This window comes from Pseudopipra pipra, chromosome W, assembly GCF_036250125.1.
Source record: "Pseudopipra pipra isolate bDixPip1 chromosome W, bDixPip1.hap1, whole genome shotgun sequence".
Taxonomy (NCBI): Eukaryota; Metazoa; Chordata; class Aves; order Passeriformes; family Pipridae; genus Pseudopipra; species Pseudopipra pipra.
This window is the reverse complement of record NC_087580.1, coordinates 6380827-6449442: the sequence shown is the minus strand read 5'-3', so window position 1 is coordinate 6449442 and position 68616 is coordinate 6380827. Positions and strand designations below refer to the sequence as shown.

The 68616-nt window shown below is 54.0% G+C and overlaps 2 protein-coding genes and 4 long non-coding RNA genes across 6 annotated transcripts; 5 read left to right on the top strand and 1 right to left on the bottom strand.

Annotated features, from left to right (window-relative positions):
* The first annotated feature begins 14146 nt into the window (after window positions 1–14146).
* LOC135404818 (ankyrin repeat domain-containing protein 26-like) lies at window positions 14147–33476 on the top strand. The gene is made up of 6 exons (XM_064639548.1): window positions 14147–14184; window positions 14432–14522; window positions 14779–14915; window positions 32475–32568; window positions 33032–33313; window positions 33420–33476. The coding sequence occupies exons 1-6, from the start codon at window positions 14147–14149 to the stop codon at window positions 33474–33476; spliced, it is 699 nt and encodes a 232-aa protein (XP_064495618.1).
* LOC135406494 (uncharacterized) lies at window positions 23760–24072 on the top strand. The gene is made up of 2 exons (XR_010426292.1): window positions 23760–23840; window positions 23959–24072. It is a non-coding gene; the product is annotated as an uncharacterized LOC135406494 (long non-coding RNA).
* Window positions 24979–25488, top strand: LOC135405186 (uncharacterized). Its single transcript, XR_010425782.1, has 2 exons — window positions 24979–25260; window positions 25353–25488. It is a non-coding gene; the product is annotated as an uncharacterized LOC135405186 (long non-coding RNA).
* A 2031-nt stretch (window positions 33477–35507) lies between the features above and the next one.
* Window positions 35508–38268, top strand: LOC135404817 (ankyrin repeat domain-containing protein 26-like). Its single transcript, XM_064639547.1, has 4 exons — window positions 35508–35613; window positions 36816–37097; window positions 37794–38029; window positions 38208–38268. The coding sequence occupies exons 1-4, from the start codon at window positions 35560–35562 to the stop codon at window positions 38266–38268; spliced, it is 633 nt and encodes a 210-aa protein (XP_064495617.1). The 5' UTR covers window positions 35508–35559.
* A 489-nt stretch (window positions 38269–38757) lies between these two features.
* LOC135405151 (uncharacterized) lies at window positions 38758–42811 on the top strand. Its single transcript, XR_010425762.1, has 8 exons — window positions 38758–38930; window positions 39395–40369; window positions 40723–40868; window positions 40980–41230; window positions 41349–42233; window positions 42358–42396; window positions 42578–42647; window positions 42740–42811. It is a non-coding gene; the product is annotated as an uncharacterized LOC135405151 (long non-coding RNA).
* Window positions 42812–56547: 13736 nt separating this feature from the next.
* LOC135405201 (uncharacterized) lies at window positions 56548–57576 on the bottom strand. Its single transcript, XR_010425792.1, has 3 exons — window positions 57496–57576; window positions 57080–57378; window positions 56548–56686 (listed from the first exon to the last, which is right to left on the bottom strand). It is a non-coding gene; the product is annotated as an uncharacterized LOC135405201 (long non-coding RNA).
* Between the last annotated feature and the right edge of the window lie 11040 nt (window positions 57577–68616).

Genomic DNA, 68616 nt, shown 5'->3' with positions numbered 1-68616 from the left:
CTTGGGCCTTTGCCCTTGCCCCGCCCACTGCACCGTGTGGTTTCCGGGAGGGAGAAGGTTCCGGGGAGGAGACTGGAGTGGCGGAAGTGGGCGTGGAGGAAGGCGTGTCTGGGGAGAGGCTCCGTGCGCGCGTATACGGGGGCGGAGGCGGCGCTGTGGGTGGAGCTACGAGAGCCCGCCTCCGCTTTTCCCGCGTCGATTTTTCCCGCGAAACCCGGGGCCCCGCCTCCTCGACGCCATCTCGAGATCGACGCGATCCTTTTCTTCGCACCCTCCCGCCATCTTGGGACTCGCTGTCCGTCTCCCGCCCGCCATTTTGTGTGTTGGAGCCGATGTCCTTCTTTTCCCTCCCGCCATTTTGGTGGAAACTTGCGGTGTCCTTATCCGAGTGAAGAGTGTCCGTGTCAGTATTTTTAGTGTCCTTGTCCCTGTTTGGTTTGTTCTCTTCTATTAACTTGGAGGATTCAGCGCCTTGGTTGTTATTGCTGATGTTCTTGTTCATCATCTGGTGCTGAAGCACCATCAGAACAAGCCTCCAGGCTATCAGCGCCTCCTTAGCAAGCCGGTCACCCTTGCCGCTCTCTCGCCATAGCTGGAATCCGATGGCTTGCCACTTATCAAATGTCGTGTTGTCATTAACTTGGTGACCATGACAGTCAAGCCATCTGGCGAGGGCTTTCGCTGATTTCTTATCCAGCGGGTGACCGTGCTCTATCACAAAGTCTTTGAGGCGGCGGTAGACAGATTTCTGGGAGGTGGAAAGTGTGAGCCCCATGATGTTAATCGGGTTTCTCACCACACTTCCGGATGTTATTCCTCCCTTTTTAGTTTTGATTACGGGGATGAGGTGTTGGGTGAGGGTGTTAGGAATGTTCCCTGCAGCTCACCTTTCCAGGCGTGCGACCCGTGCGACTCGATGGAAGTCCACAGCCGTCAGCTATGCAGAGGAGGGTCGGCGGGACGAGCTCCGCTCCTGGAGTCGTCTGAGCCCAGCAGCAGCACAGGAGTTCTCCTGATACAGGAGACCTCTACTGTGCCCCACGTTGGGCGCCACTTGCCACGACCCGCGGGAAAAGGAATAGGATCGGGCACTGCAAATCAGGGTCTTGATGCAGTAGAGGTCAAGGAGCAATGCCAAACTTTATTAGGGAAACAGTAACTTATATAGGGTAGGTTTAGGGGTGGAGTCTGGGCTAGGGAGGAGCATAGGACTGACAACTCAGGGATGAATGTGATTGGGTAACTGGGTAAGGAGGGGAGGAGTTTAGGGTGTAGCTGGGGAAATGGGCCAATGGCAGCTGCCTCTGCACTGCACCAAACATCAGCCAATGGCAGGCAGAGGAGCGGGAAAACAGGGTTAAGGCGGGAAAACTGTGAGGGGAAGAAGGAGACAATATGGAGGATAATTTTAAAAACAACAACTGGGGGTACACACAATCATATAACAATATAGCAATAAACTGGGGAAAAGTGGGGTAAAACTGTCAAGTTTGGGGAATGTCACATCCAGTATAACAGTGTCCAATCCCGTATAAAAATGTCCATTTATGGGTCATAAATCTTTCTCCAAGCTTCATATTTTTGCCACTCCGTCTCTTCTCCTCTGATATAGATAAAATGAGGCTATAATTTCGATTGCAAGGTAAAAAGGTTTATTAATGCTAACAAGCAAAAGCGGCCAGCCGGGCGACCGGGGGAAACCCTTGCTCCACCACAGTCAGCAAAATGGGGAACCGAAACAGCAGCAATTATACCCTTGGTTGACACCACCCCCCTGAGTCATGTCAATAGTTCATTGGTTGGGGGTTCGCAAGCTGCTCCCTGTTTGGTTCCTCTTTCGCGGGCAGATCTGTGGTTGGTCCTTCTAATCCCGGGAGTCGGCCGTTGCTGAGGGGCTTCCACCAATGAGGTTAAAGTTATTAGTCTCTATGAGGTCGTGGTTCTGGAACTTTCCATAGGGTGATGTCATCTAGTCACAAGACTCCTCATGACTCCTCATGGCTTGCCCCTTTACATTAGTCCATATCAATATGCCTGTAACAAACAACTTCAAAAACACTGAATTACTCTGCGTTGTGTTCTGCAATAGTCAAATTTATGGTTAAGGATTCCATAATCACTCTACTCATAACTTTTAATAACATAACAACTTAATTAACCCATTTCTTGAACAGCAAATTTCCTTGGTTTACTTATAACATCCTCCAACAGTCCTCCTCATCTCCATGGTTTTCATTTTCAGTGTCAGAGAGATTGTTTTTATTTTCTCTGACTGAGTCTGGTGTAAATGACTCGTAAACTTCTGGAAGTAAAGCCAATTTATCCCCTTGTATTAAAGATTGAGTGGCCTACCAGTTCTCTATCTCCTTTGAGCTAGAGAACTCTAACTGTTGCAATTCAGTTTCATCTGATGTTGTTACTAAGGGACTTGGTGTTTCATCTGATTTGGCTACAAAAGGTTTCCAATCATTAGGATCAGTTTGAGTGGCTGTTGGTACATGCATAAGCCTCATCAACCAGCCCATTTTGTCAATTTATGTAGTTTGTCCATCCAAGTGAGAGATGACAAGGTTAACAGTACCCCTCAATATCTGTCAACCTGTGCCCAACTTTAGCCCGTGGGCAAGGTTCTGGGTAAATAACTTCTGTAAGTTATTATCAAAAATTTGTATCACTTTCATTTGATTACTCTCGCTGGGCAGTGACTCCAGACGATAGGGAGAGAGAGGCTTTAACCCCTCCTCCGAACTGGGGCCGAGGCCGACTTAGTTACCTGTGAAGGGCATCCAGCGGGACCACGAGGAGGTGCGACCTCTGCGGCTGAGCCCAGTCAGTAACTCTGCTCCCCCTTAGGAGAGTGATAGTTACTCCCGCCGTTTACCTGCACTTCACTGAATTTCTTCCCTTTGCCATTGAGAGCTCTGGGCAGAAATCCCAGCGCGTCAGCCCCCGCCGTGGGCCTTGGCGATGCTTGGCTTTGATTAAACAGTCGGATTGCCCTGGTCCGCACCAGTTCCGAGCCTGGTGCTGAGCCCTGGCCAAGGTCCCCTCTGGGGACCCTCCCCCACCTGAACCGTGGAGCTGATGTGTCCCCACCGGGCAGAGCGGGAACCCTCCAGACCCAGAGGGTCCACCCTGGGGTGGAGCTGGCACGAGTAAATTGGGATAATGAGTGATTGGTCACTCAGAAATCTGAACATGAAATAATACGTTCTTTAGAAGATCTGGTGAAGGAATTGTACTTTCAGTTAAATGAGGAGAAGGAAGAAGAGATGCAGGTGGAGGGGCTGCTGCTGGTGAGCACCGTGTTGGAAAGCTTCCCCCAGAGCTTTGGAATGCACATGAGAGAGAATCCCAGGGAAGAATTGCAGGATGTAGAACCTGTGACTCAGACCTTCTGTGTTCAGTGGAGGAGTTTGGGAGATGGTGAATGAGTGTTAATCTGATAAAGAGCAAAACCTAACGTTTGCATTGACAGCTGATGACGAGGAAGTAACATTACGACCCTTAATTAAAACTGAAACCACAAACGATTGTCAGGGTCAGCAAACTGCTACTAAAATGGTGCCACTAAATGGTGCTACTAAAACGGCTACGGAGATGTGAAGGTCTGGCCATAAATGAGGTGAGATTGAAATCTGGCCAGTATTAAAGCAGTGGGATGCTGAGAGACCAGGTGTGCTTCCCGGGTAGCAAAGAGTTAAAATCACTGCAGTAAACAGAGCAAGTGGGATCTGCCAAACTGCTGAGGTTACTTTATGGCTCCTGGTTGAAAAGTGGAAATCTGGTAATCTTAACCCTAAAGGAAACACAGGGACTGTGCTCTCACAGTGCTGGGGTTTGCTGCAACACCAAACAGAATTTCTGAAGTTACAGCTAATTTGGCTCCACTGACAGCTGCAGCATTAAATGTTGCAAACCCAGGAGCCACAGTAGCAGCACACCCGTGCTTCAGCCCTGAAGGAGTGGTCTCAGCCTTCCCTTCCTATTCTCCTCCTGGGCAGTTTATTACAGACAGTTGAATACCAATGCTTGGCCTTTAACAGCTGCTCTGCCAACCAGAGGGGACCCCCCTGAAAAATAGGGGAAGTTTGTGTTGTTTTCTCTTTCCAGGAATGCCAGCACTGCCCCCACTGAAGATGAGAGGAAGGAGTTGCAAGCAGGGCAGCTGCCAGCGGATTTCCCCGAGAAGGCTCACAGCCAGCCAAGATGGGATAATCATTTTTCCCTTAGGCCCTTTTGACTTTGGTTACTTGCTGCTTGAGTAGCATCCTGCCAGACAAGACATTCTTTCTTCTTTTTAAGGATTGGTCTATATTAGGCCAAATTTTCCCTTTCTTTTCCTAGGAACCTGCTGACAGGTGAGACCCAGCTGCCTGAAACCGATGGAGCTTTTAACTGCCCCATAATTGCTTGTGCTGTCAGTTTATTAATGTTTGTGATTTGTTTGTGTTTCCATGGCAAGCAACTTGTTGAGAACTAAAAATATTAGGACGATTTTATAGGACAAACCATTCTGTGTATTGCCAGTTTGATTTTTGCTAAGTTCATTTTGTCTTTTTACTAAAAAGAATGGGGTGGGGAAAGCTTTTCTCTTATGGACCTATAAGTTTGTCTCAGAAAACTCAATCAAATTTAGCCTGGGAGTTGGTACAAGAATTTATGCCTATTTGGAATCCTATAAATATGTATTAACCTTCCCATTCTGCTTCAGAAGGATTTAGATTTATTATGATTTGGCTAAATTTTTCAGAGATGTTAGTGAGTGAACTAAATAATCTTAACAAAAGAAAACATTACATGGGAATGGTTGAGTCCCCCTTCCTAAACCAGAAGGAGGGACGGCCACGGACTGCAGAGGGGACATGGATAAAATACAGGAAGGTCTTTTACCAGCTCTCAAGACCTGTAACCAGTTTTGGAAACACTTGTATTCTCACTTGAACGTGTCTGATGTACTGTTGGGTTTCCTACCCTGCATCCTAAGCAGGTTTTTTACTTTGCATCTCTTCTTTCATTTTTGCTAATCAGTATGGTAACTCTAGTCCACTGTGCACCCCACATGCTTCTAAACTTTGGGTGCAATTTACTGTAGCAGCAATTGTAAAGGAATGTGATGAGGGGAATTTGCCCACTAAAATTAAAAAAATAAAAAAGGAAAAGCAGCTGGGGATAATACAGTTAAATTTGAAAGGGAATTAATTTCATTTATGACCCCACCACCAGTAAAGCCACAGCTTTTTGTTTTGTGTCAGGACTAAATCACGACAGAGCTCTCCCCTGTACTCTGTCCCCTGAGAATGGAGCATAGGCCTGATGTAAAGATGTGCTTATATGAACACTCTTTTATATTTTGTATGAGGACTTTGTACACCAAAAGTTAATTTTTCATGGTGTGTAGAATTACCCAGTGGGGCAGGAACATTGCCTAGAAATTCTTCCAACTCAACGTGGATGTGGCCAAGAGAGAACCCTGTTTTAAAGCCTTTGAACTGTATGAACACACCTCCTTACAAACCCAGTCACACTTGTTCTGGTGTGCAAAGGGAACCAATTTACTGGGAGACCTGGAGATGCCCTTTGAGTCTTGGCTGAAAAACACGTGTCTTATACGTGAGGTGTGTTTGTTGGGGATCCCCCTCGATGGGATTGAAAAATCAGTACTTGCTGTGGAATTCTGGGACTCATTTCAAGCCCCAAATGTACTTGAGAGACCCCTGGACTTGCAAGACAAGCAGCTCTGGTGCCCCACTTGGGTCAGCTTGGGGTGTTCCTGACTCATCACTCTGCTCTGAGGTGGGGGGTAGTGCTGCCATCCCTTTGCCCAAATCGTGTCTCTCCTTACCCGTGGGCAGGAAGGACAGGGCAGGAACTGAGTTGTCCTGAACAAAGCTGAGACTGGATCACTGACACACGTGCCCCAGATTATTATACAGTCAGGCAAAGGGTAGATTTTCATCTTTGGGTATTTTTTACACCTTCTCTAGTTCTAACACAGCACCAGTGGGCCTTGGAAAGTACCCCAGGGCAGCTGCATGCCCTCAGTAATTGGGACAGGTGTGTGTTCAGAGAGCTGAACTTGGGAGTCCAGCAGGTGTCAAAACTGGCTTTACAAAATGGGTTGGTGTTAGAGATGTTACTGTTAAAGGAACAAGGGGTGTGTGGAATGTTAAATCTTCCTGAATGTTGTATTGCCATTCACAATGTAACAGCAGCAATTGAAAAAACCTGAGGCAAAACGAAAGCAATGGTTGATCAAACATCAGAACTTTTGCAATCACTCCAACCCAAGGACTGGCTTCAAGGAACTGGCCCCAGTTCCTGGCTGATGTCCATGTTCTAATCCTTGGGACTGGCGGGGTGGGGGCAGTGGCTGATGAGGGTTGGGTTGATGGTTGCAATTGGATTTACATTTTTCATGATTGGAATAGCTGATGTCCGTGGTATGATTACTCTTGTTGTTGTTTCTGCTGTTTGTGTCTTTTCTGCTCTGTCTTGTCTACGTGCACATCACCCTGATGGAAAACCCGTGAACTGAGGAAAGTCCCTGGCAGAGAGTGTTTGAGCCATGGGGTGGGGTAAGGACTTCAATGCAGTTCCCTCTCTCCAAACCCTGTCAAAGCCACAGAAGGAACTTGCTGTAAGAGAAGCCACTGGACAAAAAATCCCCACTGTGCAGACTGTGAGAACTTGAGATGAGCCCAGAAGGGAGGAATGTGCAAGAGGAAAGAGCTCATGCCAGGCAGGTGGTGAGGCAGATCTGGGGAACCTCCTCCTTCCTGCATCTCAGCAAAAATTCCCCCTGTGGCAGCCTGGGGGAAAGGAAACAACTGCTCACACATGTGCCATCCCAAGTAATGGGAATGGGATCTAGGCCCCTTTTAAAAGTCCATGAGTTCAAGTAAGGCAGTAAAACTTAGGAGGTTGATGTATCTCACCATACTCAGCCATAAGGTTCACATCTGCAGCGGACACTTTTATAGCATGGAGGCAAGAGGTACCTGCACTACCACTTCATGAGGTAAAGATGACTGACTGTAGTCAGGGGGGGCTGTGGCAGGGGGGCCTACCCCGAGAAGGCCCAGAAGCCATCAGAAAATGCCCACAGTGCAGGCTCTCATGCAAGCTGGCTGTGGTGAGTTCTGGTGGTGCCACGGTGGTGGGTTTTGGTGTTGAATGAGGCTAAAACCAGCCTGGTTCACCAAACTCCAAACACATCCTGCTTTTTGAAGTTGGATGTGGCGGATAAGCTGGTGGCTGGCCTGTAAATTTGTGACTAGCAGTCAATCACTTTATACTATAAAAGTCCAGTCCACTTTTCTGCAGTCAGGTTCTTCAAACATAGCCCTTCTTGGGGTGTATGTGTGGAGATTCCTCCCTTGGGCTGGGGACCCCCCAAGGATACTCCTTGAGGTTGAGCAAAAGAGTTCTCCCCACAAGCATTGGTATGGGTGAGTTACATCCAATCTCTACTTAATGATTATTTCCCTTCTGCTACCTTGAATATAATTGCTTCAGTAACTGCTTCAATAGAGTGCACTGTCCTATCCTACCCTGTACTAGTAGTAGTCTAAGCCTTTATATTGTGTAGTAAATAATTCTCATTGAGATCTTCCCTCTGTTCACTCATCTGTTCATCTGTCTGATCATTTGTATTAATAAATGATTAATTTTATAGAAATAGTCTCCCTTTGTCATCATTCAAACCTGCAGGACAAAAGTGGTTCAATCCCACCTCTGTAATTCCTCAGATTTAAACCATTGACATGATCCAAGGCTAAGATTGGATCCAGGCACACCGAGACTCCTCTCTGAGAAGGACTTTAGAAAGCAAGGGGGTCCTTTCTGCCCCTTGTGACTCCCCAGCAGGGCTTCTGTAATAAATGTCTGAGCCTTCCACTCCCACCCGTGACAGCGACCTGGGGGTGTCTCGGCCCTCCTGGTCTTGGAGCCAGAGGAAGCTGCTCCCAGGGCTGCTCTCAGTGCTGCTCCTCGTGCAGAAGGAGCTGTGTCATGGCAGTCCCAGCCCTGAGGACGTGCTGCTTGTCCTGGAAAGGGAAAGGAGAGGCTCTGCTGGGAGGGCTGAAGGTCGGTCTGTCCTCCCTGCTGGGAGGGGTTTCCCTTTGCCTTCTGGCCTGCAGGAGAAGGGCTCCCCGGAGAGCAGAGAAAGCAGCATTTCCCCATGCTGGCCCCCCAGGCCTCCCTGCAGAAGGGGCCCAGGACTGGGCTGTGTCCCTCCAGGGAGCCCCCAGCCTCGGGCACGGTGCTGGCAGGCTCCTGGCTTGGGGTGCTTTGTCACCCAGACGGCCCTTCCCAGCCCCCCTCTCCTCACGTGCCACCAGGCACAGATGGACCCACGGACGTGGCCATCCCAGCTGTGGCCCAAGGCGTGGGAAGCAGCAGCTCTCTCCTCTCCCTTCTGGCAGCCCAGCCAATTGACCAGCACGTAATGGAAGAGGGGGTAAATGTCTTCACAGAGCTGCACTTCCCGGCTGCCAGGGAAGGGGTGTTGCTCCTGGGTGACATATTGACCCCTTTGGACCATTGTTTCACAACTGTGCCAGGAGAAGAGAAAAGGGAGCACTCGAGAGTCTGCAGTGAGGAAGGTTCCTTGCACCCTCCCCCAAGCCAAGCTTTCCGGGCAGTTCCAGGCTCAGCCCAGGACCAGCTCTGGATCCAAGCTCAGCCTGTGCCCTGAGGTATCTGGATTCAAACCCCTGGCTGTTTCTCTCCTCCTCCCCATTGCACCTTTTCCTCCTAAGTGGCTGTTCCCCTCCAGCCTCCTCCACTGCACCCCTGCACTTCCCCTTCCAATACTCACCCTTTTAACCCTAAAGCAAAGCCAGGGAACAAAGCCATGGGAGGGGATCCAGGAGTTCCTGTGTGCAGCACTGGGGAAGGGACCCTGCAGCTCCTCCACAGCAGCACTGCCACATCCTGCCCACAGAAACCTCCCAGGCTTCCCCCGCTCCTCCTGCTCACTCACAGCAGTTGGGGATCGCCAAAGCCTGACCTTGCAGCAGGCTGACACTCCCCATGTTCCCTCTGAGATCACAGGGAGGCATCTAAGGTCACTCCAGCCCCATCCCCGGGATCCCGGCCAAGGAGCCGACACTCAGCACTGCAGACGGGCACAGGATCCGGCCCCTCCACACCCGACTGGGCACAGCAGGGCGGGAGCAGCGTTCCCAGGAAGGGGATGCACCGGGGGCTGCGGAGAAGGCAGAGACAGGCACTGAGAGGAGTAGGGAGAGACACAGGAGGCTGGGGCTGTTCCCTGGCAAGGCTGGGGCTGCTGGGCCGTGCTGGATGAGCCAGGGGTGTGGGGAGAGCTGTCTTCCTAAGGGGGACCCAGAGGAGCCCTTGAGGCAAATGAGGAGGACAGAGGGGGGCAGAGACCCTGCAGGTTTTTCCCAGCAGGTTCCCACCCTGCAGGAACTGGGATTGGGCTGGTAAGGCAGAGCAGCCGGCTGGCCCTGGCTCAGAGCAAGGAGGCACAGCAACTTCGTACCCCCAGTCCAACAGGGAGCTTTAGAGAAAGGGGAGGGATCTCCCCATGACTGCAGACCCCTGCCCAGACCAGGGGGCCGAGAGTGCCGTGCCGGAGCTGCGGCCACTTTGCCCAAGGTGAGGAGCACAGCCTCACCAGGGCCCTTCCCCGTGGCCTTCAGGTGGCTCTGGAGCTTGGACAGGGCACAGTGGGAGCAGGAGTGGGCCAGAGCCACCCAGATGTCACTCACAGCTGCCATCACATCATCTGTCACCCCCTGAACAAGCACCACGGGACAAGCTCGTGGCTTCCATTATCTGGTGGTTTGACACTGTAATGGAACTACAGTGCTATTTTTTCCTGTCCTGTATGTTCTTTGCCCACAGAAATAGGGAAGGTCTCCTTTCCAGGACGAAGCCATCCCAAATGTCCCATTGCTCTGGTGGCAACTCATGGAAGTTGTTCATTTCTGCAGCTTTATTTGCAAGCTGTTTCCTTCCACCTCTGCCTTGGGCTGCTGAGGCTGCACCAGCAGCTCCACTGTGCAGGGAACAGAGGCTCTTTGGCTCTTTGGTCCCTTAAGTGTCAGCTCATTTGGATCTTCCTCTGGAAACCACCCTCACAAAACCTCCTATTGATGCATAGATAGCACATAACAGTGACAATGGGAAGCTGATGCCAGTTAAAAATTCAGACTTCCCGGAGCTGGGGACTGTCACTTCTTAACTTCATTTGCTGCCCCTTGTTTCCCTCACCTGCTGGAACACTCTCAGCACCCTGTCTCTTATTATACCCAGAGCTATTCTGGGGTTAGGTTGCCAGCTTTTGAGCAAAGCTCTATTCTAACTGAGAAAGTTTTGGGTAGTCCCATTTCTGGAGAAGATTTATTTATTCTAGGATTCTATGATTGATGAGGGTTTCCTTTCTTCAAACCTTATAGGTTATGTCCTGACTTCCTTCTGTTTCTTTTTTGGACCTAATGAATCCTGCTTTTTGCCAGCTGGGGTCCTATCTGTGCAGGTACTACTGAATATGGAACAGTTCTCCTCTAGTTGGGGAGGCTTTTTTGTTTTGTTTTGTTTTTTAATTAATTTCTTAGCAGTTGTATCAGGGAGAGTTTGGAAGGATGCTGAAACTGAAACCATCCACTGTTGAAAACGCAACCAAACCAATATTTATTATCAAGAGGTGGCCAACAAAACGAAAAAAAACAAGAGAGAGGAAGGAGGAGAAAAATAAGCCCTCAGTACGACTCCTCAGTCCCCCAGGTGTTGCTTCTGAAGTTATCTCACCGCCCCAGAATGCCCAGAATTGCCCAGAGCAGAAGCTGCACTCTGGGACAGTCGGCAGGCTCACAAGATCGCAGCGTCCCCGCAACAGGCAACGTTGTCCTTTCAGGTGAAGCTTGTATCTCCCGAGCACGAGCCATCAGCTTTTTACCCAATTAATTGGTGAGGTCTGCCTGGGCAGGTGTGGCCAGCACCACCCAGCCAGAGGCCTTCAGTCCCTGCCAGCATTCTGGAAGTGGTGCCCCTTCTGTGCATGCGTGTGTCCTTTGGAATTCCCCCCACGCTTGCGTGCTGTACTTCAGGGAGTCTGGGGCCATACTTCATCCCCCTCCCCTTCACTTTCTTCTTCAAATGCCCTTGGAAGGTCATCAGCCAATAATAAGACACCACTTAATTGCAGTTTGTACAAAACGCCTCCTTCAAGGACCAAGTTCCAGTTTCTCAGTGCTTGTTTTCTCCTAACTTGGCAGGAAAAGGAGAGACTGTCCCAGGTGGCTGGGCCAAAAACAGACCAAAAGTATCAGCATCTAATACAACCCTGATACATCCACAAAGAAAAAGGGAAATTTCTTCAGCCTGTTTGTGGTGCATTGTAGCGTCCCTCCCCTGAGAAAGCTGGTGCAGAACCTCTGGGCCTTCACTTGGTGTTGTCATTGGGACAAAGTGGGACAAGATGTGTTTGAAAGTTTCTTCCTGCCCTGCTGTGTGCTGCCCGTTGGCTGGTGGAGCAGCAGAGCAGAAATTCACTGTTGGCATCTGGCAAAGCAGCAGGAGAGAGCAGTTGTGAGGGGAAGGGGGGTGAGGTGTCTGCTCTTCAAGAGGGACAAGACAAAGGAGTTGGGGAATTGTCCTGGAATGTTGGCCTGGCGGGCTTGGAGCGCTGGGTGGGCATTTCTTGAGAGCTGTGGTGGCCCCACTTCGTCCTGAGCCTCATTTGATGGCAGTGTGTCCAGAGGCAGCCCGGCTCCAGGCTGAAGCAAAAAGCCAGAGCGGGTGATGCGGGAGCTGCTCCAGCGCCTACCGCAGCCTGCGGCCCGGTGGGAGCGTCCCGGGCCCTGCCCCGGGGCGCCCTGAGGCGGGGCAGTGCCCACTCCCGCCGGCCGCCCTCACAAGGCCCAGGCCGCCTCCTTCCCACAAGGCCCAGCAGGGCCGCCCTCACACCTGCCCCGCCCTGCCCTGCCCCGCCCGACCCCACCCTGCCCCGTGGCCTCTGTCACACCCCACGCTGACGTGCTGAGCCTTCCACCAGCCATTGTGACGCCACAGGCGCCAGTCGGGCACGGCTTTGTTGGTGCCCGCAGCCGGCGCCCAGAGCTGCTGTAGCCTCTCGGGGAGCAGCAGCACATCCCGCTCGGGGAGCATTGCGCGCCTGCATCGCCGTCTTGGCAGCTGCAGGCCACGACCACTGCGCAGGGCGACCTCGTCTGCCTTGTGCTTCATACCCTGTGCCCGTCCTTATTCTCGTCCCCTTTGTCACCCTCCCCCTAAACCTCGCCCCGTCCCATTCCTCATCCCCACTTGGCTCCCGGCAGCCCGCCGGGGCCTTCTTGCCCTTCCTGCTGCTGGGAGCTCCAAGCAGGGCCATGCCGTGGCTTCTGAGCAAGAAGCGACGGCAGTCGCCCTCCAGCAGCCCCAGTGGGCAGCCCTGGGCTGCCACCAGCTCCAGCAGCGCCTCCCAGCTCCGGGAGCAGGGGCTGGGCAGGCTGCACCGCGCGGCCGCCCGCGGTGACCTGGGCTGGCTGAGGCGCTGGCGCTGGTACGTCAAGGTAGTCGGCATCGACAGGCCAGACCAGGAGATGCGGTGAGTTCTGGGCCACGCTGGTGGCACACCTTGGCTGCTCCTGAGCCAAGCTGCAGTAGTCCTCGGCAGCCCTCTCTTAGGGACAAGGCTTGAAAAGTGACATTTGCCCTGTCAGCTGGGACAGGGAACTCTTGAGCTTTTCACTGCTCGGAGCTGCCGGCCGGGCTCCAGCGCTGTTGCAAACGCGTGTTGCCCACCTGCCCCTTGGCCGTGCTCTCTCTGCAGGGCTGTTCTGCAGCTGCTCAGCCCTCACCTGTTCTCTTCTGCCCTCTGGCTCATCAGGGCAGGGTTGCAGCAGCAGCAGCAGCAGCAGCAGGAGGAGCAGAGTCCGGGCAGGGTCCCCAGGGTGCTGGGTAGAGACACAGCTTGGGCTCGTCCTTTGTCTGTCTGGGTTAAGAGTGTCTGTTTAATTTTTAGGACACCTCTGCATCTGGCTTCAGCCAATGGCCATGCAGATGTCGTCAGATATCTGCTAAGAAAGAACAGCCAGCCCAACCTCACTGACAACTTCAAGAGAACAGCCCTGATGAAGGTGTGTGGAATGCCTTCTGAGCTTGGAGGTGGGGCTCAGTGCTGGGGTGTTAAAGGGGAGGTGTCTGGCAGGATTCCTTGCAGGGCAGGGCCATAGAAACACACCTATTGCAATGGGCATGGCACAGCCTCTGTTAGCTGATCTTTGCAGATGGTCTTCTATGGCAGCACTCAGGGGCTGAGGGAGTTGTGAGAGAGGGGGATGGAAAAGTTGGAAGCCTTTCCCTTTTGGTGTGTTGTTGCCAGGCAGTCCAGCAGGAGCAGGAAGAATGTGTTGCTGTTCTGCTGGAACACGGTGCCGACCCCAATCTGGCAGACGCTGACGGCAACACTGCCCTTCACCTGGCTGTGCTCTCTAAAAACACAGCTGTAGCAGGGCTGTTACTGGAGCATCATGCCAACAGTGATGCTCAGAACCAGGTAACCTTGGCACGTGGCTAAAGCTGCTCTTTCCAACAGCTGCAGAGCTTGTCTGTGTCTTTCTAATGGGGATTCTTTCTCCTTTTAGTGGGGATTTACCCCCTTGAAACTTGCAGCCTTGCAACAGCACGAGGAGATTCTGGAGTGCCTTGTGAACAAAGCAGCTGACAGGCCTGCTCAAGCCCAGGGGGAAAGGTGAGGGCTTTGTCAAAACAGCCCCCGGGTGTTCTGGGTAGTCTGCAAGTGTGACCCAGACGAGGGGCGTGGCAATGAGCTGGGAAAAAGAAGGAGCAGCCCCGTGGAAGCAGTTCCCCGTGGGACTGGTAAATGCAGGTCTGCCCTTGGCTGCTCTCGTACCTCAGGGGCTCTCGTCCTTTGTCCGCTGAGGTCTGCAAGAAAGCCTTGTCTGTGGTGCCCTCCCCACACCCAGAGCCAGAGCCCCGGGGAAACTTGCCAGTAGCTCAGCAGCGTGGCTGCTCTGCAGGCCAGGGGGGTTTGAGGCACGGCAGAGTTGGGGCGTTCAGTGCTCTGAAGGGAAGCGTTGGGGGAAAGAGAAGCAACACTGTCCCAGGGGACACGAGGGGCTCCGAGCACAGAAGGAGAAAACTTCCTGCCATGGAGATGGTCAGGGGGTCGAAGGGCTTGCCCTGGGAGTTTGTGCAGCCGCATCTGGGGGGACTTTGAAGAGCAGTGCAAGGAGCCCTGAAGAGCACGGCCTGAGCTGGTAGTTGAGGCTGCTTTAGGGAGGCCCCTTGTAAGAGAAATTCTCCAGTGCTTCCATGGACTTGGCTTTGCTTTCATGGAGCTTGTAGGAAAGGGGGGAAGAGCTGTTTTGGGAGCAAACAGGGGAAAAATGGTGCAGGATCAGACATGTTTCCCATGAAATTTTGCATGCTTTAGGAGTGCTCTTGTGGTTCCTGGAAGCCACGAGGCTCACCTGGAGGAAGATAATCTGCGCTTGCAGGAGGAGCTGGACAGGGCTGACGCGGAGGTATGGAAAGCCTGTCCCCACAGGGAGAAACCTGGGGGTGCCTGTTGCTTCCTATCCATCCTGAAAACGGACAAAACAGTGTTCATTGTGTTCATTGGGGAGTAGAAGTGAAGCTTTGAAGGGACTTGAATGGATTGCAATTCTTTGGGCAGAGGGGATGCACACAGACATGCAGCACCTGAGTTCTTCAGCAGCAGCTGGCTCCTCTCTGGAAAAGCTCCCCTGACAACTGTGGATTCTTCCCGTGATTTTACAGCTGCAGGAGGAGGAAGAAAAGCATCTTCAGTCTGAGCATTGTGTTCCTGACTTGAAGAGTGCCTTGGATGCCAAGAAAAGAGAGGCAATAACTTCCTCCCAGGAACTGCAGGACCTCCTGGAAGAAGACGCGCAAGAGTAAGAGAGTAACCCAGTGAAGCGAGGGGTCTGTGGCTTTGGGGGATTGGGTGGAAACAGGGGGAGAGTCAGTGGGATTTTGAAGGACACTTCTGCTGTGGCTTCTGTTCCTTAGCACAGTTTGTCTGGCATTGGATTTTCTGGTAATAAGAGCTGTATTTCTTCTTAAGCTTTGCAAGTGAGAACAGCAGATTGGAAGGCACTGTCCAGCAGCCAAGAGAGAGCGTTGAAGCCCTTCCAAGAGCCCTGCAAGCCTCTGCCTCAGTAAGCTGGTCCTAAATTTGCCTTTCTGTGACTCTTGAGCCTAGTTGCCTATTTCTGTGGGGCAATTGTCAGATGAAGTTTTCCTGGAGAGCCTGGGGAGCTCAGTTTCTGCCTTCTCCTCAGCAGAGGCTGCTCAGAAAGCAGCCTGGTCCTTTCCCCAGCTGCTACAAAAGCCCTGAGGGTATTTGGTGTGCTGGACACTGGAGGAATTCTTAGATTCTAAATGAGGAGTTTCATCATGAGCTCCAAGGGACCCAGAAGTATTGCTGCCAGAAGTGTCTCCCAAATTCTTAAGTCGGTGTAAAGTTTCTTCTTTCTGTTGGGGAATCTTTCAGGTGTTTCCTAGGCTCGTTTCCAGTAGATGATAAATACAGTTGCCGTGGCCACCCCTTGAGAGGTTTTCCCAGAATTCACTGCCTTTAGACCATGCTGACTTTCTTTTTCTTCTTTTTTTCTGTGCGCGGGGTGGTGAACTTTCCCAGCAGCTGGACATGGAGCCTGGAACAGGCATGCAGCTTGAGGCCCTAAACCAGGCTTTGCAAGAAGAGCTGTCCACTCTGCTTGGGAAGTGTGAAACACTGGAGAAGAGCAAATGTCAGCTGCAAGAAGAGGTGACAAAACTCCACCATCATTTGGAGACTTTGGTGCTGGATGGCAGCCAAAGAGAACAGTGTACAGGAGAGGTGGCAGAAGGAGCTGACCAGGAAAGAAGTCCAAAGCTACAAGAGGTCAGCCTCGTTTTGCAGGTAAGTGAATTTCTCCCCAGTGTCCACAGGCTCTTCATTAGTAGCTTTGAAGCAGAGTGCTCATTTGGGCTTCTTTCCCACTGCAAAGAATTGTTTGCCCTGGTAGCTCCTGGGTTCTGCCTTGATTGCTGCTGGGAGTGAGGAGGCAGAGCCGCCTCTCTGAGTAAGGCTGGGCCCTTGGAACTGGGTGTGTGCAATTTTGTGCTGGGCAGAGCTCTCTTTTTCTTGTGGTGGTTGAAGGTGCACTGTCTCCTTCAGGCACAGGCAGCCCACCAGGCCCCACTAGGACAAACTGGAGACATTCATTGTGAATCCATGAGAATCCAGTTGGAAGAAAGAATTAAAAATCTGGAAAGGGAATTGGAGAGGGTCAAAAACACCCAACAAGAGAGTGCTTCTCGTAAAGAAGCAACTCAGGGAGAGATGGAAATGTACAAAGAGCTGTATGTGGAGGAAGTGAAAACCAGAAGATGCCTTGCCAAGAAACTGGAAAGGTAAGTCCGTGCTTGTTTGGAGAGGTAATAAGAGACTCCTTTTTCTTCCTGCATTTTCCTTGGGAATCCATCTTCTCCATCTGGCCAGCATTATTGCCCTCCATTGGCCACCAGGGTCTGATGGAGTTGCCAAGACACTCTCCTTGATATTTGAAAGGTCGTGGCAGTCAGGGGAAGTCCCAGGTGAGGGGAAAAAGGGAACCCCACTGTGCCCATCTTTGAAAGGGGTAGAAAGGAGGGCCCTGGGAACTGCCAACCTGTCAGCCTGCCCTCTGTGCCTGGGGAGGTGATGGAAAAGATCCTTCTAGAAGCTCTGTCAAGGCACGTGGATGACAGGGAGGTGATTGGAAGCACCAGCACAGCTTCGCCAAGGGCAAGTGCTGCTTGACCGACCTGGTGGCCTTCTAAGATGGAGTGACTGCCTCAGTGGACAAGGGCTACCCATGTCATCTCCCTGTCATTCTGGGAAGCCTTTGACACAGTCCCCCACAACATCCTTCTCTCCAAAGTGGAGAGAGAAGGATTGGATGTGTGGACTGTTAGATGGATAAGAAATTGGGTGAACAGTGCCATGCAGAGGTGGTGATCAATGGCTCAGAGTGCTGAGGGCCATCAGTGCCGAGTGGTGTCCCTCAGGGGTCTGGACTGGGCCCAGTGTTCTTTAATGTCTTCACTAATGATCCAGAGGAAGGGCTGGAGTGCGCCCTCAGCAAATTTGCAGCTGACACCAAGCTGAGGGGTGTGGTTGACACAGGTGATGCCATCCAGAGGGCCCTGGTCCAGCTGGAGAAGTGGGCCCATGGCAATCTGCTGATGGTTTACCAAGAGCCAGTGCAAGCTGCTGGCCGTGGCTCAGGGCAGCCCCTGTATCAGTGCAGGCTGGGGGGTGAAGAGGGGCAGAGCAGCCCTGCTGAGAAGCCCTTGGGCTGGAGGAGAGGCCGGACATGAGCCGGCGATGTGCGCTCGCAGCCCAGAGAGCCAATTGTGTCCTGGGCTGCGTCCAAGGCAGCGTGGCCAGCGGGTGGAGGGAGGGCATTCTGCCTCTCTGCTCTGCCCTTGGGAGAGCCCAGCTGGAGTGCTGCATCCAGCTCTGGGCTCCTCAGCACAGCAAGGACCTCCAGCTGTTGGACTGAGTCCAGAGGAGGCCACCAAGGTGCTTGGAAAGATGGAGCACCTCTGCTAGGAGGAAAGGCTGGGACAATTGCAACCCTTCAGCCTGGAAAAGAGAAGGCTTTGGGGTGACCTAATTGTGGCCTTTTGGGGTGTGAAGGGAGCCCACAAGAAGGATGAAGAGAGTGCATTTAAAAGAGCAGGTAGTGAGAGGACAAGGGGGAATGGCTTCAAATGGAAAGAAAGTAGGTTTAGATTTGATCCTAGGAAGAAATTGGTTGCTGTGAGGGTGGTGAGGAACTGCAACCGGTTGCCCAGAGAAGCTGTGGATGCCCCATGGCTGGAAGTGTTCAAGGCCAGGTTGGATGGGGTTGTGAACAAGCTGGTCTGGTGGAAGGTGTCCCTGGCCACAGCAGGAGGCTTGGAACTGGATGATCTTTAAGGTCCCTGCCAAGCCAAGCCATTCTAGGCTTGGATGCTGTCTGTGCTGTTTCTGTGAGACTGTGGGGGAAAGGCTGGTTCTTCCTGTGTTTCATGGGTTTCTTGACTAATTTGCTGTGCAGGCTGGAAAAGCTTCTGAGGATAGAGAGGAGGAAACTCCGGGTTAATGAAGAGAAAGGAAGTCAGTGCCAGCTGGAAGAAGTGAAGAAGAGATATTCTGAAAAGGTCAAGGAAGTTGATAGATTCCAAAGAGAGGTGAGCTGTGCTCTGGGTGGGGCTTTTTGGTTGTGGTGTTCCTTCTTTTGAAAGCTGGGAGATGCTTTCCCTCTATTTCTTGTCATGTGGATGTTTTTATTCCCTTGGCTGCATTTTGGATGTGATGGGCTTTTCTTAATGCTCCTCCTGCTGTTCCAGTGGGAGATGACTTGAACTAATCCAGAGGTAGTTCTCCTTCTGGGGAAAGATGCAAATGTTGAGGGCAAAGCAGTAGGTGTAAGGGCTGATGGAGGCCAGGCTGTCCTGCAGAGGAGGGGCAAGCCAGGAGTGGCAGCCAGCCTGGCAGGGTGCGTGAGCTGAGGGGCCAGGGAGCCGTCCCACAGGCCCTGAGCAAGAAGAGCAGAACAGGTCCCCTGAGAGTGAGCGGGGTCAGCCAAGAGTGCAGATCCCCCGGCTGGGCCTGAGGGATGGGCAGGTCTGCCGTCCTGGCAGGACATCACGTGCATGGGCTGAGAGCAGTGGGGCCCAGCTCAGGCCTGGCTGCAGCTGGAGGGAGGCTGTGACAGCGTCCTCTGGGTGTGCCAGATGAATTACTGCCCTGGCAGAGAGGGGAGGAACAGCGCTGTCACTGGCAGGGCACCATCAGCCCCTGAGCCCTGTCTCAGGCACGAGCTGAGCAGGAGGCACTTGAGGTTTGGCTTTTCTGCACAGTGTTGTTGCTGCCCAGGGCCCAAGGAGGACAGGGGCCTCCCAGGGGAAAATCTGTCCCTTCTTGCTCACGGGGAGCTGTTTCAGCCCATCCTGTGGCGGGGAGCCAGAAGGACTGTTCCCAGCAGTGCTGTTGAGGCTGCTGTGCCTGTGCAGCAGTGGCACAGAACCTCTGATCCCTTCTCCGCTCCTCACTCGGATCCGTTGCTAAAGCGGCGTCTGTCAGAGCCACGCTTGGGTTTGAAGGCATCCCTGTAGAATGGCTTCCTGCCTTTGCAGTCATTCCTTTGGAGTCCAGAAGCGTGGAGCATTTTTGCATGAGGAACTCCAAAAGGCTGGGAAGCTGAGGAATCCTATGGCAAATGATGGGAAAGCTGTTCTTGCTGGAAAAGAAAAGCCTGGTTGCACTTTGTGTCTAGTCCTGAGCCAGCAGATGATGAATAAAGTCTCCCTGGGCACCCCCTTTTGGGGTTTTCCCAGAATTCACTGCCTTTACACCACGCTGAGTTCCTTTTTTTATTTTCTGTCTGCAGGTTGCTGAACTTTCCCAACAGTTGGACAGGGAACGTGAACAGTGCACGCAGCTGGAAGCCAAAAATCAGGCTTTGCAAGAAGAGCTGTCTGCCCTGCGTGGGGAGTGCGAGAACCTGGCCATGGACAAATGCCAGCTGCAAGAAGAGCTGGCAAAACTCCACCATCATTTGGAGACCAACGTGGTGGATCGCAGCCAACTCGAACAGTGTAAAAGAGAGGTGGAAGAACAAGCAGACCAGGAAATAAGACAAAAACTCCAGGAAGTCAATGAGTTTTTGCAAGTAAGTGAATTTCTCCCCAGTGTCCACAGGCGCTACGTAAACTTCTCCTGTGGCCATGGTTTTGGTCTTTTTCTTTTGCTCCTGTATTCTGTGGGTTAGCTTCTGTCTTTGCTGAAGGCAGTGGCAGAAGGCAATCTGGTTGGGCAGGAGTGCTGTCATGGGTGTGGAATGTGGCGGCAGGTCCCTGAATCCAAAGGCTGCCCAAGGCAGATTCCCACTTTGCAGTGCTTGGGGGGATCTCTGTGCGCTGCTCTGCTTCTCACTGCTCATCCTTGAATGGGTTTGGCAACTTGCAACTGTCATGGCCAGACCTACAGGTGCTGCTTTGTCCTTGTAGGGGGTGAAAGTGCTCAGAAAAGGAGTCACTGAAATTCCAGGGATGGGAGGGAGGGGGTGGAGGTGGATGTGGAAGCTCTTCTTGTCTTTGAAGAATCCTTTTGGACATGCCCTGTCCTACAGACCCAGTGTCTCTTCATTAGTAGCTTTGAAGCAGAGTGCTCATTTGGGCTTCTTTCCCACTGCAAAGAATTGTTTGCCCTGGCAGCTCCTGGGTTCTGCCTTGGTTGCTGCTGGGAGTGAGGAGGCAGAGCCGCCTCTCTGAGTAAGGCTGGGCCCTTGAAAGTGGGTGTGTGCAATTTTGTGCTGGGCAGAGCTCTCTTTTTCTTGTGGTGGTTGAAGGTGCACTGTCTCCTTCAGGCACAGGCAGCCCACCAGGACACCTTAGAAGAAATCAGAGCCAGTCATGTGGACTCACTGAAAAAACAATTAGAAGACAGAATTAGAGATCTGGAACGTGCACTGGGAAGGACAAAAAGCAACCAAGCAGAAAGACCTTTTCAGAAAGAATCCACCCAGGCAGAAGTGGACAAGTACAAAGAGCTGTATCTGGTGGAAGCCAAAACCAGAAAAAGCCTCGCCAAGAAACTGGAAAGGTAAGTCCCTGCTTTTTTGGACTGGTAAGAACAGACTCCTTTTTCCTCCTGCATTTTCCTTGGAAATCCCTTTTCTACATCTGGCCAGCGTCAGGTGTGAAAGCAGAATGTGGCATCTTTGTGGGGAAAGTTCCTTCAGAGCCTTCCCTTCCTCAGACCTGTCTTCCTTTCTCTTTAGAGTTCCAGCAGTAACCCCACAGCAGCACCACTGTGGCATTATTGGTGTCTTTTCAAGTTGAGGTTGTTTTAGCAGGCAGTCTTTTTGCCAGTCTCTCCTCTCCTCATCCTGTGGGTGACAGAGAAGATGAATCTTGTGCCCTTTCCTGTTTGAATAAGGAGAGGCCTCTGGGAGAAGAGAGTTGGATTCTGTGAATCCAAAATAAGGCGGCTCTTTCTTGGCTTCTGTTTTGGCAGCGGGTCTGAGGGTTGAGCTTTCCTTGAGAAGGCCAGGGTAGGCCAGAGTTCTTCTGGAGGTGACACTGGCTGCTCCTTGCACTTGGTGTGATTTCTTAGAAACAGGCCCTGGGAACAAGCTCAGATCAAAGGATGTGCTTGTTTTGGACGCTCTTCATGCCCTTGGCTTTTAGAAGTCGAGTAGTAACCAAGGCTGTGGTGGGGAACTTTGCAAAAGCCTTCCTGCCAGAGATGACTCTGTGTGTGCTTGGGAATGTTTCAGAGCTACTGAGAGACTTGCAGTGGCCAACACCAAGCTCTTTTTGGAGCGCCACAGAAGCAGATCTGCAGTCCCAAGCAGCGCTGTCAGCGGAGTTCTGGCTGCAAGTCCACTTCTGGATTCACCTGGCCTGGGACACCTTGGCATCAGTTTGGGACTGAGCAGAAGTCTGGCTCTCAGAACACCACCCAGACACCTGTGGTAAAGCCCAAGACTTCTGCTCATCAGGTTTGTACAGATTTTCCAGAGTAGTCAAAGGCCAAAAAGATTGAAATGGAAGCAATGAGCTGTGGAACTCCATTCTTTTCCAAGAGAAACTGTGGGAAAGAGCTCTGTGGCACAGGAACCTCCCACCTAAGTTCTACCCTAAATTTACACGTAGTAATCTTCTGTAGTCTGTGGGGTTTGGCAGGAAGCCAACTCCAACCGGCTACAGATGGTTTTGGTGTCAGAAGTGGGATTGTTTTGGTTCCTTTGGTTTTGTTGTGGGAACATTGTCTGGGAAAGCTGCCAAGAGCAGGTTTGTTTGTCAACATCCACCATTGTTTTGGGACACTCCTGGGAGAGCTGCCAAGGAGGATTTTGTTTATCTAAACATAGCTTTGTTTAGGAACAAGGAGAAAGAAAAATAATAACAATGGCCTTTTTACTAATTTTTTTCCTGATTCTTGCTGGTTTTGTGCCTGTCCCAGGACATCCTGTAAGGGACCGTTCAGATGGATGGAACAAATTGCTTCCTTTCCTTAATTTCGACATCCACAGCCTAGTAGCCAGTTTCCTTAATGGTGGCCTTCAAGGTTTGGTAGCAAAGACTCCAAGATCAGCTCTAACCCATCCCTACATTGTTCAGCGACAATGATCCTAGTGGTGAAGGCAGCGAAAATGCTACTTAAAATTGGAGAGGTGGTGCTGCATTGGCCCCCTTGTTGTACAAAAGGAATCGCTGGAGCTTTGGGGACAAGAAGTGCCAACGGCCACGACAACTGTACACAGGCAACAGTATCAGAGGAACCGAGATGCTGTGACCCCCATCCATCCATCCAGTACATCCATGACATCATTGTGTGGGGGGACACAGCAGAAGAAGTTTTCGAGAAAGGACAGAAGATCATCCAGATTCTCCTCGAGGCCGGTTTTGCCATCAAGAAGAGTAAGGTCAAGGGCCCTGCCCAAGAGATCCAGTTCCTAGGGGTGAAATGGCAAATGGACGACACCAGATACCAACAGACGTCCTCAACAAGATTGTAGCCATGGCTCCACCCACAAACAAGAAAGAAACCCAAGCTTTTCTGGGAGCCACTGGCTTCTGGAGGATGCACATCCCAGAGTACAGCCGGATGGTGAGCCCTCTTTACTTTGTGACCTGTGAAAAGAACAATTTCCAATGGGGTCCTGAACAACAACAAGCTTTCAGGCAGATCAAGCAAGAAATTGCACATGCCGTGGCTCTTGGAGCAGTCAGGACAGGACCAGAGGTAAAGAATGTGCTCTACTCTGCAGCTGGAGATAAAGGTCCCTCCTGGAGCCTCTGGCCAAAGGTGCCTGGTGAGACGTGAGGGCGACCACTGGGTTTCTGGAGCCGAAGCTACAGAGGTTCTGAGGCCAATTCCACCCCTGTGGAGAAGGAAATCTTAGCAGCCTATGAAGGCATACGAGCAGCTTCAGAGGTAATTGGTACCAAAGCACAGCTCTTCTTGGCACCCCAGATGGGACCCCAGCATGCAAAGTGTAACTAGATAAGGGAAAAAGGGGTAGGGTTTATCCATTTTAGGGAAAGGGTGACCAAAAGGGAAATACTGCAATGCAGCAAACTTTGGCCAATCGGGGAGCGGGGTCTAAGGATACAGACATCAAGGGGAGTTTTCATCAAACAATTTCAGGGGACAAACAAGGGAAAAACTACAAGAAATGTTAAGACACAACCGTAAAACTCGAAAGGCATTGGGTCTGAACTTCTTGACAACTTCATCCAGGGCTTTCATCCTCTGGAGGGTCACACATTTCTTGTTGTCTTCTCCAGCTTTCAGATTCAGCAATGTCCTCACTCCCAACAGACCAGGGTCCCTTTCCAGAGTAATGGAGGAGCACCGTGATTTTTTAATCCAAAATTCCCGGATTTGAATGAAATGCTCTGGAAAGGCTCTGGAAATCATTGGGTGTTCACAGTGAGTCTCTGATTTCCCATCCCCTGCTTCAGATGTGAAAACATGTTCCTTGCAGTCGGAATGTAAACTCATCAGCTCCATTAAACTTGAGCACTATATCCCATCATCCAGATCATCAATGAAGATGTTCACCAGGAATTGCTGATCACTGGCCTCCAGCTGGATGTTGCACTCCTGATCACCACCCTGGCCAGCAGATTTCAACCAGCCTGCTGTCTGCTCATCCAGCCCATACTTCATGGGCTTCTCTGTGAGGGAGCCCTGTCTGTGTCCACTAGTAACACATTCATTTGGATTTTAAAAAATCAAACAGAAGTGAGAGTTTTAAGAGCAGAATTATTTTTCAAAGGGAAATAGAAGGGTAAGAGTTTTTAATTTTAATGATCATGTTTTACATGGTACTAATGGACATCTAGTAGAAATGAGACAGCACCTTAAGAGACAAATCTACATTCTCTATTTATGCCTCTGAATTACAGGTATGGCTTTGATGGAACGAGTGCCTTCAAGCTCCACTGGCAGGCACTGTTTGAAAACTATTTGGGTGATTTTTGATAAGAAATGAAAGATGCAACAGCAGGAAGCCATTCAGCAATCCCTGACAAGGGAGGTCCACTGTCAATTGCTGGGAGGGCCCCCACCTGTTTCTTTTAATGGTGCTCCCAAATCCCACCCCTTGGGCCTCCCATCCCATCCCATCCTTTTTGGTCCCCTCAGGCATCTCCTCCCCAGGATCTGCTCTGTGTCCTACCCAGGGTCCCCAAACATCCTCCCATTGATCATTCCCAAAGCTTTTCTTTCCATCTTTCCCCTCAGACCTTTGCCTTTCACCCAGGCCACTGCCCTGGTACCTCCCAAGACCATTCCTTGCCTCCCTCTCCACTCCCAACCATCTCCAAGTCCCCTCATTTTTGTCCTCCTCCATCCTCCTCCTCCTGTCCCCACCAAGCCTCTCCCTTGCAGTCCCCATGTCCCTACACTTGAATTCCTTTCCCCTCCCCTGTATCCCACACAGGGCCCCTTCAATACCCCAATCCCAGTCCCGTGGGCTCCCCAGTTCCCCCCAGTTCAGCATCTTTGGGTCCCCTCCTACTCCCCCCACCCTCCTGCAGGCCCTGAATTCCCCTGGCTCTCCTTGTCTCCATCCCCACCCTGGGCCCTGCAGGCACAGGGGTTGGAGGTGAAACTGGGTGCAGTGGGAGCAGGGGGAGCAGAAGGGATTTTCCCCCTCAGATGGGGGCAGCCCTGGGCTGGGGGGGCTGGGGACACCCGTGTCCCTCCCCCAGCCCCACAGGAGCCAATCCTGCTTAACCCTTTGCTCTCCTTGCCCAGGCACTCTTGGCAGGAACCCAAAATGATCTGCGGGAGGTGAGTGGGCCGGGGGGACTGGAGGGCATCCAGTCTGGGAACTGGGGGACACTTTGGTCCCCCATCCCTCGCTGGCACCGGGGACATCCCAGTGACCAGCCAGGGCTCCTGGTCTCTCTCCAGATGCATTTAGTGGACATTGGGATCCTGAAGATGGCTCAGGTGGGTACCAGGAGTTCTGCCTGAGTCGGGTCCTCCCCTCACATGGCCATGACACTTCTGGCCATCCCAGTCTGCCCCAGTATACCCCAGTGCACCTTCCCCAAGGATCCCATTTCTTCCCCCAGGCTCCCAATACATCCCACTGCACCCAGTGTGTCTCTGAGTCTGTCTTTGTCCCCAGCCCCCTGTGGTTGAGAAGGTGCTGGGTCTTGTTGATGAGAAACGCGTGGCTGCATCCCTGGATGGCTGAGGTGAGCAGTGCCTGCAGGGAGAGGGGTCAGGACAAGGCCCCTCTCATGTTGCAGTGGACTTTGGGGGTGACATTTTGGGCTCTGTCTTTCAGGACTGGTGGTGACACCCGTGCCCTGTCCCCCTCCAGCACCATGAGGAGATGATCATCCCTGGAAGAACCCCCTGATTTCCCTCAGAGCCCAGGGCCATTTCCCCTGAATGATCAATAAATCCCTTCAGCAAAGCTACTCTGCTTGATCTTGTGTGTGTGTGTTCCCATCTCCATGTGTGTGTTCCCATCTCCATGTGTGTGTTCCCATAGAATCATAGAATCAGCTGGGTTGGAAGGGACCTCAGAGATCATCAAGTCCAACCCCTGATCCACTACCACTGTGGTTGCTAGACCATGGCACTGATGCCACATCCAGTCTCTTCTTAAAAACCTCCAGGGACGGAGAATCACCACTTCCCTGGGTAGCCCATTCCAATGGCTGATTACCCTCTTTGTAAAGAAATTCTTTCTAATATCCAACCTAAACCTCCCCTGGCACAGCTTAAGACCATGCCCTCTTGTCTTGCTGATGGTTGCCTGGGAAAAGAGACCAACCTCCACCTGGCTACACCCTCCTGTCAGGGAGTTGCAGAGAGTGAGGAGGTCTCCCGTGAGCCTCCTCTTCTCCAGGCTGAACAGCCCCAGCTCCCTCAGCCTCTCCTCACAGGACTCGTGCTTGAGTCCCTATCCCAGCCTTGTTGCTCTCCTCTGGACCTGCTCCAGGACCTCAATGTCCTTCCTGAGCTGAGGGCCCAGAACTGGACACAGCACTCCAGGGGCGGCCTCACCAGCACTGAGTCCAGGGGAAGAATCACTTCCTTGGACCTGCTGGCCACACTGTTCCTGAGCCAGGCCAGGATGCCATTGGCCTTCTTGGCCACCTGGGCACGCTCTGGCTCATGTTCAGCTTCCTGTCAATCCAAACCTCCAGGTCCCTTCCTGCCTGGCTGCTCTCCAGCCACTCTGTCCCCAGCCCAGGGTGCTGCAGGGGGTTGTTGTGGCCAAAGGGCAGGACCTGGCCCTTGGCCTGGTTGAACCTCATCCCGTTGGAATGAGCCCAACTCTCCAACCTATCCAGGTCCCTCTGCAGAGCCCTCCTGCCTTCCAGCTGATGGACACTCCCCCCCAGCTTGGTGTCATCTGCAAACTTGCTGATGATGGACTCAATCCCCTCATCTCATCATGGCCACTCTTCACAAATGAAGATTTGGGAAAGGTCTCCACCCACATTTGTTACAAGCGCGCTGGTGATACAGGGCTTTGCAAATGCGGGTAAGGCCTTCGAGCCTGCGCAATGGATATTTTAGGTGAGACACAGTGTGCGCTGAACTGAGCCCACCCTTTAATCCTGAGGTTCATCTGCCGGGGCCGAGCGAGCTTGGACGGTGGCAGCGAGGTCCTCAGGATGTAGGTTTGTTCAGAGTGACCTTCTCTTAGATGGATGACCAGGTCGAGAGCAAAACGGCCTCAGAGCTTTTTCCAACACACACACCCCTTGCCTCCGTTAAGGCAGAAAGTGAAGTGCCACTTTCCAAGGAGAGGAGGGGAGGAAAAAACCCCTCATGCCCCCCCAGCCCCAGGGAGAGCTGTCAGGCTGGAATGTAGTTCTGCCAGCCAGCTCTTTTGGGTAGGTAATCACCCAAGGCAGAAAACTGTCCTCCCCATTCAACATCCCTCCCCCACAGGCAGCAGGGGAAAAAAAATTCCCGTCCGGGTTTTTAGAACAAGTAAACCCGTGACACTGGGGAACAAATCCCCCAGTGTATTTCCCCCATCTCTACACTGTCATCTCCTTTGAACACTAGGCTGGGCAGGGATTCTTACTGTCATTGGATCTCTGTGGACACAAACGGAGCTGTCCTTGGGGGCTGAATGACTGCAAAGGTTCATAAGTTAACACAGCAGTGAGGACTTTTGCTCCACATGCCAGCAGCTGTGCCACAGGGAACTGTGTTACTGGTAAATTTCATTGAATCTGGCCCAGTGCTACAGACAGAGCCCATTCATCCTAGGTTTGATCCTACTAATCATCCTAATAACCATCATCCTGGGTTTGCACCTACTAATTTTCTTCTCATCGAAACCCCCTTTCCATACTTGTTGGGTTTAACAGCCTTTGCAACACCTTGCAAAGCACAATGACACAAAAAAGCTGGTTAATATTCAAGGATCACTTCCATCAAGCTCAAGAGAGTTTCATTCTAAAAAGCAGGAAATCAGGCAGAAATTCCAGGAGGCCTGCATGGATGGCTTGACAAGGAGCTTCTTGTTCAAACATAAAAAGGAAGCTTACAGAGAGTGGACACAAAGAAAGAAAACAGAAATATTATCTGGGCATGCAGGGATGAAGTTGGTAAAGCCAAAGCCCAAATGGAACTGAATCAGGCCAGTGATGTCAGAGACAACAGGAAGGACTTCTTTATGTCTGTAGGTGACAAAAGGAAAAGCAGGGAAAATGTGGGCCCATCCCTCAACAAGATGGGGCAGCTTGTTCCACAGGACAGGAAAAAAGCAGAAATACTGAATGTCTTCTTTGCCTATGTCTTTCCTGGCTTTTCCCAACCTTCAGGGATCAGGACAACTGACTCTAGGAAACCCTGTTCCAGAACAGGCCTTGGACTAGAGCACCTTAGTCTTTCCGTGATTCTGTGCAGAGGGTGAGCAGTGGCCACCAGCAGAGCAGGGCCATACCCACAGTGCAGCCTGTGCCAAAGCACACACAGCATAGAGGGGCTCCTCCGCCAGAACCAACGGCAGTCGCCATCAAGACTCCAGGATGTGTCCTCGTTTTCTTCTGTTCCCCCTGCTGGCTTTGCTTCTCCCATTCCCCCATCCCAAGGCTGTCCCCTCTTCTTCCCTCTGCTTGCCTCTGGGACAGGTGGGGACCTGTCCAACTTTGGCAGAAAGGGCACGGCTGCCACAACTGTCCCGACATTTGAGGAGAACTGCTGCGTTTGGTGACAGAATTGGAGCTCTTTGGGCCTAGGTGGGAGGGATGAGGAGAGTCATATTTTTGAAGGCTTCTTATGGCTTTCTTCCCAGGCTGGGAGTTAAGACTTCTCTTTCTGCCCTTGCTCTGAGTGCAAATCAGTCCAGCAGACATCTTCAAGTCTGAAAGAGAAGCCAAGCCTGAAGGCCGAGCCAGAGCTGTCCTCTGCTCCCTTCAGCTCTGCTCACAGCTGCATCTTCAGCCTGTCCCAGAGGCCAGGCAAATGTGTGCCCTTCCTCCGGGAAGGCTTGAAGCACAGTGGTGTTAAGATCATGGCCTCCAGGTGAGCTAATGCTGCTACTCAGTTGCCAGACTCTTGCAGTGCTTTCGAGCCCTCCTCTTTGTGTTCTGGGCAGAAGATAGTGGGTGAGCTTCTGGTAGCCATAAACACAGGCAAATCCCTGATCCTGTGGGAAGCAGACCGGTTTGCAGCCCATAAAGAAAAAGGGAAATTTCTTCAGCCTGTTTGTGGTCCATTGTAGTGTCCCTCCCCTGAGAAAGCTGGTGCAGAACTTGTGGTCCTTCACTTGGTGTTGTCCTTGGGACAAAGTGGGACAAGATGTGTTTGAAAGTTTCTTCCTGCCCTGCTGTGTGCTGCCTGTTGGCTGGTGGAGGAGCAGAGCAGAAATTCACTGTTGGCATCTGGCAAAGCAGCAGGAGAGAGCAGTTGTGAGGGGGAGAGGGGGTGAGGTGTCTGCTCTTCAAGAGGGACAAGACAAAGGAGTTGGGGAATTTTCCTGGAACTCTGGCCTGGCAGGCTTGGAGCGCTGGGTGGGCATTTCTTGAGAGCTGTGGTGGCCCCACTTCGTCCTGAGCCTCATTTGATGGCAGTGTGTCCAGAGGCAGCCCGGCTCCAGGCTGAAGCAAAAAGCCAGAGCGGGTGATGCGGGAGCTGCTCCAGTGCCTACCGCAGCCTGCGGCCCGGTGGGAGCGTCCCGGGCCCTGCCCCGGGGCGCCCTGAGGCGGGGCAGTGCCCACTCCCGCCGGCCGCCCTCACAAGGCCCAGGCCGCCTCCTTCCCACAAGGCCCAGCAGGGCCGCCCTCACACCTGCCCCGCCCTGCCCTGTCCCGCCCGGCCCCACCCTGCCCCGTGGCCTCTGTCACACCCCACGCTGACGTGCTGAGCCTTCCACCAGCCATTGTGACGCCACAGGCGCCAGTCGGGCACGGCTTTGTTGGTGCCCGCAGCCGGCGCCCAGAGCTGCTGTAGCCTCTCGGGGAGCAGCAGCACATCCCGCTCGGGGAGCATTGCGCGCCTGCATCGCCGTCTTGGCAGCTGCAGGCCACGACCACTGCGCAGGGCGACCTCGTCTGCCTTGTGCTTCATACCCTGTGCCCGTCCTTATTCTCGTCCCCTTTGTCACCCTCCCCCTAAACCTCGCCCCGTCCCATTCCTCATCCCCACTTGGCTCCCGGCAGCCCGCCGGGGCCTTCTTGCCCTTCCTGCTGCTGGGAGCTCCAAGCAGGGCCATGCCGTGGCTTCTGAGCAAGGAGCGACGGCAGTCGCCCTCCAGCAGCCCCAGTGGGCAGCCCTGGGCTGCCACCAGCTCCAGCAGCGCCTCCCAGCTCCGGGAGCAGGGGCTGGGCAGGCTGCACCGCGCGGCCGCCCGCGGTGACCTGGGCTGGCTGAGGCGCTGGCGCTGGTACGTCAAGGTAGTCGGCATCGACAGGCCAGACCAGGAGATGCGGTGAGTTCTGGGCCACGCTGGTGGCACACCTTGGCTGCTCCTGAGCCAAGCTGCAGTAGTCCTCGGCAGCCCTCTCTTAGGGACAAGGCTTGAAAAGTGACATTTGCCCTGTCAGCTGGGACAGGGAACTCTTGAGCTTTTCACTGCTCGGAGCTGCCGGCCGGGCTCCAGCGCTGTTGCAAACGCGTGTTGCCCACCTGCCCCTTGGCCGTGCTCTCTCTGCAGGGCTGTTCTGCAGCTGCTCAGCCCTCACCTGTTCTGCCCTCTGGCTCATCAGGGCAGGGTTGCAGCAGCAGCAGCAGCAGCAGCAGCAGCAGGAGGAGCAGAGTCCGGGCAGGGTCCCCAGGGTGCTGGGTACAGACACAGCTTGGGCTCGTCCTTTGTCTGTCTGGGTTAAGAGTGTCTGTTTAATTTTTAGGACACCTCTACATCTGGCTTCAGCCAATGGCCATGCAGATGTCGTCAGATATCTGCTAAGAAAGAACAGCCAGCCCAACCTCGCTGACAACTTCAAGAGAACAGCCCTGATGAAGGTGTGTGGAATGCCTTCTGAGCTTGGAGGTGGGGCTCAGTGCTGGGGTGTTAAAGGGGAGGTGTCTGGCAGGATTCCTTGCAGGGCAGGGCCATAGAAACACACCTATTGCAATGGGCAGGGCACAGCCTCTGTTAGCTGATCTTTGAAGGTGGTCTTCTATGGCAGCACTCAGGAGCTGAGGGAGTTGTGACAGAGGGGGATGGAAAAGTTGGAAGCCTTTCCCTTTTGGTGTGTTGTTGCCAGGCAGTCCAGCAGGAGCAGGAAGAATGTGTTGCTGTTCTGCTGGAACACGGTGCCGATCCCAATCTGGCAGACGCTGACGGCAACACTGCCCTTCACCTGGCTGTGCTCTCTAAAAACACAGCTGTAGCAGGGCTGTTACTGGAGCATCATGCCAACAGTGATGCTCAGAACCAGGTAACCTTGGCATGTGGCTAAAGCTGCTCTTTCCAACAGCTGCAGAGCTTGTCTGTGTCTTTCTAATGGGGATTCTTTCTCCTTTTAGTGGGGATTTACCCCCTTGAAACTTGCAGCCTTGCAACAGCACGAGGAGATTCTGGAGTGCCTTGTGAACAAAGCAGCTGACAGGCCTGCTCAAGGCCAGGGGGAAAGGTGAGGGCTTTGTCAAAACAGCCCCCGGGTGTTCTGGGTAGTCTGCAAGTGTGACCCAGACGAGGGGCGTGGCAATGAGCTGGGAAAAAGAAGGAGCAGCCCCGTGGAAGCAGTTCCCCGTGGGACTGGTGAATGCAGGTCTGCCCTTGGCTGCTCTCGTACCTCAGGGGCTCTCGTCCTTTGCCCGCTGAGGTCTGCAAGAAAGCCTTGTCTGTGGTGCCCTCCCCACACCCAGAGCCAGAGCCCCGGGGAAACTTGCCAGTAGCTCAGCAGCGGGGCTGCTCTGCAGGCCAGGGGGGTTTGAGGCACGGCAGAGTTGGGGCGTTCAGTGCTCTGAAGGGAAGCGTTGGGGGAAAGAGAAGCAACACTGTCCCAGGGGACACGAGGGGCTCCAAGCACAGAAGGAGAAAACTTCCTGCCATGGAGATGGTCAGGGGGTCGAAGGGCTTGCCCTGGGAGTTTGTGCAGCCACATCGGGGGGACTTTGAAGAGCAGTGCAAGGAGCCCTGAACAGCACGGCCTGAGCTGGTAGTTGAGGCTGCTTTAGGGAGGCCCCTTGGAAGAGAAATTCTCCAGTGCTTCCATGGACTTGGCTTTGCTTTCCCGGAGCTTGTAGGAAAGGGGGGAAGAGCTGTTTTGGGAGCAAGCAGGGGAAAACTGATGCAGGGTCAGACATGTTTCCGATGAAATGTTGCATGCTTTAGGAGTGCTCTTGTGGTTCCTGGAAGCCATGGGGCTCACCTGGAGGAAGATAATCTGCGCTTGCAGGAGGAGCTGGACAGGGCTGGCGCGGAGGTATGGAAAGCCTGTCCCCACAGGGAGAAACCTGGGGGTGCCTGTTGCTTCCTATCCATCCTGAAAACGGACAAAACAGTGTTCATTGTGTTCATTGGGGAGTAGAAGTGAAGCTTTGAAGGGACTTGAATGGATTGCAGTTCTTTGGGCCGAGGGGATGCACACAGACATGCAGCACCTGAGTTCTTCAGCAGCAGCTGGCTCCTCTCTGGAAAAGCTCCCCTGACAACTGTGGATTCTTCCCGTGATTTTACAGCTGCAGGAGGAGGAAGAAAAGCATCTTCAGTCTGAGCATTGTGCTCCTGACTTGAAGACTGCCTTGGATGCCAAGAAAGGAGAGGCAATAACTTCCTCCCAGAAACTGCAGGACCTCCTGGAAGAAGACGTGCAACAGTAAGAGAGTAACCCAGTGAAGCGAGGGGTCTGTGGCTTTGGGGGATTGGGTGGAAACAGGGGGAGAGTCAGTGGGATTTTGTAGGACACTTCTGCTGTGGCTTCTGTTCCTTAGCACAGTTTGTCTGGCATTGGATTTTCTGGTAATAAGAGCTGTATTTCTTCTTAAGCTTTGCAAGTGAGAACAGCGGATTGGAAGCCACTGTCCAGCAGCCAAGCGAGAGCGTTGAAGCCCTTCCGAGAGCCCTGCAAGCCTCTGCCTCAGTAAGCTGGTGCTAAGTTTGCCTTTTTGTGACTCTTGAGCCTAGTTGCCTATTTCTGTGGGGCAATTGCCAGATGAAGTTTTCCTGGAGAGCCTGGGGAGCTCAGTTTCTGCCTTCTCCTCAGCAGAGGCTGCTCAGAAAGCAGCCTGCTCCTTTCCCCAGCTGCTACAAAAGCCCTGAGGGTATTTGGTGTGCTGGACACTGGAGGAATTCTTAGATTCTAAATGAGGAGTTTCATCATGAGCTCCAAGGGACCCAGAAGTATTGCTGCCAGAAGTGTCTCCCAAATTCTTAAGTAGGTGTAAAGTTTCTTCTTTCTGTGGGGGAATCTTTCAAGTGTTTCCTAGGCTCCTTTCCAGTAGATGATAAATACAGTTGCCATGGCCACCCCCTTGAGAGGTTTTCCCAGAATTCACTGCCTTTAGATCACGCTGAGTTTCCTTTATTTTTTTTTCTGTGCACAGGGTGGTGAACTTTCCCAGCAGCTGGACATGGAGCCTGGAACAGGCATGCAGCTCGAGGCCCCAAACCAGGCTTTGCAAGAAGAGCTGTCCACTCTGCTTGGGAAGTGTGAACAACTGGAGAAGAGCAAATGTCAGCTGCAAGAAGAGGTGACAAAACTCCACCACCATTTGGAGACTTTAGTGGTGGATGGCAGCCAAAGAGAACAGTGTACAGGAGAGGTGGCAGAAGGAGCTGACCAGGAAAGAAGTCCAAAGCTACAAGAGGTCAGCCTCGTTTTGCAGGTAAGTGAATTTCTCCCCAGTGTCCACAGGCTCTTCATTAGGAGCTTTGAAGCAGAGTGCTCATTTGGGCTTCTTTCCCACTGCAAAGAATTGTTTGCCCTGGTAGCTCCTGGGTTGTGCCTTGATTGCTGCTGGGAGTGAGGAGGCAGAGCCGCCTCTCTGAGTAAGGCTGGGCCCTTGAAAGTGGGTGTGTGCAATTTTGTGCTGGGCAGAGCTCTCTTTTTCTTGTGGTGGTTGAAGGTGCACTGTCTCCTTCAGGCACAGGCAGCCCACCAGGCCCCACTAGGACAAATTGAAGACAGTCATTGTGTTTCCATGAGAATCCAGTTGGAAAAAAGGATTAGAAATCTGGAAAGTGAATTGGAGAGGATCAAAAACACCCAACAAGAGAGTGCTTCTCGTAAAGAAGCAGCACAGGGAGGGATGGAAATGTACAAAGAGCTGTATGTGGAGGAAGTGAAAACCAGAAGATGCCTTGCCAAGAAACTGGAAAGGTAAGTCCTTGCTTGTTTGGGGAGGTAATAAGAGACTCCTTTTTCTTCCTGCATTTTCCTTGGGAATCCATCTTCTACATCTGGCCAGCATTATTGCCCTCCATTGGCCACCAGGGTCTGATGGAGTTGCCAAGACCCTCTCCTTGATGTTTGAAAGGTCATGGCAGTCAGGGGAAGTCCCAGGTGAGGGGAAAAAGGGAACCCCACTGTGCCCATCTTTGAAAGGGGTAGAAAGGAGGGCCCTGGGAACTGCCAACCTGTCAGCCTGCCCTCTGTGCCTGGGGAGGTGATGGAAAAGATCCTTCTAGAAGCTCTGTCAAGGCACGTGGATGACAGGGAGGTGATTGGAAGCACCAGCACAGCTTCGCCAAGGGCAAGTGCTGCTTGACCGACCTGGTGGCCTTCTAAGATGGAGTGACTGCCTCAGTGGACAAGGGCTGCCCATGTCATCTCCCTGTCATTCTGGGAAGCCTTTGACACAGTCCCCCACAACATCCTTCTCTCCAAAGTGGAGAGAGACGGACTGGATGTGTGGACTGTTAGATGGATAAGAAATTGGGTGAACAGTGCCATGCAGAGGTGGTGATCAATGGCTCAGAGTGCTGAGGGCCATCAGTGCCGAGTGGTGTCCCTCAGGGGTCTGGACTGGGCCCAGTGTTCTTTAATGTCTTCACTAATGATCCAGAGGAAGGGCTGGAGTGCGCCCTCAGCAAATTTGCAGCTGACACCAAGCTGAGGGGTGTGGTTGACACAGGTGATGCCATCCAGAGGGCCCTGGACCAGTTGGAGAAGTGGGCCCATGGCAATCTGCTGATGGTTTACCAAGAGCCAGTGCAAGCTGCTGGCCGTGGCTCAGGGCAGCCCCTGTATCAGTGCAGGCTGGGGGGTGAAGAGGGGCAGAGCAGCCCTGCCGAGAAGCCCTTGGGCTGGAGGAGAGGCCGGACATGAGCCGGCGATGTGCGCTCGCAGCCCAGAGAGCCAATTGTGTCCTGGGCTGCGTCCAAGGCAGCGTGGCCAGCGGGTGGAGGGAGGGCATTCTGCCTCTCTGCTCTGCCCTTGGGAGAGCCCAGCTGGAGGGCTGCATCCAGCTCTGGGCTCCTCAGCACAGCAAGGACCTCCAGCTGTTGGACTGAGCCCAGAGGAGGCCACCAAGGTGCTTGGAAAGATGGAGCACCTCTGCTAGGAGGAAAGGCTGGGACAATTGCAACCCTTCAGCCTGGCAAAGAGAAGGCTTTGGGGTGACCTAATTGTGGCCTTTTGGGGTGTAAAGGGAGCCCACAAGAAGGATGAAGAGAGTGCATTTAAAAGAGCAGGTAGTGAGAGGACAAGGGGGAATGGCTTCAAATGGAAGGAGAGTAGGTTTAGATTTGATCCTGGGAAGAAATTGGTTGCTGTGAGGGTGGTGAGGAACTGCAACAGGTTGCCCAGAGAAGCTGTGGATGCCCCATGGCTGGAAGTGTTCAAGGCCAGGTTGGATGGGGTTGTGAACAAGCTGGTCTGGTGGAAGGTGTCCCTGCCCACAGCAGGAGGCTTGGAACTGGATGATCTTTAAGGTCCCTGCCAAGCCAAGCCATTCTAGGCTTGGATGCTGTCTGTGCTGTTTCTGTGAGACTGTGGGGGAAAGGCTGGTTCTTCCTGTGTTTCATGGTTTTCTTCACTAATTTGCTGTGCAGGCTGGAAAAGCTTCTGAGGATAGAGAGGAGGAAACTCCGAGTTAATGAAGAGAAAGGAAGTCAGTCCCAGCTGGAAGAAATGAAGAAGAGATATTCTGAAAAGGTCAAGGAAGTTGATGGATTCCAAAGAGAGGTGAGCTGCTCTCAGGGTGGGTCTCTTTGGTTGTGGTGTTCCTTCTTTTGAAAGCTGGGGGATGCTTTCCCTCTATTTCTTGTCATGTGGATGATTTTTTTCCCCTTGACTGCATTTTGGATGTGATGGGCTTTTCTTAATGCTCCTCCTGCTGTTCCAGCGGGAGATGACTCGAACTAATCCGGGGTAGTTCTCCTTCTGGGGAAAGATGCAAATGTTGAGGGCAAAGCAGTAGGTGTAAGGGCTGATGGAGGCCAGGCTGTCCTGCAGAGGAGGGGCAAGCCAGGAGTGGCAGCCAGCCTGGCAGGGTGCGTGAGCTGAGGGGCCAGGGAGCCGTCCCACAGGCCCTGAGCAAGAAGAGCAGAACAGGTCCCCTGAGAGTGAGCGGGGTCAGCCAAGAGTGCAGATCCCCCGGCTGGGCCTGAGGGATGGGCAGGTCTGCCGTCCTGGCAGGACATCACGTGCATGGGCTGAGAGCAGTGGGGCCCAGCTCAGGCCTGGCTGCAGCTGGAGGGAGGCTGTGACAGCGTCCTCTGGGTGTGCCAGATGAATTGCTGCCCTGGCAGAGAGGGGAGGAACAGCGCTGTCACTGGCAGGGCACCATCAGCCCCTGAGCCCTGTCTCAGGCACGAGCTGAGCAGGAGGCACTTGAGGTTTGGCTTTTCTCCTCAGTGTTGTTGCTGCCCAGGGCCCAAGGAGGACAGGGGCCTCCCAGGGGAAAATCTGTCCCTTCTTGCTCACGGGGAGCTGTTTCAGCCCATCCTGTGGCGGAGAGCCAGAAGGACTGTTCCCAGCAGTGCTGTTGAGGCTGCTGTGCCTGTGCAGCAGTGGCACAGAACCTCTTATCCCTTCTCCGCTCGTGACTCGGATCCGTTGCTAAAGCGGCGTCTGTCAGAGCCACGCTTGGGTTTGAAGGCATCCCTGTAGAATGGCTTCCTGCCTTTGCAGTCATTCCTTTGGAGTCCAGAAGCTTGGAGCATTTTTGCATGAGGAACTCCAAAAGGCTGGGAAGCTGAGGAATCCTATGACAAATGATGGGAAAGCTGTTCTTGCTGGAAAAGAAAAGCCTGGTTGCACTTTGTGTCTAGTCCTGAGCCAGCAGATGATGAATAAAGTCTCCCTGGCCACCCCCATTTGGGGTTTGCCCAGAATTCACCTCCTTTACACCACACTGAGCTCCTTTTTTCATTTTCTGTCTGCAGGTTGCTGAACTTTCCCAGCAGTTGGACAGGGAACATGAACAGTGCACGCAGCTGGAGGCCAAAAATCAGGCTTTGCAAGAAGAGCTGTCTGCCCTGCGTGGGGAGTGCGAGAACCTGGCCATGGACAAATGCCAGCTGCAAGAAGAGCTGGCAAAACTCCACCATCATTTGGAGACCAACGTGGTGGATCGCAGCCAACTCAAACAGTGTAAAAGAGAGGTGGAAGAACAAGCAGACCAGGAAATAAGACAAAAACTCCAAGAAGTCAATGAGTTTTTGCAAGTAAGTGAATTTCTCCCCAGTGTCCACAGGTGCTACGTAAACTTCTCTTGTGGCCATGGTGTTTGGTCTTTTTCTTTTGCTCCTGTATTCTGTGGGTTAGCTTCTGTCTTTGCTGAAGGCAGTGGCAGAAGGCAATCTGGTTGGGCAGGAGTGCTGTCATGGGTGTGGAATGTGCTGGCAGGTCCCTGAATCCAAAGGCTGCCCAAGGCAGATTCCCACTTTGCAGTGCTTGGAGGGATCTCTGTGCGCTGCTCTGCTTCTCACTGCTCATCCTTGAATGGGTTTGGCAACTTGCAGCTGTCATGGCCAGACCTACAGGTGCTGCTTTGTCCTTGTAGGGGGGAAGGTGCTCAGAAAAGGAGTCACTGAAATTCCAGGGATGGCAGGGAGGGGGTGGAGGTGGATGTGGAAGCTCTTCTTGTCTTTGAAGAATCCTTTTGGACATGCCCTGTCCTACAGACCCAGTGTCTCTTCATTAGTAGCTTTGAAGCAGAGTGCTCATTTGGGCTTCTTTCCCACTGCAAAGAATTGTTTGCCCTGGCAGCTCCTGGGTTCTGCCTTGGTTGCTGCTGGGAGTGAGGAGGCAGAGCCGCCTCTCTGAGTAAGGCTGGGCCCTTGGAACTGGGTGTGTGCAATTTTGTGCTGGGCAGAGCTCTCTTTTTCTTGTGGTGGTTGAAGGTGCACTGTCTCCTTCAGGCACAGGCAGCCCACCAGGACACCTTAGAAGAAATCAGAGCCAGTCATGTGGACTCACTGAAAAAACAGTTAGAAGACAGAATTAGAGATCTGGAACGTGCACTGGGAAGGACAAAAAGCAACCAAGCAGAAAGACCTTTTCAAAAGGAATCCACCCAGGCAGAAGTGGACAAGTACAAAGAGCTGTATCTGGTGGAAGCCAAAACCAGAAAAAGCCTCGCCAAGAAACTGGAAAGGTAAGTCCCTGCTTTTTTGGACTGGTAAGAACAGACTCCTTTTTCCTCCTGCATTTTCCTTGGAAATCCCTTTTCTACATCTGGCCAGCGTCAGGTGTGAAAGCAGAACGTGGCATAATTGTGGGGAAAGTTCCTTCAGAGCCTTCCCGCCCTCAGACCTGTCTTCCTTTCTCTTTAGAGTTCCAGCAGTAACCCCACAGCAGCACCACTGTGGCATTATTGGTGTCTTTTCAAGTTGAGGTTGTTTTAGCAGGCAATCTTTTTGCCAGTCTCTCCTCTCCTCATGCCGTGGGTGACAGAGAAGATGAATCTTGTGCCCTTTCCTGTTTGAATAAGGAGAGGCCTCTGGGAGAAGAGAGTTGGATTCTGTGAATCCAAAATAAGGCGGCTCTTTCTTGGCTTCTGTTTTGGCAGCGGGTCTGAGGGTTGAGCTTTCCTTGAGAAGGCCAGGGTAGGCCAGAGTTCTTCTGGAGGTGACACTGGCTGCTCCTTGCACTTGGTGTGATTTCTTAGAAACAGGCCCTGTGAACAAGCTCAGATCAAAGGATGTGCTGGTTTTGGACGCTCTTCATGCCCTTGGCTTTTAGAAGTCGAGTAGTAGCCAAGGCTGTGGAGGGGAACTTTGCAAAAGCCTTCCTGCCAGAGATGACTCTGTGTGTGCTTGGGAATGTTTCAGAGCTACTGAGAGACTTGCAGTGGCCAACACCAAGCTCTTTTTGGAGCGCCACAGAAGCAGATCTGCGGTCCCAAGCAGTGCTGTCAGCGGAGTTCTGGCTGCAAGTCCACTTCTGGATTCACCTGGCCTGGGACATGTTGGCATCAGTTTGGGACTGAGCAGAAGTCTGGCTCTCAGAACACCACCCAGACACCTGTGGTAAAGCCCAAGACTTCTGCTCATCAGGTTGGTACAGATTTTCCAGAGTGGTCAAAGACCCAAAAGATTGAAATGGAAGCAATGAGCTGTGGAACTCCATTCTTTTCCAAGAGAAACTGTGGGAAAGAGCTCTGTGGCACAGGAACCTCCCACCTAAGTTCTACCCTAAATTTACACGTAGTAATCTTCTGTAGTCTGTGGGGTTTGGCAGGAAGCCAACTCCAACCGGCTACAGATGGTTTTGGTGTCAGAAGTGGGATTGTTTTGGTTCCTTTGGTTTTGTTGTGGGAACATTGTCTGGGAAAGCTGCCAAGAGCAGGTTTGTTTGTCAACATCCCCCATTGTTTTGGGACACTCCTGGGAGAGCTGCCAAGGAGGATTTTGTTTATCTAAACATAGCTTTGTTTAAGAACAAGGAGAAAGAAAAATAATAACAATGGCCTTTTTACTAATTTTATTCCTGATTCTTGCTGGTTTTGTGCCTGTCCCAGGACATCCTGTAAGGGACCGTTCAGATGGATGGAACAAATTGCTTCCTTTCCTTAATTTCGACATCCACAGCCTAGTAGCCAGTTTCCTTAATGGTGGCCTTCAAGGTTTGGTAGCAAAGACTCCAAGATCAGCTCTAACCCATCCCTACATTGTTCAACGACAATGATCCTAGTGGTGAAGGCAGTGAAAATGCTACTTAAAATTGGAGAGGTGGTGCTGCATTGGTCCCCTTGTTGTACGAAAGGAATCGCTGGAGCTTTGGGGACAAGAAGTGCCAACAGCCACGACAACTGTACACAGGCAACAGTATCGGAGGAACCGAGATGCTGTGACCCCCATCCATCCATCCAGTACATCCATGACATCATTGTGTGGGGGGACACAGCAGAAGAAGTTTTTGAGAAAGGACAGAAGATCATCCAGATTCTCCTCGAGGCCTGTTTTGCCATCAAGAAGAGTAAGGTCAAGGGACCTGCCCAAGAGATCCAGTTCCTAGGGCTGAAATGGCAAATGGACGACACCAGATACCAACAGACGTCATCAACAAGATTGTAGCAATGGCTCCACCCACAAACAAGAAAGAAACCCAAGCTTTTCTGGGAGCCACTGGCTTCTGGAGGATGCACATCCCAGAGTACAGCCGGATGGTGAGCCCTCTTTACTTTGTGACCTGTGAAAAGAACAATTTCCAATGGGGTCCTGAACAACAACAAGCTTTCAGGCAGATCAAGCAAGAGATTGCACATGCCGTGGCGCTTGGAGCAGTCAGGACAGGACCAGAGGTAAAGAATGTGCTCTACTCTGCAGCTGGAGATAAAGGTCCCTCCTGGAGCCTCTGGCCAAAGGTGCCTGGTGAGACGTGAGGGCGACCACTGGGTTTCTGGAGCCGAAGCTACAGAGGTTCTGAGGCCAATTCCACCCCTGTGGAGAAGGAAATCTTAGCAGCCTATGAAGGCATACGAGCAGCTTCAGAGGTAATTGGTACCAAAGCACGTCACTTCCTGGCAGCCCAGATGGGACCCCAGCATGCAAAGTGTAACTAGATAAGGGAAAAAGGGGTAGGGTTTATCCATTTTAGGGAAAGGGTGGCCAAAAGGGAAATACTGCAATGCAGCAAACTTTGGCCAGTCGGGGAGCGGGGTCTAAGGATACAGACATCAAGGGGATTTTTCATCAAACAATTTCAGGGGACAAACAAGGGAAAAACTACAAGAAATGTTAAGACAGAACCGTAAATCTCGAAAGGCTTTGGGTCTGAACTTCTTGACAACTTCATCCAGGGCTTTCATCCTCTGGAGGGTCACACATTTCTTGTTGTCTTCTCCAGCTTTCAGATTCAGCAATGTCCTCACTCCCGACAGACCTGGGTCCCCTTTCCAGAGTAATGGAGGAGCACCGTGATTTTTTAATCCAAAATTCCCAGATTGGAATGAAATGCTCTGGAAAGGCTCTGGAAATCATTGGGTGTTCACAGTGAGTCTCTGGTTTCCCATCCCCTGCTTCAGATGTGAAAACATGTTCCTTGCAGTCGGAATGTAAACTCATCAGCTCCATTAAACTTGAGCACTATATCCCATCATCCAGATCATCAATGAAGATGTTCACCAGGAATTGCTGATCACTGGCCTCCAGCTGGATGTTGCACTCCTGATCACCACCCTGGCCAGCAGATTTCAACCAGCCTGCTGTCTGCTCATCCAGCCCATACTTCATGGGCTTCTCTGTGAGGGAGCCCTGTCTGTGTCCACTAGTACACACATTCATTTGGATTTTAAACAATCAAACAGAAGTGAGAGTTTTAAGAGCAGAATTATTTTTCAAAGGGAAATAGAAGGGTAAGAGGTTTTAATTTTAATGATCATGTTTTACATGATGCTAATTGACATCTAGTAGAAATGAGACAGCACCTTAAGAGACAAATCTACATTCTCTATTTATGCCTCTGAATTACAGGTATGGCTTTGATGGAACGAGTGCCTTCAAGCTCCACTGGCAGGCACTGTTTGAAAACTATTTGGGTGATTTTTGATAAGAAATGAAAGATGCAACAGCAGGAAGCCATTCAGCAATCCCTGACAAGGGAGGTCCACTGTCAATTGCTGGGAGGGCCCCCACCTGTTTCTTTTAATGGTGCTCCCAAATCCCACCCCTTGGGCCTCCCATCCCATCCTTTTTGGTCCCCTCAGGCATCTCCTCCCCAGGATCTGCTCTGTGTCCTACCCAGGGTCCCCAAACATCCTCCCACTGATCATTCCCAAAGCTTTTCTTTCCATCCTTCCCCTCAGACCTTTGCCTTTCACCCAGGCCACTGCCCTGGTACCTCCCAAGACCATTCCTTGCCTCCCTCTCCACTCCCAACCATCTCCCAGTGCCCTCATTTTTGTCCTCCTCCATCCTCCTCCTCCTGTCCCCACCAAGCCTCTCCCTTGCAGTCCCCATGTCCCTACACTTGAATTCCTTTCCCCTCCCCTGCATCCCACACAGGGCCCCTTCAATACCCCAATCCCAGTCCCGTGGGCTCCCCAGTTCCCCCCAGTTCAGCATCTTTGGGTCCCCCCCAATCTCTCCCCACCGTCCCTGCAGGCCCTGAATTCCCCTGGCTCTCCTTGTCTCCATCCCCACCCTGGGCCCTGCAGGCACAGGGGTTGGAGGTGAAACTGGGTGCAGTGGGAGCAGGGGGAGCAGAAGGGATTTTCCCCCTCAGACGGGGGCAGCCCTGGGCTGGGGGGCTGGGGACACCCGTGTCCCTCCCCCAGCCCCACAGGGGCCAATCCTGCTTAACCCTTTGCTCTCCTTGCCCAGGCACTCTTGGCAGGAACCCAAAATGATCTGCGGGAGGTGAGTGGGCCGGGGGGACTGGAGGGCATCCAGTCCGGGAACTGGGGGACACTTTGGTCCCCCCATCCATTGCTGGCACCAGGGACATCCCAGTGACCAGCCAGGGCTCCTGGTCTCTCTCCAGCTGCATTTAGTGGACGTTGGGATCCTGAAGATGGCTCAGGTGGGTACCAGGAGTTCTGCCTGAGTCGGGTCCTCCCCTCACATGGCCATGACACTCCCAATCCATCCCAGTCTGCCCCAGTATACCCCAGTGCACCTTCCCAAGGATCCCATTTCTTCCCCCAGGCTCCCAGTACATCCCACTGCACCCAGTGTGTCTCTAACCATGCCTTTGTCCCCAGCCCCCTGTGGTTGAGAAGGTGCTGGGTCCTGTTGGTGAGAAAGGCGTGGCTGCATCCCTGGATGGCTGAGGTGAGCAGTGCCTGCAGGGAGAGGGGTCAGGACAAGGCCCCTCTCGTGTTGCAGTGGACTTTGGGGGTGACGTTTGGGGCTCTGTCTTTCAGGACTGGTGGTGACACCCGTGCCCTGTCCCCCTCCAGCACCATGAGGAGATGATCATCCCTGGAAGAACTCCCTGATTTCCCTCGGAGCCCAGGGGCATTTTCCCTGAATGATCAATAAATCCCTTCAGCCAAGCCACTCTGCTTGATCTTGTGTGTGTGTTCCCATCTCCATGTGTGTGTTCCCATCTCCATGTGTGTGTTCCCATCTCCATGTGTGTGTTCCCATCTCCATGGGTGTGTTCCCACCTCCATGTGTGTGTTCCCATCTCCATGTGTGTGTTCCCATCTCCATGTGTGTGTTTCCATCTCCATGGGTGTGTTTCCATCTCCATGGGTGTTCCCATCTCCATGGGTGTGTTCCCATCTCCATGTGTGTGTTCCCATCTCCATGCCTGCATTCCCATGTCCATGTCCCCTCCTTCTCCAGCCCCTGCACACCCGGAGCCTCTCTGGCCGCTCCCCTGCCATGATCAGAGAGGCTCAGGGGGCTCCTGGGGGTCTCTGCACACGAGATCCCCTTCACCCCCTCCATGTGCATCCTGAGCAGTGCAGGCTGGGGCATCATGGAATGTCCCTGCTGGGGGCTGGGACAGGCAGGGGGCACACGGGGCAGCCCCTGGAGCACCTGGACCTCCCCTGTGCTCTGGGAGGGATGGGAAAGGGGATCAAAGGAGCCAGCGGGTGTCAAATGCCCCCAGATCTCAAGGGCCAGGCTCGGGGCTGAAGGGATGGGGAGCAGCCCTGCATCCAAGGCCATGGGGATAGTGGGGGATGAAAAGCAGGATGGGAGCCAGCAATGGGAGCTCACAGCCCACAACCCCCCATGTCCTGGGCTCATCCCACAGCGTGGGCAGCAGGGGAGGGGGGTTCTGCCCCTCTGCTCCACTCAGCTGAGACCCCTCCTGCAGTGCTGCCTCCAGCTCTGAGCTACCTCAGGGTGTGGTTTTCTGTTGAGGAGGAAAAGGCAGGACTGAGTCAGGTCAGACTCTATTGGCAAAATGTGTCTCTCTTTTTTGGAAGACCTCTCTGCATCCCCCTCCCCTGAGCTCTGGGTTTTGCTGGCTGATGGGGGCTTTGAGAGCAGGGACCCTGTGACAGGCTCCTGAGGAATCCTCCTTGCTGTGAGAGGCAACTCGGAACACGGGGTGATCTGAGATTAAATGTGCCTGTGACACATCAAAGCGTTTCCAGCCCTGCTGTTCACAGTTTGCCCAACTGCAGAGCAGAGCTGAGGGGATTTGCTGTAGTTTTGTTACAGTTTCACTTGGAACATTTAGAAGTAAATTTGGATGGCTGAAATCCCTGACATTTCTGATGTTCTCCAAGTGAAATCTTGTGGGTCCTGGGAGGCAAAGGGATGGTCTCAGTGCAGAGAGAAGAACTACGCTGGCCATCACTCCTGTTCTCAGCTGCCCCTCGCTGGCAGCTTGGAGCTGAGGGAGGATCACACTAAGGAGCTCCCTTAAAAAGAGACAGGGCCTTTCTGGGAGCAGAGGAATCTGGGCTCAAAGGGCAGATTGACAGACTGCTTGTCTTTTCTCAGGGTGCCTGATTAGGATCTCCTCTTTCTTCTCCCAGACTGCTGCACAGAGGGATCATTGCAGCTGCCCAGAGCATTTCTATGGCTCTACCACCGAGGTGTCCTCTCCATGGGGATCCCAGACAGCACAGAGATACTATGGCAGAGCTGTGCCCTTCTGGAGGACACCCTGCAGGACACCCAGGGAAGCAGCTGAATGTCCTGAAGTTGCCTGGAGGGCACTTGGGCATTTTGCTCCCACAGACATCCCCACAGCAGCACCCAAAGGGTTTGTGTCTGGACAGGAACCTGCCACCCCAAAGCCCCTGCACTGCCTGAGAAAAGCCAGTGGTGAGAAGAAGAACAGCCCAGACAACAGGGGATGGCAGGGACATGCCACAATGCGGCTGCCAAGGGAGGAGGGACACACAGAGAGAGATGGAAATGGGGGCCTTGTCCTTGCCTGGGCTCTGGCTGCTGCAGGGCAATGCACAGCCCAGGGGCCATGGCCTGAGGGCACAGGCTCTGCTTAAGCTGGGAAAGGAGCCCAGGGAGGAGCTGCTCAGGGAAGGGGTCTGTGCCACAGGGACAGCAGGGAGGGGCCCACATCCCCCTGCCCAGCACTTGTGGCAGCAGCTCTCTGTCCCTGCCTGCCTGTCCCTGGGTGAGGAGCTGTTCCTGCCAGCAGCCCCTGCCTGTGCCCAGCTCAGCTCCCTGCCAGTGCTGCCAGAGCCATGCCCAGCCCAGTGCCCAGGGGCAGCTCTGCCTGGGCAGGGGCTGCAGAGCAGATCCCAGACCCCTGCGGTGGCTGGGAAGGGGGAGGTGTTCTGGGGGGATGTGCTTCCTGAGAAGGGCCCCTGGAAATGGAGGAGGTGGAGCTGAAGCTGTGAGGAGCCCTGAGCCTGCAGCTGAAGGGCCCTGCCCAGCCCTGCCCTGCCCTGCCATGAGGGGTCAGTCCTTCCACCCACCCCTTCTCCCCCAGCCCCGTGGCAGCTCCTTGGCCGGGCTGAGAGCTGACCCTGGCAGGCAGCAGAGTCCCTGCCCCAGCACACAGAGCCCTGGGGGCAGGACCCTGCTCTGCCCCACAGCCCTGGGCACCCCTGGCTGCACCCCCACCTTCCCACCCCACAGCCAGCCCTGCCACAGGGAACCTTCTTGCCCTGGGCCTCTGATGGGGCAGCAGCAAGTCCTGCTCTGCAGCAGCTTCTCCTGCTGCACCCCAGCAAATCCAGCAGAGCCATCCTGGCAGCTCCTGCCACTGCTGGCATTTGGCAGCTGGGAGAGGCACTTGCAGGAACTCACCTGCACTGCTCTGCAGCCACAGCCTGATCATGGCAAAGGGCTGGGAAGGTTCCTCCCCTGAGCAGCTCTGCCCTGTCCTCCCACCCCAGGATCCCTTGAACCTCCTGCTCACTTCTCCTGCCCTGCTCTGCCATGTGGCCACTTCCCCTGCACTGCAGCAACTGGGAGAGTCCTGCTGAAAGATCCTAGAAGCTGTGGGATGTGGCAGCTTTAGGAGATGCCCTCAGGAAGGGAAGTTGAACTTTCCTGCAGCCAGAGAAATAGTCATTCAAATCCCGTGAAGGTTTCTCCCACAGTGAGAGCTCAGTCCCCTCCCAGCCCAGGCTGCCTCTCATCTCTCTGCCTTCTCTCCTGTGCCCTGGGTGCTGCAGGCAGTGCCCTCAGCCCTGCTGGGCTGTGCAGAGGAGCTGCTCCTGGGCAGAGCTTGCCAGGAGCTCCCTGTGTGCCAGGAGCCCGGCCCAGCTCAGCAGCACAGCAACAGCCCCAGGCAGCACTTCTGCCCTTCAGGGATCCCTCCAAGTGTCCCTGGGGCTCCAGGGGACCCTGCTGGGACACAGCTGAAGGAAATAATGATGTTCCTTCTCTCAGCTGGGCACAGACACTTCTTTCAGCAGGGTCATTTCTCCAAACAGACACTGAGTTAAGTTCAAGATTCCCCTTTTCATGTCCCATCATTAGACAGGAAACCCAGACAGTGCCCAGGAGGGATCTCCTTCAGCTGCACTGAGGGAAGGGACTCAGCTGAGTCAACAGAGGTGTCTCATTGTGGCTCTGCAGACCTGGGGCCAGAAGGACACTCAGCTCCCTCCACAGCCCCCATGGGGTGGGATTCCTCCTGCCCCAGTTCAGGGGGCCCAAAACAGGCACCTGCAGGTGACTCCTGTTGGGGCAGATGACACTGCAGAGATAAGAAATTATCTTAGCCAGAAACCATGGAATTGAAACACAGACAAGGAAAGCTTGTTTACATATACCACCTGATATTTTTATACTATCTTTTAATTAAGCAGACTTGCTGTCTCCACGAAAATCCTTTTACCACCTTGTTTACCCCATCTCCTGTTGTAAATGTGATAAAGAAATATCTGTTTATCTGTTTGAAGAAAAATATCTCCCTGCGCTTCCTGGACCCTCAACCTCAAATGTGAATACAATGTATGTCCCCCCTTCCCTGAACCCTATATATAGCTAGAGTTGTGTCAAACAAAGGATTCAGCTTTGTACCCACAAAGTGGATCGTGCAATTATTTAAACCGTCTTAGACTCCTTGTCCCACCTCCTGTGGGAATGAATGAAGACAAAAGCCAGGAGTGACCCGTTGGGACACAAAGCCCTGGTCACTTCTGAGGGGCCAGAGGTGACCGAGATTCCTGCTGGGAACTGCAGGCTCCAATGGAGCAGTTCCTAGGCACAGGGCAGCAGCTGTGGGATCTTCTTGGAGGCTGCTGGGACATTGCTTTGGCCAACTTCAGTGGCAGAAGGATGTCCCACATGTAGAACAGGGGAACCTGTCACTGTTCCTCCTGTCCAGGGCAGCCCACAGAGGTGCTCAGCTGACCAAATGCAGGGAGGGAGGTCTCTCTCCTGTTCTTTATCAGGGTATTTTCTACACATCCTTAGAGTACAATGGCAGTTGTCTCCTGGACATCCCTTCCTTGCTGAACATAATTCAGGGCAGCTGAACCTGAATTTCATACCCAAAGAGGGGCCTGTAGTGCCAGGGGAGGTGCCAGGGCTCTGCAGCACAAGTGCAGCAGCTGCCATGGACGGCACAGGGCCTGTGCAGGGACCCCGTCCCCATTCCCAGCAGTTGTGGGACAGGCACCACCCAGGGCTCCTCAGACACATTGGGGGCCTTTGGGGCAGGGAGTGAATCCCAGCCCTGCAGGGACATAACGTCTGGCCCTTCTCTATCCAGCTGGTGCTGGGCAGTTCCTGAATACAAAGCACATCCCAGCAGGGTCTCCACTCCTGTGCATTCCCTTTTTGTGTGGTTTAACCCCAGTGAGCAGCCAAGTGCCACAGAACTGCTCACTCAATCCCCTGACCTCCCCCTGCACTGACAGGGGGAGGAGAATCAAGAAAAGGCAAAACCCGTGAGTTGAGATAAGAAAAATGTAATAACTGAAACAAAGTAAAGTATGAAAATAACAGTAAGTGTAGTAACTGTGATAATAACTGTATTGAAAAGGGAGACAGAAGAAAGAGAGAGAGAAATAAAACCCCAGAGGAACAAGTGATGCTCAGCATGATTGCTCACACACACTGCCCAGTGCCCCACACCCCAAGCAGTGATCTGCCCCTCCTGCACAACCCCTCCTCATGTATCCACTGGGAATGATGTTCTGTGGTGTGGAATATCCCTTTGGAATGTCCAGGTTGGCTGTCCTGGCCCTGCTCCCTCCCAGCTTCTTGTGCACCCGGCAGAGCACGGGAAGCTGGAAAGTCCTTGATGAGGGTAAGCACAACCAAACCATCAGTGTGTGATCAACATTGTTCTCTCATGGAATCCAAACCACAGCCCTGCACCAGGTATTAGGAAGAAAATTAACTCTCTGCTTAGGAAGAAAATTAACTCTATCTCAGAATTAATCTCTAGTTAATCTATAGGAAGATTAACTCTATCTCCTAGGAAGAACAGCCAAGACAAGGCTGGTGTCCACCCCTTATTCCACACCATTTACACCAGATCTGATTTACATCAGATCCCACACTTTCCAATACATTCCACCATCACCTTTCCTATCATTTGATATAAACCCACAGATCTCATTGCTTAGTCTATGAAAGTCTGTTGAGTTCATTTAGTCCAGGATTTTAGGCTCCATCTGCCAAAATACTCTTTCAGGGCAGGAAAAATGCTGTCTACTGTTGGATTGTTGCCTGTTGCAGCCAGTTCTTTTTCCATCACCGCTGTGCTTGTCTGGTCTCCTCCAAGCTCATTGTTCATTTCTCTCAGTGATTTTCACTGTAATACCCCCGTCACGGCAAAGAGTGGCCACAGCAGTGAGAATGCAGTGTTAGAGAGTTACCACCGTAATACACCTGAATTCCCTGGCTGTTCTCACCCAAAATCCAGTCCCTTCAAGGCACACGCTGGATTTCCCATCTTTCCCTCCTTCCCCACCAAGGGCATCCGTGTCCTTGAGACACGTGAATCCCACGGGTGCACTTCCCTTTGCCTGAAGCAGGAATAACCCAGACTGTGTTCCCAGCATGTTTTTAATGTGCACTACAGGAACTTTATCCCTTTCCATGGCACGTAAAAACTTGGATTGGACAGGGCCAGCCCGATTGGCACATCCCCCAGTGCTGAGTGACCAGGTGGCCTTTGCTAAATGTGCATCCCAATGTTGGCAGGTCCCAGCACCCACTGCATCATTCCATCTTTCCTGGTGCATGGCAGGTGTGGTGGTTTTAGCACCATCAGGAAATTAAAATTCACATAAGTCACTCCCTTTCCCACGGCCCTTCTGGTGAGGGAGGGACAAAAAATGAGAGACTATGGGTGGAGATAACAATTCACTAAAAGCACAGAGCAATGGAATAAGACACGCACAGTCACAACAGCAATATCAGCAGCAAAAGTATCCAGAAGGAGAAGGTGTTTCACTCCCAAAAGGGGGTCACCACGGGGCACACAGAGAAGATGCTGGGTGCTCCCCAAGCGACGTGTCCGTGCGGTGCCCCCGGACAAAGGCAATGCGGTGGGGGAGCTCCCAAGGGTAACGTGTCCAACCCCTCAGCGACAACAAGGAGAACCCAGGACAAGCCAAGCCCCGGGAGCTGGGTCGTCCCGGCCGTGTGGCACAGCCGCTCCCTGGGCTCAGTCCCGCGCTGGCTCCTCTCTTCTCCTCCCAACCCGAGGGCTGAGGGGGCTGAGGCTGCTCCCCAACTGCCCCGTCCTGCTCAGAGCTTTGGTTCAGCACCACGGCCCGTCGTGGTTTCCCCTTTCAGCACCAAAGGTCCATCGTCCCAATCCGGGGAAAACATGAGGGGGAGCAGTGGGGCAGAGGACGGGGAGCGCAGGAGTGATGCTGACAGTCCCTGCCCTGCAGAGAGCGGGGCAGGATGGAGCAGTTGTGGTGCAGAGCCCCGGCTTTTCCTGCTGGAAGCACAGCCCTAGGGATGGCACGGATGGTACAGGATAAATAACTTGGTGACACCCACAAGGTGCTAAACTGCCCCCTCTGCTCCCTAACCAGGACACTGTGGTGACTGACCATGGCAATGGGAATGTGTGATGGTTGCCATGGTAACCGACCATAGCAATGGGAATGTCTGATGGTTGCCATGGTAACCGGCCATAGCAATGGGAATGTCTGATGGTTGCCATGGTAACCGACCCTAGCAATGGGAATGTCTGATGGTTGCCATGGTAACTGATGGTAGCAATGGGACTGTCTGATGGTTGCCATGGAACTGACCATAGCAGTGGGAAGTGTGATAGTTGCCATGGTAACAACTGTAATGACAGGAATGTCTGATGGTTGCCATGATAACTGACCGTAGCAATGAGACTGTCTGATGGTTGCCATGGTAACCGATTGTGCCGATGGGAAGTACGATGCTTGTCATGATAACTGACCTTAGGAATGGGACTGTCTGATGGTTGCCATGGTAACTGACCGTAGCAATGGGAGTGGATGATGATTTGCCATGGTAACTGACTGTAGCAGTTGGAAGTAGAATAGTTGCCATGGTAACCTACTGTAGCAACGGGAATGTTTGATGGTTGCCATGGTAACAGACTGTAGCAATGGAATGTGTGATGGTTGTCATGGTAACCGACCATAGAAATGGGACTGTCTGATGGTTGCCGTGGTAACTGACCATAGCAATGAGAATGTATGATGGTTTCCATGGTAACTGACTGTAGGAGTGGAATGTATGATGGTTGCCATGGTAACTGACTGTAGCAATGGGACTGTATGATGGTTGCCGTGGTAACTGACAATAGCAATGGGAATGTCTGGTGGTTGCCATGGTAACTGACCATAGCAATGGGAATGTATGATGGTTGCCATGGTAACTGACCATAGCAATGGGAATGTATGATGGTTGCCATGGTAACTGACCATAGCAATGAGAATGTATGCTGGTTGCCATGGTAATTGACCATAGCAGTGGGAAGTATGACAGTTGCTATGGTAACCGACCGTAGTGACGGCAATGTCTTATGGTTTCCGTAGCAATGGAAATGGTGGGAAACCATCACGTATGGTGACCGTAGCAATGGCAATGTGTGATGGTTGCCATGGTAACTGACCGTAGGAGTGGGAGCTATGATAGTTGCCATGGTAAATGACCATAGTGATGGAAATGTGTGACGGTTGTCATGGTAACTTACCGTAGCAATGGGAATGTGTGATGGTTGCCATGGTAACCGACCATAGCAGTGGGAGTGTATGATGGTTGCCATAGTAACTGACATAGCAATGGGACTGTATGATGGTTGCCATGGTAACTGACTGTAGCAACAGCAATGTGTGATGGTTGCCATTGTAACCGACCATAGCAATGAAAATCTCTGCTGTTTGCCATGGCAACTGACTGTAGGAATGGCACTGTATGAGGGGTGCCATGGTAACCAACATAGCACCGGGAATGTATGATGGTTGCCATGGTAACTGTTTGTAGCAATGGAATTTGTGATGGTTGCCATGGTAACCAAACACAGCAATGGGAACGTACGATGGTTGCCATGGTAACTGACCGTGGCAAGGGGGCTCAGTGCCGTTTCCCACGGCTTCCACTTCTGCAAATTGGCTTCATTCCCCTTCTCCTTCAGCAGCCTCAGCCACTCGTCGGGGGGGCCCCACACAGCAGCTTCCCAGCTCCGTGAGGTTCTGCAGCAGCCCAGGGTTCCTTTGGCCCCACAAGGTCCTGCAGTGTCCCCATGGCCCCTCGATTCCGTGAGGCTCCACAGTGTCCCAGGGTCTCCCTGCTTCCATGAGTTTCCCCAGTGCCCCAGGTTTCCTTTGATTCCACGAGACCCAGATGTGAAGCAGTGGCCCCTTCATTCCACGAGGTTTTGCAGTGTCCCGATGGCTCCTTTCTGCCCTCAGGTTCTGCACAGTCTCAGGTTCCTCTGTTTTCAGGAGTTTCTGCAGTGTCCCGATGTCCTAGTTAGGACAGCTGAGACCAGTTCATCACTGGATGGGTGTAACCCAAAACTGTGTATTCTATAGCCTTCCATGCCATTTCCCAGAAACTGTTATCAATAGAGCATTTACACCATCTGCACATAGAGCCTGACTCCTCAGGCTATAAACTAGGCATTAAGAGGCCTGCAAGATAGGAATATGTTCCTGTCCTCACACCCTTTTATGGAATACCCCGCTCTGAGGGAAGGACTGAGCATTCCTGCCTGAACTGGAGAATATATAAACTTGGAGTTTTGGAACCTTTTTTACCACTCGTGGGATCCAGAGGAAGACTGCAGCTCCCCGCTCTCAACCAGCCTGAGACCACCACCCTCAGCTGGACTGCAATCACCACTCTTGACCAGACTGCAACAGCACTCTCACCAACAGGTTTTCCCCTCACCTTTTCCTTTGGACTCAGGGGGCCCAAAGAACACCACTCTGTTCATGCCCCAAGGTGCTGGGTTATATATTTGGGTTTTGTGGGTTAAAACCAATTGTTTGTCTGTATAATTGTACTTACTGTATTATTTTATTAAATTGTTATTCTGACTTATAATCTCTCTTTTGAGTTCATTTCCTATTTATTCTTGCTTTGGTTTTCTCCTTCTTTCATATGCTCTAGTTTTATGGAAGAAATTTGCTTGAACCACGCATCACCACAAAATTCCAACATTTTACCTCAGGGACTATCTGGAGGAATATAAGAGTTGTCACCCTTTTTACCACATCCCCTATCTGGATTTTTGCCCCTCTTGGGCACTGAACTTTTGCCCCCCTTGGGCATTTTCCTTTTGCTTTCCCCCAGTTCCCACATTTACGCACTGATGAGATTCCTCAGTCTTTCCCTGTGGACTCCTTTCCAGATTATGACATTTCCTTACCCTTTCTTCCCCTCTCGCCTGTCTCTGGACAGTCTCAGGAACCCGATGAACTGTCCCATTCTGGCCACAAATGAAGGGAGTTGATCACCAAACTTCAAAGCAGGGGCTTCCCTATCCCTTGCAGCTGCTGGGTTCTCTTGTTCCTCAGCAAACTATACAGATGCTTCAAAATGGGGGTCAAAGTCTGCTTCAAAATGGGGTCAAAGGCTGCATAAACAGTAACTTTCTACTCTACTGCTAAACCAATTAGGACTGTAGCACAAGTTTTGCAAGAACATTCTTATTATTACTTATACCAGGCAGGAAGTTTCCAGCACAGGATGAATTTTCTTTGTTAGTCTCTTCTTTATCTTGTGGTTACTTCACATGTCCTTGGAGGGCTCTACATTCTGGATTCCACGTGTCCAGATTTTAGTTCCCCCAGGATTTCTTCATTGAAGCTTCTCATGGTTAGTTTGGCAAAACTTAAAGTTTCAGTGGTCTAATGATCAACTCTGACAGTAACTGTCTGTGAAAACAAGCTTGGCACCAAGCTGACTGAAGTGGGAAATTTCTTGAACGAGGTGTTTGTTCCCTCTTGAGCCTCCTTTTGCTACGAGGGGATTTCTCTGATGGTTCCCTGTTGGCTTCCATTATCCCAGGAGCTGGCTCACCTCTGTGAGACATCAGCTGTGCTCCAGTGTGGCTGTTCCATCTCAGAGTCACCTCAGAGGGGCCCTCACGGGTACCTTGTCCCTCTAAGTTTTTCATGTTATCCCACAGATTTCCCGGAACAAGCCTGATCTTGTGCCCCTCCCCCATCATGTCCAGTTTAGAGCCCTGGGACACTGTGGAACCTCATGGAACCAAGGGGCCACTGTGACACCACAGGGCTTCATGGAACCCAAGGGACCCTGGGACACTGTGGGGGCTCATGGAACCCAAGGGACCCTGTGGCACTGTGGGGGCTCATGGAACCCAAGGGACCCTGGGACACTGTGGGGGCTCATGGAACCAAAGGGACCCTGGGACACTGTGGGGGCTCATGGAACCAAAGGGACCCTGGGACACTGTCAGGAGCCTCATGGTGCCCAGGGCTGAGGAATCCCGTGGGTGCAGGTGGCTCAGGGAGCAGCTGCAGTTGGAGCTGTGGGATGAGCTCTGGGTGAGGGGCCTCAGACCAAAGGCCGTGAGCTGCTGACCCTGGAGCAGCCAAGGGAGAGGACACTTGGAGACAGGGCAGGAACCCAGGACTCAGCAGGAAGAGCAGTTTGTGTGCTTGGAGTGTGAGGGGATAAAAAGTCATAGAGGTTTTTGTTGGGGGTCCCTCCTTGAGGCACCAGCTCGGGCTGTTTCTGTGTTTCTTCACAAGAAATAAATTGTTTTATTGTTTCTAAGACATGAGACTCTGCCATGGGAAACCTGGGGTGGAAGCAGTGAGGAAACCTGGTCTGACTGTGAGAGTGGGGGTTGTGGGGAGTCACAGGGGACCCGTCGGGTCACTGGAGCTGCTGCTGCTGGGAAGGGGCCTGAGTGTCAGCAGTGCCAGTCTGGGCTGGTGGGAGAGTGACTGCCAGGGAGTCCTGGGAATGGTGAGCCTGGGAAGTTCCCTTAAGAGTGTGAGGGGGAATCTCGTGTGCAGAGACCCCCAGGAGCCCCCTGAGCCGCTCTGCTCATGGCAAGGATGCAGAGAAGGCAGAGTTACTGAACACCTTTGCACTGACAAGACCAGCCCTCAGGGATCTCTGGCCCGGGAGACCAGGCTATAGGAATGTTGGAAGGAAGATCTTGCCTTGCTAAGGAAGATTGGGTCAGAGAACACCTCCAAAAACTCTACCCCCACAAGTGCATGGGACACTTGATGACCTCCTGTCACCAAGGGGACCCTGTGACACTGTGGGACCTCGTGGTTATCAGACTCCCAAATATTGTGTGCAACTACAGTTTCACAGAACTTCCCAAAGTACTGTGAAAAACTGTAGAGCCTGAGCGTGTTGATCCAAACTATTCCCATCTCACCTGAAGATGTCCCTGCTAACAGAGGTCCTGTGTGTTCCCTCTGCTCTCTGGGCACTTGCATCCTTTGAGAGCTGCCCATCACTGCGGTAGCCAAGAGCACAGGGACAGGGTGGGGGATCCCCTGGAGGGGGAGCAGAGACATCTTTCCTAGATCACCTTGCTCAGAGCCCCATCCAACCTGGCCTTGAATGTTTGCAGGGATGGGGCATCCATCACCTCCCTGCAAATGTATTCCTGTGATTTATTCTCATCATCAGATATTTCTACCCTCTCTCTAGTCTGAACTTACCCTTTTTTAGTTTAACCATCAAAGCCCCTGTCCTACTGTGACAGGCCCTACTGAACCCTTTGCCCACATGTCTCTAAAAAGTTGCCTTGAAGTACTGGAAGGCCCCAAGGAGGTCTCCCCACAGCCTTTTCTTCTGCAGGCTGAAGAGCCTCCACTCTCTCAGCCTGTCTCCATGAGAGAGGTGCTGCAGCCCTGGGATGCCCTTGGTGGCCTCCTCTGGAAGTGCCCCAAGAGGTGCGTGCCTTTGCTGTGCTGAGGAGCCCATGGAGCTGCAGGAGGTGCCAGGGCTGGCAGGGGAATCCCCCCAAGCCATTGCCATTGCGGGCGGGTGCGTTGCAGACAGCCAGAGGAGCCCAGAGCTGGAGGCAGCACTGCAGGAGGGGTCTCAGCTGAGCGGAGCAGAGGGGCAGAACCCCCCTACCCTGCTGCCCACGCTGTGGCATGAACCCAGGACACGGGGGGTTGTGGGCTGTGAGCTCCCATTGCTGGCTCCCATCCTGCTTTTCATCCCCCACTATCCCCATGGCCTTGGATGCAGGGCTGCTCTCCATCCCTTCAGCCCCGAGCCTGGCCCTTGAGATCTGGGGGCATTTGACACCCGCTGGCTCCTTTGATCCCCTTTCCCATCCCTCCCAGAGCACAGGTGTAACAGGGAAGGGACTAAACCAAAGGGAAAAACACAGGTTCGCGAGATTCTGGAACATGAATAAACCAAACATCGTTGCTAGTTGGCAAAAATAATAGCTATTTATTAGGAAAAGGTGGCAAACAAGGAAAAGGGAGAAAACAAAACAGGCGCCTGAGAGAAAAGGATTGGAGCGGAGGAAGAAGTGCATAGAAGACCCTAGGAAGAAGGCTTCCCCCCCCATACTCACCCAGGTGTCACCTGTAAACAAGTCTTACCCACTCTAACCTATAATGAAGTCCCTCTGCAGCAGCTGCGGGTTCATGGGGGGTGGCAGGCTCCCACTTCAGCAGGCGTCCCCACTGAAAACAACTTGGTCCATCGTGAAGAGCCAGCCCCCCAAGAAGCGTCTCTGCTTTTATAAAGTTTTTTGAGAGCACCTGCCCCGGAGAGGTGTGGCCAGCACCGCCCCTCAGGGCTCTGAACCCCACCCCTTCTGTTATGTAAGTGCACCCCTCCTGCGCCTGCGTGAGCACCTTGGAAAGTCCCCCACGCAGGTGCAGTGATTTGGGAGGGGTCTTCCCAATTGAGTCTGGGGGATGGCCTTCAGCACCATCATCATCACTTTGTCCTCCAACTGCCCCTGATGAGCAATTGACCAATCACAACGGACCAATTAAAACAGTTTACACAGAAGCTCTCCCTCCAAGGCCAAGTTCACTGCTTTATCAGAAGACTTCGCAGGAGAAAATATAAACTAACTGCAGGTGGCTAGGGCCAAACACAGGCCAAAAAATAACATCCCAACTTTGTCCGGGTACAACAGGGAAGGACTGAGGGGCCTTGACTGATTGTCCCTGATCCTCCCCTGCCTCGACACCAAGCTGTGCTCCTTGGGGACGGTGCTTGGACAGCCCCAGTCAGACCCTGTTTCCCGCTGTGCCCCCAAACCACCGGGTGCCCCAGGGGACGTGGGAACACACATGGACACAGGAAGGCACCCGTGGAGGTGGGAACACACCCACCCAGACAGACACAGAGCATTTGTTTTGCTGCAGGGGTTTATTGATTCTTGCAGGGAAATTGCCAGGGCACCCAGGGGATCAGGGGGGTCCTCCAGGGATGATCATCTCCTCATGCCGCTGGAGGGGGCCAGGACACGGGTGTCACCACCACTTCCAGTCCTGAAAGACAGAGCCCCAAACGTCACCCCCGGTGTCCACAGGGACATGGCAGGGGCCTTGTCCCCACCCCGTGTGTCTGCAGGGAGCTGGGGCAGGAGAAGGGAATTGGATGCTGAGATCCATGTGGTCCCCAGAGCCCCTGAGCCCGGGATGCTCTGACACCTCCCCGAGCCCCTCCCTGCCCTCCCGGTGAGCCTGGGGGTCTGCAGAGCCCCCAGTGCAAGGCAAGGCTTGGGGGCAGCTCTGTCCAGCTGCCCCGGGACACGGAGCAGGGACAGCCCCCTGCGTGTCCCTCTGCTGTGCCCAAGCTCTGCCCACTGCAGAGGGCTCAGGGACCCCCCAGGGCCCTGCCAGGCTCCTTTGGGGGGCTGAGGAGCCTCCCATATTTCTCACCTGGACATGCAGAGAGGCAGCCGAGCGTCACTGGCGCATCAGCTCCACCTGGTCAGCCACGGGGGGCTGGGGACAAAGGCAGGGTTAGAGACACACTGGGGTGACCTGGGACACACTGGGCTGGACTGGGACACACTGGGCTTTACGGGGACACACTGGGATACTGGGGCACACTAGGGTGGACTGGGACACACTGGGATGCCAGGGAGGGTCGTGGCCATGAGAGGGGAGGGTCTGGGCCCAGCAGAACTCGGGGTACCCACCTCAGACCTCTTCACTCGATGGACATCCATGCCTCCCTGGAGAGAGAGTGTGAGGTGTCACTGGTCACTGGGGTGTCCCCAGGCCCAGGAGGGATGGGGGGACTACATTTCCCCCATTTCCCACACTGGGGACATCCCAACTCCAGGACTTACCCCGACACATCCACCTCCTCCTTGTCCCGAGATTGGCTGGGGAAGGAGAGCAAAGGTTGAAGTAGGATTGCCCCTGTGGGGCTGGGGGGGGGGGACACGGGTGTCCCCAGACCCCCCAGCCCATGGTTGGCCCCTGGTCTGAGGGGGAAAATCCCTCCTGCTCCCCCAGCCCCACTGTACCCAGTTTCCCCTGGGATCCCTGTTCCTGCAGGGCCCAGGGTGGGGATGGAGACAAGGAGAGCCAGGGGAATTCAGGGCCTGCAGGAGGGTGGGGGGAGGAGGAGGGGACCCAAAGAGGGTGAACTGGGGGGAATTGGGGATCCCACATGATGGGCATTGGGGTGTGGAAGGGATGGGACTGTGGGGGATGCGGGTGAGGAGGAAGGGATTGCAGTGGAGGGGACCCAGGGAATGAAGCAGGGCAGGGGTGGGGGCAGGAGAAATGGGGAAGGGGAGAAAACTGGAAGGGACTGGGAGAGTCTTTGGGACTGAGGGGTCAAGGAAGGGGATTTCTGGACACGAGTGTCATGGGCAATGGGAAAGGGGAAGGATTAGAGGAGAAAGAAGGGAAGAAATGGTGTGGGAATGATGGCCTGTGTGTGTGTGGTGGGGTGGACTGGGGTGTGTGGGAATAGAGTGGGGGCCCTGAGGAAGGGCCTCCCCGGTGCACACTGGGGTGGACTGGGGAGAACTGGGATGGCCTGGAGGGTGGTGGCCACCAGAGGGGAGGGTCTGGGCCCAGCACAAGCCCTGGTACCCACCGGGCCGCCGATGATGCCGGCCTGTAGAGAGACAAGGAGACATCACTGGTCACTGGGGTGTCCCCAGTGCCAGGAAGGGATGGGGGGCCCAAAGTGCCCCCCACTTCCCCCACTGGGTGCCCCCCAACTCCCAGACTTACCTCCCCACATTGGACACCGCCGGCCTGAACGGGCTGCAGGAGGAGAGCAAAGGCTTGGTTGGGGTTGGCCTTGTGGGGCTGGGGGGGACACGGGTGTCCCCACCCCCTCCAGCCCCGGCTGCCCCCCGGGCTGAGCGGGGCTCTTTGGGATTGCGGCTCCCAGGCAAGTTGGGGACACCAGTGCAGGGGGAAAGGCAAGGCATTGAGGGCAAAGCCTGGAGGAAAGGCCCTGGGAATGAGCCATGGCAGGGCATTTCCCAGTTGGTGCCAGTTCAGCCTGGCCAGGCCTTGTCCCACTTGAGCCCAGGGTGGAGCTTGGGCCTGTTTGTCCTCCTGGGACTCCAGTGGGGCTTGGCCCAGTTCCACCCAGTTTGGGTTGGGCCTTTGCCTTGTCTGGGAAAGAGAGGAGATGGTGGGGAGATGCCCCAGGGGACCAAGAGGATGGGATGGGGAGGCCCAAAAAGGTGGAATTTGGGGTCAGAAAGAGCAGGAAGCATTGGGACTGTGCCAGGATGGAGCCGGGTGCAAGCATCCCGTGAGGAAGCGGAGCTGCAGCAGCAGGAGCTGAATTGTGGGAAGGGGAAGGAGAGAGGGAATTGTGGGCGGAAGAAAGTGGCCTGGCCGGGGCTGGGGGTGCTGGGGAGTGCTGGGGGAGCCCCTGGATTGGGAAGGGGCCCATCCCCGAGCCCATGGCCGTGGCATGGGGGCCTCACCTTGGCATCTGCCGGGGGGCTCAGCAGGATGGTGAAGAGCAGGGCCACGCTGAGCACAGCGACCTTCATCTTCCTCTGGGCCTGGGCAGCGCTGACTGAGGCTGCACAAGGGCAGGAGCACATTTATCCCTGCCGGGACTCCTCCCTGCCCCCTCCCCGAGAGCCCCCGGGGCAAAGCCCGGCTGGGCACAGCCCCCAGCCCTGGCCACAAGCCCAGCCCTGGCACAGAGTCCATCCCGCCTGCGGCACCCATCCAGCCACCTTCCCCGGCATCCCTCCAGCTTCCTGCACGGGGCAGCTGCCCCTGGAAGGCCCAGGCCCCTGGGGGTGCCATGGGGGTGGGCAGGGAGCTGAAAGCAGCTGCATACCCTGTGGGGACAATACCACACAACACAATCCATCCTCCAACAGCCCCCAAAGCCTGATCCACCCATGTCCTCCTGCCCATCCCTTCCAGAGCTTTCCCTCTGGGACACCCCAGAGCTCAGCCCAGCCCCAAACCCGGCACGTCTGAGCACAATTCTCCCTGTTCCCACTCCAGCTCTTGGACTGAACCTGGGGCTGGCACTGCCCCCCTTCTTGGGGCACCAGGACCCCGGGATCAGGGAAACAGGGAGCTGGGAGATAAAGGGGCTGACGGGCAATGGGCTCAGCCGGGTGACTGGGATCTCCAGTGTGGGCAGGCACTGGGGAGCACTGGGCAATGCTGGCCCTGGCACACAAGGGCTGGGCCCAGGGAAGTGCTGGGGTGGTGGCAGTGCCCGGCTCCAGCCCATTTGCGGGCACTGCAGCCCCCAAGTGGTGCAGGCCCAGCCACGGCCTCCCCGAGCAGAGCCCAGAGGGGCAGATGCCCTTTGCTGGCCCTGCCCCTGTCCCAGCTGGGCACACCGTGTCCTCCCGCATCAGCCGGGCCCCGCTCTGCTGAGCTGGCCCAGGCAGGGGGGGCCAGGCACTGGCAGCCCAGCAGGGCTCTGGCTCCACACTGGGCTGGCCCTGGCACACAGCTGCCCCAGTGCCCCTGTCCCCAGGGATGGCCCTGCCCTGCCCTGGGCCCAGCGCTGGCCCTCAGCAGGATGGCACCTTCCCGCCCCACTCTCCCTCCCTCCCCACCCACCTCACAGGCCCCTCTGGGCTGGGACCCCCGTGGGCACAGATCAAGGACAGGCACTGAGCGGGGGCTCCCGGCACCTGCCACAGCCTCAATTCTCCACTCACCTTTGGCCACATTTCCACAACACCTTCCATCCTTACGGGCCCCTGACCACACACAAGAGACCATTGTGGGGCAGCTGGGAAAACATCTCAGCTCAATGACTTGACTGTTTGCCTTGCATTTTCCCCAGGAGCCAGCAGTGACCTGGAAGATTTTCCTTTTGCCCTTTTCTGCTTCGTGCCTCGTTTGTTGGATAATTGAGGAACGTTGACTGAGGAGGGGCCCAGGGGAGGTGAAGCTGCTCAAGAAGGAGACATTTACAGCCCCTCAGCACCAATGATCCCACTCTGGACCATCCAAATTGTGACATCAGCAGCTCACTGGTAGAGGGAAATGTCCCCAGTTTGGTGTTTGAGAGAGAGATGGATGGGAGACGTGAGCAGGGTGCCTGAGGTGCAGCTGATCCCCCCTGGACTGTCTCCTTCCTTCCCCCTGAGCAGGGCTGGGAGCACCTGGGGAAATTCCTCTCGTTCCCGCAGTCCCTCCTGTGGGACATCACATCCTCCTCTTTGACATCACATCCTCCTCTGTGACATCACATCCATCATATAACATCACATCCTCCTCTATGACATCACATCCAGCTTATGACATCACATCCATCTTATGACGTCACATCTCTCCTGTGACATCACATCCCGCCTTTGATATCACACCTTCTCTATGATGTCGCATCCGTCATATCACATCACATCCTTCCAGTGAGATCACATCCTCCTCGTGACATCACATCCATCGTATGACATCACATCTCTCCTCTGACATCATATCCTTCCCCGTGACATCACATCCTCCTCTGTGACATCACATCCTTCTTCTGTGACATCACATCCATCATATGACATCACATCCTCCTCTGTGACATCACAGCTTTTCTATGACGTCCCATCAATCGTATGACATCACATCTCACCTGTGACATCAACATCCTTCCTCTGTGTCATCAAATCCTTCTCTGTGACATCACATCCTTCTTGTGACATCACATCCTTCCTTTGTTACATCACAGCTCCTCTAGGATGTTGCATCCATCATATGACATTATATCTATCCTTTGACAACACATCCTTCCTGTGAGAACACATCCTCTGCATGACATCTCATCCTTCCTTTGTGACATCACATCCTCCCCGTGACATCACATCCTTCCTATGACATCACATCCATCATATGACATCGCGTCCTCCTCTGTGACATCACATCCATCATAGGACACATCCTTCCTGGGACATCACATCCTCCATGTGATATCACAGCTCCTCTATGTCGTCGCATCCATCATATGACATCATATCTCTCCTGAGACATCACATCCTTCCGCCACTGTGACATCACATCGTTCCTGTGACATCACACCCTTCTGTGTAACATCGCATCCTCCTCTGGGACATCACTTTCTCTGTCTGTGACATCACACCCATCATATGACATCACATACATCTCTCTGGTGACATCACATCCTCCTCTGCATGACATCACATCCTTTCTAAGACATCACATCCATCAGATGGCATCACATCCTTCCTGTGATATCTCATCCTTCTTCTGTGACATCACATTCTTCCTGTAACATCACATCATTCTTCTGTGGAATCACATTATTCCTGTGACATCACATCCTCCTCTGTGCCATCAAATCTCTACTATGACATCACATCTCCCCTGTGATATCACATCCATCATATGACATCACATCTCACCTATGACATCACATCGCACCTATGACATCATATCTCTCCAGTGACATCGCATCCACATTATGACATCACATCCTCTTCTGTGACATCACATCCATCATGTGGCATCACATTCTCCTCTGTAACATCACATAGTCCTCTGTGATATCACATCCTCCCTCTGTGGCATCATCTGCATCATGTGACATCACATCTCTCCTGTGTTATCACATCCATCATCTTCCTTCACATCCTTCTCTGTGACATCACATCCAGCATATGACATCACATCCTCTTCTGTGACATCACATCCTCCTCTGTGGCATCACATCCTCCTCTGTGACATCACATCCCTCATATGACATCACATCTCTGGGCCCAGCGCTGGCCCTCAGCAGGATGGCACCTTCCCGCCCCACTCTCCCTCCCTCCCCACCCGCCTCACAGGCCCCTCTGCGCTGGGACCCCCGTGGGCACAGATCAAGGACAGGTACTGAGCGGGGGCTCCCGGCACCTGCCACAGCCTCAATTCTCCACTCACCTTTGGCCACAGTTCCACAACACCTTCCATCCTTACGGGCCCCTGACCAGACACAAGAGACCATTGTGGGGCAGCTGGGAAAACATCTCAGCTCAATGACTTGACTATTTGCCTTGCATTTTCCCCAGGAGCCGGCAGTGACCTGGAAGATTTTCCTTTTGCCCCTTTCTGCTTTGTGCCTCGTTTGTTGGATAATTGAGGAACATTGACTGAGGAGGGGCCCAGGGGAGGTGAAGCTGCTCAAGAAAGAGGCATTTACAGCCCCTGCACCCCAAGGGGATGTGATTGCCTCCAGCACAGGGAATTCCATCTCATCCTGGGCACCTCCTCCACTGGGAGTTTGCAAGATCTTTCTCAAAGCCATTCCCGTCCTTACCTCTCTGCAGGAGACACCTCCAGAGGTTGAGGACTGCTGCCCCCTTCCCAATCCCACTGTCTGTGCCCTTATCCCCAGCAAGGAATCCCCAGCTGGACTCCACACCCTCCAGTTCCTCACTCCTGGCCCCAGTGTCCGGCATCTTCCTTAATGATGGAGGACAAGGGATGGAGGACACCCTGAGCCCTTGACACTGAGCTGAGCGGGGCAGGTGACACACCTGAGGGACAGAATGGCATCCAGGGGGACCTGGACAAGCCAGAGAAATGGTCCCAGAGTGTGGAGAGAGAGATAAGGCTAAAAGTTAACAGAATAGGAATTAGACAGGAAAACCAGCTGCTGCTTCCCGGACAGCAAAGAGACTCCAGCTGCTGCTTCCCGGCTGGGATAAGGTCACGATGCCCCACAAAGCTCCCCAGGCACCCAGAAACAATTGTAGGACTTCTCAGTAGAAACCATCAAACTCCTCCTAAACCTAAAGAAAGAGCATAAAAGAGAGTTGGAAATGGGGAAAGAATTGAGGGAGATTTCCATTGAACCTGCTGGGATCAAGGGAGGGGTTGAACCTGCCTTCCTCCCCCTCAGGGACGCCTGTGCTGGGTGGGAAGTGTCAGCTTTGCATGTTAGTCACTGCTTGGAAGGACTAGAGCTGGTTTTTGCTTCCTAATGTATTTGTGGATTGGTTTGGTTTAGAGGTTGTGCTTTGCTTTGCTTTAACAACAATTTTGACATTGTTCAAAGTGTGTTTTTGCAACCAGACCCTGTCCCTGACCACCATGAACCTTTAACCTGTGCCAATTTGTATTAATAAAGAGTGTTAATCCTCAGACTGTTGGAGGGAGTAATTTATAAAGGTGCTGTCAGTTTTGTTGATGCTGGAGTAACTGGTGGAAATATCCACTGAGGGGTTTTCCTTTGGCTGTGACGTGTCAGTCCCCGAAAAAGGGCCCTGGAATTCCCCCCACCTGGTGGATCTGTTTGGTGGAGGGTTCCTGGGTGGAATATGGGACAGACTAGATGGGACTGACAGGGTTTTGTTTTTCCCTGAGGCACCACCAGACAAACAAATCTCCAAGAGTCGGGTGAATTCCCCTTCCCCCCGTTTCCCGGCACACACGGGAATCTGCTGAGGTTGGACAAGACCAAGGTGGTGCAGCCGGGTCAGGGCAACCCCCGGGATCGGTGCAGGCTGGGGGAGGAAGGGATGGAAGAACCTGCTGGGAGAGGGCTCTGGGGGTGCTGGTGGGTCCAGCTCTGGCCTGGGGACAATTGGGATTGTTCAACCTGGAGAAGAGAAGGCTCCAGAGAGGCCTTAGAGCCCCTTCCAGTGCCTCGAGGGGCTCCCAGAGAGCTGCAGAGGGATTTTGGACAAGGACCTGTAGGGATGGGAGAAGGGGGAATGGCTTCCCACTGACAGAGGGCAGGCTTAGGGGGATATTGGGGAGAAAGTTTTCCCTGTGAGGGGGGAGGCCCTGGCACAGGTTGCCCTGAGAAACTGTGGTTGCCCCATCCCTGGAAGTGTCCAAGGCCAGGATGGACGGGGCTTGGAGTAACCTGGGCTAGTGGAAGGTGTCCCTGCCCATGGCAGGGACATGGTGGTACGGGATGAACTTTAAGGTCCCTTCCCACCCAAACCAATCCATGATTCCAGGATTCTGTGCTGAGACAGGGAATGTCCCTGTTGTGGGCAGGGACTGTAAACCAGTCCATTATCCCAGTCAAAACCAGGACAACAGGACAGAGACCTCCTGTTGAGTGTGGTCCTGCCTCCCCCTCGTGCAGCTACTGAGGGACTCTGGGAAGCCGAGGGCACCAGGAAATTGGGAAGGGAGACGTAAATGTGGGGAGAACAGGGCCCCCTTTTCTCCTCCCCTTTCCCTCTGGGAGTCACCGCAACACCTCCCTGCGGGTCACAGCCTGCGGAGAACGGCCAGGCCCCAAATCCATTTGGAACCAGAGGGTGGGAAAAAATCCCACAGGACGGACTACAAGAACCAGGGTAATTTCCCCAGGTACTCCCAGCCCTGTTCAGGAGGAAGGAAGGAGACAGTCCAGGGGGGATCAGCTGCACCTCAGGCACCCTGCTCACGTCTCTCGTCCATCTCTCTCTCAAACACCAAAATGGGGACATTTCCCTCTTCCAATGAGCTGCTGATGCCACAATTTGGATGGTCCAGAGTGGGACCTTTGGTGTTGAGGGGCTGTAAATGCCTACCTCTTGAGAGGCTTCACCTCCCCTGGGCCCCTCCTCAGTCAACGTTCCTCAATTATCCAACAAAGGAGGCACGAAGCAGAAAAGGGCAAAAGGAAAATCTTCCAGGTCACTGCCGGCTCCTGGGGAAAATGCAAGGCAAATAGTCAAGTCATTGAGCTGAGATGTTTTCCCAGCTGCCCCACAATGGTCTCTTGTGTCTGGTCAGGGGCCCGTAAGGATGGAAGGTGTTGCGGAACTGTGGTCAAAGGTGAGTGGAGAATTGAGGCTGTGGCAGGTGCCGGGAGCCCCCGCTCAGTGCCTGTCCTTGATCTGTGCCCACGGGGGTCCCAGCCCAGAGGGGCCTGTGAGGCGGGTGGGGAGGGAGGGAGAGTGGGGCGGGAAGGTGCCATCCTGCTGAGGGCCAGCGCTGGGCCCAGGGCAGGGCAGGGCCATCCCTGGGGACAGGGGCACTGGGGCAGCTGTGTGCCAGGGCCAGCCCAGTGTGGAGCCAGAGCCCTGCTGGGCTGCCAGTGCCTGGCCCCCCCTGCCTGGGCCAGCTCAGCAGAGCGGGGCCCGGCTGATGCGGGAGGACACGGTGTGCCCAGCTGGGACAGGGGCAGGGCCAGCAAAGGGCATCTGCCCCTCTGGGCTCTGCTCGGGGAGGCCGTGGCTGGGCCTGCACCACTTGGGGGCTGCAGTGCCCGCAAATGGGCTGGAGCCGGGCACTGCCACCACCCCAGCACTTCCCTGGGCCCAGCCCTTGTGTGCCAGGGCCAGCATTGCCCAGTGCTCCCCAGTGCCTGCCCAGACTGGAGATCCCAGTCACCCAGCTGTGCCCATTGCCCGTCAGCCCCTTTATCTCCCAGCTCCCTGTTTCCCTGATCCCGGGGTCCTGGTGCCCCAAGAAGGGGGGCAGTGCCAGCCCCAGGTTCAGTCAAAGAGCTGGAGTGGGAACAGGGACAATTGTGCTCAGACACGCCAGGTTTGGGGCTGGGCTGAGCTCTGGGGTGTCCCAGAGGGAAAGCTCTGGGAAGGGATGGGCAGGAGGACATGGGTGGATCAGGCTTTTGGGGCTGTTGGAGGATGGATTGTGTTGTGTGGTATTGTCCCCACAGGGTATGCAGCTGCTTTCAGCTCCCTGCCCACCCCCTTGGCACCCCCAGGGGCCTGGGCCCTTCCAGGGGCAGCTGCCCCGTGCAGGAAGCTGGAGGGATGCCGGGGAAGGTGGCTGGATGGGTGCCGCAGGCGGGATGGACTCTGTGCCAGGGCTGGGCTTGTGGCCAGGGCTGGGGGCTGTGCCCAGCCGGGCTTTGCCCCGGGGGCTCTCGGGGAGGGGGCAGGGAGGAGTCCCGGCAGGGATAAATGTGCTCCTGCCCTTGTGCAGCCTCAGCCAGCGCTGCCCAGGCCCAGAGGAAGATGAAGGTTGCTGTGCTCAGCGTGGCCCTGCTCTTCACCATCCTGCTGAGCCCCCCGGCAGATGCCAAGGTGAGGCCCCCATGCCACGGCCATGGGCTCAGGGATGGGCCCCTTCCCAATCCAGGGGCTCCCCCAGCACTCCCCAGCACCCCCAGCCCCGGGCCAGGCCACTTTCTTCTGGCCACAATTCCCTCTCTCCTTCCCCTTCCCACAATTCAACTCCTGCTGCTGCAGCTCCGCTTCCTCACGGGATGCTTGCACCCGGCTCCATCCTGGCACAGTCCCACTGCTTCCTGCTCTTTCTGACCCCAAATCCCACCTTTTTGGGCCTCCCCATCCCATCCTCTTGGTCCCCTGGGGCATCTCCCCACCATCTCCTCTCTTTCCCAGCCAAGGCAAAGGCCCAACCCAAACTGGGTGGAACTGGGCCAAGCCCCACTGGAGTCCAAGGAGGACAAACAGGCCCAAGCTCCACCCTGGGCTCAAGTGGGACAAGGCCTGGCCAGGCTGAACTGGCACCAACTGGGAAATGCCCTGCCATGGCCCCTTCCCAGGGCCTTTCCTCCAGGCTTTGCCCTCAGTGCCTTGCCTTTCCCCCTGCACTGGTGTCCCCAACTTGCCTGGGAGCCGCAATCCCAAAGAGCCCCGCTCAGCCCGGGGGGCAGCCGGGGCTGGAGGGGGTGGGGACACCCGTGTCCCCCCAGCCCCACAAGGCCAACCCCAACCAAGCCTTTGCTCTCCTCCTGCAGCCCGTTCAGGCCGGCGGCGTCCAATGTGGGGAGGTAGGTCTGGGAGTTGGGGGGCACCCAGTGTGGGAAGTGGGGGCACTTTGGGCCCCCCATCCCTTCCTGGCACTGGGGACACCCCAGTGACCAGTGACGTCTCCTTGTCTCTCTACAGGCAGGCGGGATCGGCGGCCCGGTGGGTACCAGGGCTTGTGCTGGGCCCAGACCCTCCCCTCTGGTGGCCACCACCCTCCAGGCCATCCCAGTGCTCCCCAGTCCACCCCAGTGTGCACCGGGGAGGGCCTTCCTCAGGGCCCCCACTCTATTCCCACACACCCCAGTCCACCCCACCCCACACACACAGGGCATCATTCCCACACCATTTCTTCCCTTCTTTCTCCTCTAATCCTTCCCCTTTCCCATTGGCCACGACACTCGTTTCCAGAAATCCCCTTCCTTGACCCCTCAGTCCCAAAGACCCTCCCAGTCCCTTCCAGTTTTCTCCCCTTCCCCATTTCTCCTGCCCTGCTTCATTCCCTGTGTCCCTCCACTGCAATCCCTTCCTCCTCACCCGCATCCCCCACAGTCCCATCCCTTCCACACCCCAATGACCATCCTGTGGGATCCCCAATTCCCCCCACTTCACCCTCTTTGGGTCCCCTCCTCCTCCCCCCCACCCTCCTGCAGGCCCTGAATTCCCCTGGCTCTCCTTGTCTCCATCCCCACCCTGGGCCCTGCAGGAGCAGGGATCCCGGGGGAAACTGGGTGCACTGGGGCTGGGGGAGCAGAAGGGATTTTCCCCCTCAGACCAGGGGCCAACCATGGGCTGGGGGGTCTGGGGACACCCGTGTCCCTCCCCCAGCCCCACAGGGGCCAATCCTGCTTAAACCTTTGCTCTCCTTCCCCAGCCAATCTCGGGACAAGGAGGAGGTGGATGTGTTGGGGTAAGTCCTAGAGTCGGGATGTCCCCAGTGTGGGAAATGGGGGGAAATGTAGTCCCCCCATCCCTCCTGGACCTGGGGACACCCCAGTGAGCAGTGACACCTCCCGCTCTCTCTCCAGGGAGGCATGGATGTCCATCGAGTGAAGAGGTCTGAGGTGGGTACCCCGAGTTCTGCTGGGCCCAAACCCTCCCCTCTCATGGCCACGACCCTCCCTGGCATCCCACTGTGCCCCAGTACATCCCACTGTGCCCCAGTACATCCCAGTGTGCCCCAGTCCAGCCCAGTGTGTCCCAGTCCAGCCCAGTGTGTCCCAGTACAGCCCAGTGTGTCCCAGAACCAGCCCAGTGTGTCTCTAACCCTGCCTTTGTCCCCAGCCCCCCGTGGCTGACCAGGTGGAGCTGATGCGCCAGTGACGCTCGGCT

What these genes read in the sequence shown, in the direction of transcription:
- LOC135404818 (XM_064639548.1), top strand. Translation starts at nt 14,147, where the DNA reads ATGGAGATGGTCAGGGGGTCGAAGGGCTTGCCCTGGGA. An exon ending in TGGACAGGGCTGACGCGGAG is followed by an intron (nt 14,523 to 14,778) that starts GTATGGAAAGCC and finishes GTGATTTTACAG; the next exon opens with CTGCAGGAGGAGGAAGAAAA. An exon ending in AGGTCAGCCTCGTTTTGCAG is followed by an intron (nt 33,314 to 33,419) that starts GTAAGTGAATTT and finishes TTGCCCTGGTAG; the next exon opens with CTCCTGGGTTGTGCCTTGAT.
- LOC135404817 (XM_064639547.1), top strand. Translation starts at nt 35,560, where the DNA reads ATGAAGAAGAGATATTCTGAAAAGGTCAAGGAAGTTGATGGATTCCAA. An exon ending in AAGTCAATGAGTTTTTGCAA is followed by an intron (nt 37,098 to 37,793) that starts GTAAGTGAATTT and finishes TGTCTCCTTCAG; the next exon opens with GCACAGGCAGCCCACCAGGA. An exon ending in CTCGCCAAGAAACTGGAAAG is followed by an intron (nt 38,030 to 38,207) that starts GTAAGTCCCTGC and finishes CTTTCTCTTTAG; the next exon opens with AGTTCCAGCAGTAACCCCAC.